The sequence below is a fragment of the Rattus norvegicus genome, chromosome 9, assembly GCF_036323735.1.
Source record: "Rattus norvegicus strain BN/NHsdMcwi chromosome 9, GRCr8, whole genome shotgun sequence".
Classification (NCBI taxonomy): Eukaryota; Metazoa; Chordata; class Mammalia; order Rodentia; family Muridae; genus Rattus; species Rattus norvegicus.
This window is the reverse complement of record NC_086027.1, coordinates 97,338,662-97,410,750: the sequence shown is the minus strand read 5'-3', so window position 1 is coordinate 97,410,750 and position 72,089 is coordinate 97,338,662. Positions and strand designations below refer to the sequence as shown.

General features: G+C 46.4%; 1 long non-coding RNA gene across 1 annotated transcript; it reads right to left on the bottom strand.

Annotated features, from left to right (window-relative positions):
• Positions 1–42,588: 42,588 nt before the first annotated feature.
• Positions 42,589–60,557, bottom strand: LOC102554475 (uncharacterized). The gene is made up of 3 exons (XR_357196.5): positions 60,313–60,557; positions 46,535–46,739; positions 42,589–42,792 (listed from the first exon to the last, which is right to left on the bottom strand). It is a non-coding gene; the product is annotated as an uncharacterized LOC102554475 (long non-coding RNA).
• Between the last annotated feature and the right edge of the window lie 11,532 nt (positions 60,558–72,089).

Here is a 72,089-nt window from a genome sequence, read left to right as displayed (position 1 = left end):
AACCATGACATCAGTCCTGACTCCCAAAGGTTCATGGCCATCCCATAATACAAAATGTATTTGGGCCAACTACAAAGTCCCCATAATCTGAAGAATTCTAAAACTCTACAAAAGGCTCACAGTCTGCTCTGAAAGGTAATGCAATCTTCTTGCTGTTGTAACCTTTCAACACACAATGGCACAAATGAAGCCATCCTCATTCTAAAAGGGGGAAACAGACAACAACAAGGAAAGATTGTTTCAAAGCAATACTCAGAAGAAAACGTGTAGTTCTGTGTCCATTGTTCAGGGAACTTGATATCAGCATCTGGGTCCCAACAGGTTTGGCTTGCTCTGCCTCTAGAATCTAGCCATTTTTAGCATTCATGGCCCATCTCTTGGGCCTGCTCCAGTCTGCCTGAAGTTTCCCTCAGTAGACATTCCACATTCCTGGAAGTTCCAACATGTTGTGGTCAAAATTACTGCTTAGGTTTCATCCTTACATGTTTATAGCCCTCTTGGGGGCTCCTTTCAGGGAATTTGATCCTGTTACACATAGCCTGGCCTCACACACTTCTCTTTGCAATCTTGGTACAAGCTATTCCAATTGTCTTTCCTGGGGATGCTTTTTTATATTTTTCTTTTAACATCACCAATACCTTTAACAATTACAACATTTTGTCTCTGTTGACTTTGTCCATAACTCCCACATTCCATGTTTTCTGTTCCATTATTGGTTGCTCTCAAGTCTCACTATGAACATGACTAAAAGCAGCCAGCGACAACCATGCTCTTTACTACCTGAATGCTGTGCTGTCTTAGAAACTCATTTGCAAATGGGTTAGCCCATTACTTTTGAATTTGGCCTCACTTAAATATTTCAGGACCCAGGCAAAACATAACAAGAGCCATTGCCAGGTTATAACACAAATGGGCTCTAGTTTGATTGCTGATAGAGCCCTCGTTTATGTTTAGAATACTGTCTGTGGTTTTTATCAACATTCTGGCCTTGGAAACTCCAAGATTTCTGATTTTGGGGTGTTCTTTCTCTTGTGTTGTCAAACTCTTTCACCTTCCTTCTACAAACAGGTTCCAAAGGCCCACAAACCACTTGGCCAGATTAATTCGTAGTAAACCCTCCACTTGTCTAATACCATATTTTCCTCTTAGTTATTGTTTCATTGCTGTGATCCAACACCTGACAAAAACAATGTGAATCAGGAAAGGTTCATTTCAGCTCGTGGTTTCAGAGTCCCTCATGGTGTGGGGGGGACATGACAGAGTTGGTGATATATCACAAGACACCGAGAAAGCTGGATAGAACCAGGGCAAGCACAGCCCTCAGAGATCTGCTCTGTGTGAGCTATTTCTGCCAGCCGCACCCCTCCAGTCTCCAAATAGCACTATAAGCTATGAATTGGGCACCAGAATTGTGAGTCGATGGGGGAAGTTCAGATTTAGGCCATAACAATTCTGCAAGATGTGAGCCTGTGCTTTTCCTAAACCTTTACAAAAATATATCATTTTCTGACTCTCCTGGTCTTCTCTCTATATATCTTTTTCCCCCAATACCCTCCAGGGGTCAAAGTGGGGCAAAACCTGTGTTATGACAGCATAATCTTTCCTGGTTCTGGTATGAGTTGAGATGAGGTGAGGGGAAGCTGATGAGGAAGAGGGTCTGAGTACAGTTACATAGCTAGGAGCAGGGAGATGGCTGGTGGGTGTTTGCTGTCTAAGCATGAGGACTTGAGTGTGGATCCCCAACAGCCATATGAACTACCAGGTGTGCTACAGTTTCCTGTGACTCCCAGCAGAAAGGAGACAAAAATAAGAGGATCCCAGGGATTTCTGGCCAGCCCGTCTGCTGTACCAGCAAGCCAGGTTTAATCACACATGCCTTCTCTCTGTCTCATGTGGAGCTTTGACCTAGTATCATACCTATGAACCAAATTACACCAACCTATCCACCAATGGCATCACATTAGTAGTAATTAGCTAATTGGTTATTAGTTATTAGATGATGGACTTTTGTATTTCCACATCCTCTATAAGGTTTAGGATCTGTATTATGGCTGTTGGATAATCTGTGTGGAATCTTCAAGCATGAAGGTTTGGGAGAAGGCAGAGGAAGAGAGGTGGGGATGGGTAAGAAAAGACATGGCCATACTTGGTGTTTAGGTCTCCAGCTTCCCAAGCATTCAGAGAGTGGTTCAGGTACCGAGGCTGTGCAGATCTAGAGCATTTTATTATTATCTAGAAGAGATAGTATCTCTGCTGGGATCTCGAGATGTGCTTCTGCCCTGTTTTCATGATTAGAAAGTACTGGAAAGCATTTGTTCCAGGCAGAGCCCATCCTGCAAATATTCTGAATTTTTGTCTGATTTAGTAAAAGATTGATTTATTTTTATCCCCTTCTTTCCCACTTGCTGGTATTTTTACTCTCTTTACTATTGATCCTAACTGACAGGCTTCTTTCTTTGAGGTTTTCGTTTCCAGCATCAGCTATTGGAGGCTGACCGCCATGAGATCCCATCGGTTGCCAGGACGTCGGTGGGTGCCACAGGATGTGTTTCCTGTTGCATCCACAGCTCTTGAGTACTTCCTGGTCAGAGGTGCACATTGAGATGGGCAGCTTTCAGTGGCTACTCGTGGAGTAGGATGGTCTGGTGGGCGCTGAAACCATGTTACATCATTGGTCATCAGTTGCGGGAAGCATGCACTGCAGTGTTCAAACCAAAAGAGACTGCTGAGCAAGCCCCCAACACAGCCTTGTGTCCTGTTACACACACTGTTCCTATTCACACCGCACAGAGAGACTGACTTAAGCCAATGAGATGGTCAAGACGCTTAGTTTACATCTTCAGCATCAACCTACATCTGTCTGCCTTCTGGGGATTCCTTCTAGAAGCTGTAGAGCCCACATCATCCTTTGCTTCCCTTCCTCTAACCACTCCCCTCCACATGCAAACTTTAGAAGAGGTCTGGAAACTGAGTATGTTTCATCCATCCCTACCAACTGCCATGTTAGTCCTTACTCTTTTGTTTACATCCCCGATCAGCTTTCCTGTCCCCACCCCTGTCCCCCATCTCCCCTTCTTCATTGATCCTTAACACGTAGAGAAATGATAAGCAATATGGGGGTGCCTTTGACCATAATGGAGCCTTTTTCAGGGGCCTCAGTGCCCTCAATCTCAATGGCTACCAGAACTGCCCTGAGCCGGTAGACTTGGGTTTCTTATCTGAAGAATTTGAAGAAGAAAATTCATGTCCATAGAAAGTGAGTTTTAAAGAGAAGTTATAGATTCAAAGGTTGGCTTAAGAGGGAGGGAGGAAAGGAAAGAGCGTGTGCTAGCATGTCCATGGAACTCCAGAATAGTAGGAGGGGTCCCAGGACATAGGGTAACATTGAGCTACGTGTCTGGGGGTCTTTTAAAAGGAGTTAGGGCAGAAACTGGGAAGGGGGATGAGCTGGTCAGTCTAGTTGTCCCTACAATAGGGGTCCAGGTGTCGTTTCTAGAGTTTTAGTTGCATAAGCACCACAGCCTCTCAGGGAGATGCCCAGTTAGGGGGAAAACAAGGAAAGAGGTGCCAAAGCTCTCTTTTGAGATTCCTGGCTTCCTGCAAGGACATTCTTGGAAATGCTGGTTTCATTTCCCCACCCCCAACCCCACAAACTGCCAGATCACTTTTTGTCTCCTATTTTCAGCAAAGAGATTTTCAATCTGAGAGGACTCGGTTATTCCTTAGCTCAAAACCACTGCTACAAGGATGCCCCTCCTACATCAGAGGTTCTCAGCCTGTGAGTAGAGACCCCCTTTTGTGGAGTCCAACAACCCTTTCACGGGGGTTGTCTAAGACCATCTGCATATCAGATATTTACATTGCAATTTATAACAGTAGCAACGTTAGTTATGAAGTAGTAGCAAAAGTAATTTTATGGTGGTGGTGGTGGGACATCACAACATGAGGAACTGTGTTAAGGGGTCATGGCATTAAGAAGGGTAGGAACCGCTGCTCTAGATGAAAACAGAGGTCCAATTCTCACTATATACCCAGGGGCCAGCATGGATCGCCAACGTTCTATGACAGTGGTTCTCAACCTTCCTAATGCACCCCACAGCGACCCTCAACCATAAAATTATTTTTGTTGCTACTTTTGATAACTGCAATCTTGCCACTGATGTAGATGATAATGTAAATAGTTTTGGAGACAGAGGGTTGCCAAAAGGGTCGCAACCCACAGGTTGAGAAACACTGCTCTGTGGCCTTCTGGTTCTTGTCAACTGTTAACTCTTCTCTTTTCACATTACCACCGGTGCCTTGCTGTTCCCTGACAAGACTGTGTGCTGTCTTTCTGAGTCTCTGCACCTGCTGCTCCCTCTGCCTGCAAGGCTCAAGCCCAGATCTCCCTATGCTCAGCTACCCAACACTCAAACAGCACCTAGCACCTTCTTAATGTGGCTTAATGTGGCCTGTGCTACAGCTTGGCTCTTGAAGATTCCCTAAAGACTCATGTGTTGAGCTGGTTCTGCCCTGATGCTACTGGGAGGCTATGGACCCTTTAAGGGGAGAGGTTGGTGGGAGAGGCTCTTGGGTTATTAGTGATGCAGGCCATCAGTGAGGACTATGGAAAACTTTCTCTTGATTTCCTGGTCATGAGGTAAGTGGTGTGTCCCATCATGGTTTCACCATTGCCATCCTGTGTCCTCAACAGAACTCTGCCAAGAGTGTAATGGTTGCCTGGTATTGGATTAGAATCTCCAGAGTAAGGAGTTTAAGAGCCCTGTTCCCTTTAATACTAATCCCCTCAGGTATCTTGGGATAGCAGTGGAAAGCTGCTTAACATAGCCCACTCTCTTCATGGTATTTACTTCAACCTGCCTCCCTAGTCCCGGAGGCTACCCCCTTTCTTCCTTGCCTGATCTTTCCCCTCTCTGTAGCTTTCAAGCTTTAACACACAGCAGTCTCTCTGTGGCCTGTCTCCTCCAGCTGGGATGGTAAGACCCTCAGAAGAAAGGACTTTTGTTGAATTTGCTTGCCGACACGTCCCGGTATCCAACGGTCTGGTACCCAGGTAAATATTTGTTCCCTGGATGACATAAACTGTCATCTCCCATCTTTTTTCTTTTTATACTCCTGAAATTGTTCTCCCATCCACCCCTTCAGCCTCCTATATGTTTTCTGCCACCTACAATCCAATCCGAGGGGGTTCATCCCTCCCCATTTCCAGGCACATTCCCTCTGATCTGGGGTAGCTATTTGTGTAAAAGGAGCCTAGAGGGCTGGAGAGGTGACTCTGAGATAACCATAGGTACCTACCCTTTTCTGCAAGACCATCTCTCACTCACAGATTACGTCACAGGCCAACACTCAGTGCAAGCCACAGAAATACTTGTCAAATGAGTGGATGGCAAGAACTCTGCTATAGGGCACCGATGTCAATGACTTTGGCATTCCTGGGGATTCTGTCTGAAGGCCTTTTTGTGGTTTAGGGCTGTAGTTATGACTTGAGGTCTGTGGTGTGTCACACTTAGATGTAGGTACCAGGTGTATGACTAGTTCTGTCACTGAAACACCCTCAATCTGTCCTTTGGAATGGCAACCCAATCATGATTTTGGGGAGATGAGCCATGCCAGGTGCCCAGCACAGTATCTGGAGTATAGCAGATGTGCAATAAATGGTGAGCATCTTTGGCTCACGCTCAAATGAAGTGCATGGCAGACAATTGATTTCTCATCAGAATCCAGTCGTGAGCAGAGCATGTGATAGAACCGAGGTGCTCCAAGTCACCGTAGTAGCCAAGCAATCTCTACTCACCCAATCTTTCCCCAAATGTCCATTGACAGCTTGAGTCCCTGTGGAGTGGGAATTGAGGAGATTGCCTCAGGTACAGGCTGGGTACCTCCTTTCCAGGGAGGGCAGAGTCAGTTTCTCTGTTCTCTCTCTCAGAACCCTCGAGGTATGATCCACATGACCAGAGGTTGCTTGTATACCTCCTGCCAGTTGAGGTCCACTCCAGGTAACCCACTGCAGACCACCAGACACTGAGCCAAAGTCTGGATATTTCTTCCTGCCTTTCTTTATCCACACTGAGTGAAGCCCTATTTCCCAGGTGTGTCCTTGTTGCAAGTGAGAAAAATTGTTCTTCTAAGACAGGGCTTTATTTTTATCAATAACATTACAAGCAATCACAGTGGGCCACCATGGTCACCATAGTGGAGCCATGCTCCTTTATCTGTTTTTAAGATATTATGTATGGCAGCACCGTTCCTCCTGAGAGGAAAGGCATGCGCTCTACAACAAGTCTCTAATTCCACTTAGATTGGCAAAATGATGTTAGCAGAACTGATCACTCTGAACTCCAGTGAGAGCCTCATCTCTCGTTCCCAAGCCAGGCTTCTGCCACTGTCAGGAGCCAGGGATGATGTACTGACATCCTGCTGTGGTATTAGACAAAGTGTCTTCAATGGCCCAGTGCATTCTATATGATGGCTGTCATCATATCAAGCTGCCCAGGCAGGTCACAGGCCACCGAACCCAGCAACCCATTATCCTCGAAGACACAGCTTGGGAACAGAGGTATGACTCAGTTGGTAATCCCCTCCCTGGGACCTGGAGACAGGAGGAACCGTGGAGCGTGATGGCTGGCTAGCCAGGCTCGCTGAATCAGTGAGATTCAGGCTAGTGGGAGACCCTGCCCTTAAAAATAATTGTGACTGAGGAACACCTCTAATCTGAACATGAACACACAGACACATGTGCACTCACGTACCCCAAACGAAGAACACAACTTGACCAAGTTTCTGTATATTTAAAAAAAAGTCCTAAAAGAAGAAATGTGAGATTCCGTAGAAGAAAGACTGAACTGTGAGGCTAAAGTTGAGCATTAGTGAGCTGGCTGGGAAAATGGAGGTCTATCCTAAATGAGGGACAGCTAGACTCTGGTCACAGTTAGGTCCCTGTTCACTTGGGAAGGTAGAGATACAGTGGAGACACAGAGTTCCCACACTCCTTGTGGCCCTATGGCTCCAGCAAATGAGATTAATACCACAGAGAGGGTTGTAAGTTAAACAATACCCTTGCGAGGAGACCAGGTTTACTAAAGCTGGGTTGGTGAATTTAGGATGCCCCTCAACCATCCGTGTGTGTGTGTGTGTGTGTGTGTGTGTGTGTGTGTGTGTGTGTGTGTGTGTGTGTGTGTTTTCACTCTCCTGGGCTTTAGGTAGTCACGGTCAAATATGTTCCAAAAATGTTAAGTGGAAAATAATCAACACATGACTTTCAAAATGCATGCTGCTCTGAGTAGGGCTGATAAGTCTCTTGATGTCCTCCTACTGTGTCCCACCCAGGGTGTGAATCGCCACTGTGACCACTGTATCCACACTATGTGTTCTACCTGCCCCATAGTCATGTAGTAAACATTTCATTATCACAGTGTGTGTGTGAGACCACGTGACCTTTAATGGCCCAAGGCATAAAAATAACGATGCTGATAACCAAATAGTCAAGATGCTTCAAGTTCTCTATTAAATAAGAAAAAACAAGTTTGTAGAAGTGGCTGAGATAGACTAGAAAATTATAACTTGAACCCCATTATAGGTGTGGGTGTACATTACAGGAGACAGTATAGTATAGACAGGGTTTGATACAATCCCTGCTTCTGCTGGAGTCTTGGGTCACTTCCTAGAGCAGTGCTTCTCAACCTTCTTAATGCTAATGCTGCAGCCCTTTAATACAGTTCCTCATGTTGTGGGGACCACAGCCCCCCTGTAAATTAGTTCACTGCTCCTTCATCACTGTCATTTCACTACTGACCCTTCCACAAGGGTAGTTCCCACCCCTAAAGGGCATGCATAGGTTGAGAGCCACTTTCCTACAGGGTAGGAGTGGAGATGGCATACCAGCTGTCAACAGAGCAAAGGTTCCAGTGGCAAACTTCTGAAAGAAGAGGATGTTGTGGGAGCTGGGACAGAGCAGGAGGTGGAGCTAAAGTTATTGGTGTTGGAGCTGAACTGAGAAAAGTGATCTCAAGGTCAGGAGTAGCCACAGGCATAGTTGTGCCCCAAGGAAATGGGTGGAATGGCCATTTAAATGCAGAAAAAGTGAGAAAGGCTGTCTCCCTCCATAAGCACGGGAACTATTGGAGGGCCCTGCAGTCTGTAGATGTGCTCTTAGACTGAACCCTCAGAGGCGAGTCTGATAAGGGGCAATTTATCAAGATGGGAAAAGGGTGTGGGTGGGTGGCTGTGCCCTGGGATTAATGCATCCGGAGATGCTGTCACCTCTCTGCTGTAGACTGATTGGGTCCCCAAATTGTCTTGCTGATGGCTTACTTCTATAGTGGGGCTGTGGAATTGAGGAATGGTGGGGGGATTAGTGCCCTGTAAAACCGTCAGGAAGCTAGCTAGTGTCTTCCTCCATTGTGGGCACAAAGGCACTCACTGCCTGTAAAGAAGCTGTCCCCAGCAGACTCCAAACCTGCCAGCACCTTGCTCTTAGAGCTTCAGCCTCCGGAACACGAGAAACGGGTTCCTATTGTTTACTAGGTATGCAGCCAATGTTGCAGCTCCCCCTTCACAACTTACAATGGGATAGTGTTCCTAAAACATGAGGAATATCTTGAAGGGAAAATGTATCTCTTGCACGTGCGTTGGGCAGGGCCTGCTAGAATAGAGTCACCAGGAGGCATGTGAATATATTATCAAAGGAGATTTTCCAGTTCAACTTACATGACAGGGGCTAGGGAATTCAACAATGGCATCTCCTGGAAAGGCTGAGAAGCAGGTTTGCGATCTAGGAAGTAGGACACCTGAACGGTCCTGGTATAGTGCTTGTCTTAGGGTTCCTAATGCTGTGAAGAGACACCGTGACTACAGCAATCAACTCTTACAAAGGAAAACATTTCATTGAGACTGGCTTACAGTTTCAGAGGTTCAGTCCATTGTCATCATGGCAGGGAGCATGACAGCATGCAGGCAGGCATGGATGGAGCAGTGGCTGAGAATTCTACATCTGGATGGGCAAGCATCAGAAAGAGAATGTCACACCTCCTAATAGTGCCACTCCCTATGGACTTAACGGGGTCATTTTCATTCATGCCACCACAGTGAAGAAAGCCCAAAAGGTCCCTGGAGCAGAGCTTGTATTGGGCCAGTGTTGAAAGGCTGACCAACAACAAAATATCCATGTCCGTTATTTGAATGTGGACTGCTTTTGTGTTACTATAAAGGCAACAAAATGATAGATTATTATTTCCTAACCAGCACCCAAACAGGTTCAATGAACTGAGATCAGTGGGTAGGAGAGAGGCTGGCCAATGGAGAGTCCATTCAAGGGAGCCCAGACCCATCTCTCCCTGGCTTCCTGCTTCCCCAGGGCTCCCATAGGATAGGCCACTCAAATTCAGAGTGTCAGAGAGTAGCTGACTCTAGATTGTCAGTCAGGCTGTAAACTACCTGCCCCCCATTTGAGCCATCATCAGCCTTCCTTGACCACCTTCTTGGACATTTTGCCTGGCAACAGTCCTGATGTTTGTGGATCAGTTTCAGGGGAGTGGGCATTTTCCCTGACCCCCACCATTGCCTGGAGGGAGCTGGTGTGAAGTGAGAGAGCAAGTGAAGAGGTGTCAGGGTGTGGGGCAGGCCAGTCTCACACAAACCCTACTTTGGTATGATGGCTGCTGGCTTGCCTGCTCTGTACTCTGTGGTACTGGCATTTGGTGCTGTTCAAGTTTGCTTTTCTATTGCTGTGATAAACACCATGACCAAAAGCAACCGAAGCAGGAAAGGATTCATTTCATCTTACAGCCTACAGTCCACCACTGAAGGAAGCCAGGAACTCCAGGCAAGAAGCAGAGGTCGTGGACTGCTTACTGGCTTGCTTCCAGATTCCTGTTTGGCTAGTCTTTTTATGCAGCTCAGGACACCTGCCTAGGAATAGCGACCCCTAGAGTGGGCTATGCCCTAACACATCAATTATTAACCAAGTAAACTTCCCACAGACTTGCCCAGGCCATTTTGATGTAGACAATTCTTCTTTCCAGGTGTGTCAAGTTGACAACAAACCAAACACTGTCCTCAACTGGCGTCCTTTGTAGAATATTTGAGTGCTGGGTCTCGTAGACACACTTGACAAGGAAGTCAAGGTTCCCGGGAAGAAGAAAGTTTGGATTGGTGCTGTTGGGGCATACTGGAAACTCTGCAGGGAGAGACTGATGTTCGGATTGCCTTGCTGTCGGCCCAGCTAAGAAATGCCCTCTCTAGCAAACCGAGGTGCTTCGCTCAGCGGCAGGCGAGCTGTTTTGACATTTCACAATCTAATGTGTTGGTAGAAGTTGATGGGAAAATTTGAACTTTAATCTGCTCTTAAATTGAATTTGCTGATGTTGCTCAGAAGTCTATTGATTGGATAATTTCTACTTCCAGAAAAGAAATTCACCATTGGGTTAGGGCCAAGCTGCAAAAAGACAGTCAGAGAAAGAACCCCGAAAACAGGAAAAACCTAGAAAATTAGGGTTAGGGGGAAATTATCTTCCAAGAATTCTTTGGTTATACTGGTCTGGATTTTGTTCTATTCATGTGCACACAGACATAGACACACACCATAGCTAATCACAGAGACAGAGGTAGGTACACACTACACCCATTACACAATCATAGGCCCATACCACATTCATCACACAGACACAGTCAAATGCCACAGCTATCTTGCACACACAGGCACAGCATACAGCACACAGCACACCCATCACACACACAGGTATCCCTTGTGCAGACATATACTAGATCCATCACACTGCTCAAACATATATGCCACTCATTATATATTAAACACACACTGTCACACATGATCACATATATCACATTACATTCTCTATATGATCATACATATTACACATTGGAACTCACTCTATCTATCTATCTATCTATCTATCTATCTATCTATCTATCTATCATCTATCTCCCAACACACAAATACATGCATTCAAATTAACCTGTGTGGACACATATCTTTTTAACCCTTCATACCTCTCAAACACACCTCTCATCCCATAATCTACATCAACATACAAACCATCACACAGGACGACTATCTCCTACTTCCCACTCTCAACAGCTCTATCAAACAGCCCGATGGGAACCAGATGGTCACGTGGTCTTCAGTAACTACTATACAAGCTGTTCCCAGTCAACATGAGTGCTGTCCCCACACAGTCCCAGGTAGCCTGGACCTCTGTGTTGACAGTGCTGAACCCAAATGAATGGCATCTCTGCTGACACAGGGATAGTTTTAACTCGTTCTTCTTCCTTGGTGTTCCACAGCTCTCTCTCTTCCTTCCCCTCCCCCTCTCTCATCCCCTCCTCATGTGTGTTTTTGGTGAAAGTGAGGGAGTGGAAGTGAGCTTGTACATCTGTGAGTTTGTATATAAGTGTGCATGGTATGAGTTTGCTGAGTTCGAGCGTGCATGGAGTATAAGGGTGTGCGCTATGGCATGGTCTGGTGACGGGGGCCGCGCTCACATGTGGGGGCAGGGCTGGCTCAGCACCTCCATAAAAGCTGGAGTAAAATTCCAGCTTCTTCGAAAGCAAGGAGGAAATACCAGTCGTATTTCCAAACCAGCTCAGGGGCCCAGCTGCAGTGGGCTTCACACATCCAGATTCTGAGTCTCTCACAGCACGGCTGTATTCAGCCCTTCTTGTGGGCTGTCTATGGGCTTCTATGTTGGAGCATGAAGCTCCTGCCACAACATGTCACCCTGGGTGTATGGCCATCTTGGCACCTGTTGAAACTTTCCTGTCACCTCTGAGAGAGTAATCTGCAGAAGGTCTTATCTAAAACACAGGCGGTGCCCAAGCTTTCCAAGACGAGCTATGACTTTTCCAGATGTGGGACCCAGCCCAGAGATTTCCAAGCATCCCCCCCCACCACTGCCCCGGGGGGGGTGTGGGAGAGGGAGACAAGCAACACATGGTCTTGAAGTCTCTCTGTGGTTCAGTCCAGCTTAGCAGGGAGGCGAGCTGAGCTTGGAGACAGGAACTCCATGTGGAGGGAAATGCTTTTTGGACTTGTGCCCTAGTCTGCAGGTCTCCCTGTGAGATGGCGTCTTCCCTTCCTAACCTCCTATCCGCATTCATTCTGTAGGTAGGTCTCCATCCATGCGTTACCAAATTCTCTGACCCCATAGTCTGTCAGATGTCTGTTCTGTTTGGTCCCATAGTACTCAGGTCTTTTCCATGATAGGGCCTGACTTGCTGTTCACCTCAGATGGGATGTTGAAGACACTTAGCAGTGATTCTCAACCTGTTTGCCATGACCCCTCAGCAAACCTCTCCCTCTAAAATTAGTGATGTTATGATTCATAACAGTAGCAGAATTAAAGTGATAGAAGAGCAATGAAGATACTTTTATGGTTCGGGCTCACCACATCATAGGTCTCAGCGATAGGAAGGTCAAGAACAGCTGGGTTAGTGTGATGGAAGCCAGCACAGAGCACTGGAAGGAAGTGACGGAAAAAAATAGCTTTTCTTCCAGTATCAGCTCAGTGTGACACCATTGTAACACTCACTACCAACAGACTGCCATGATAGCATTACGAGTCATGCTCTATCTACCAGACTCAGTAGCTTACAGTCACTGTCTATTGGTCTATGCTCAAAGTGGGACAAAGCCTGACCTCTGTCTGATTGTGGACATGCTCATGGTGAGCCTCTGTCTGACTGTGCACTCACGGGAGGGCTGTAGTCTGACTTCAGACTCACGGTAGGTCTCAGCTTGACTTTACACTCACATGTAGAACACAGTCTGAACTTTTACCATTAATGGTAGATCTCACAGCAATGGTGGAATGCACTCTGACCTTACTCAGAGGAGGTCTGTGTTACCTGACCTTACACTTATTGTAGGTTGCGGTCTGACCCTACCCTCATGGGGAGCGTAGCATGTCTAGGCTTCAGATAATAGCAAAGACATGTCTGAGTGAGGGGGAGATCAAAAGGACCGCAGGCCAAGGCAGATGATGAAAATGCATTGAAAAGGGGTTGGGGATTTAGCTCAGTGGTAGAGCGCTTGCCTAGTAAGCACAAGGCCCTGGGTTCGGTCCCCAGCTCCGAAAAAAAGAAGAAGAAAAAAATGACTGATGGGGGCTGATTAGTATTGTTAGTGTATGCATGGGTGTGGGGCCAGCTACTGGACTATGGTAAACCTACCAGGGACCTTACTAAATTTGCCCCCCTAAATTACTCTCTTTCTCCCAGAAGCCACCCATTGTCAACAGCTCCTCAATTATGGGTGGGGGCTCCTGTGATCACTCCACTCCACACTGGAATGGTGACTGACTTCAGCCTATACAGGTCTTGTGCAGACCACCATAGCTGTGTGAATTCATGGGTTCAGTGTTTCTGTCATGTCCAGAGGAAGTCGTTCTGTTATGGCCTTCCCTGGTAGCCAAAGCTCTTACAATCTTTCTGTCCCCTCTTCTGTATGTTTCCTGAGCCCTAAGGATTAGGTATGTGGTGCTGCCTGTGCCCTGGACCGCTCTCTTGCCCTTGGAGGTTGGATGTGAGGTGGCATCAATTCAATGACACAGACTCTGGGAGCAGGTGAGAAACACACAATAAACTAGTCTTAATGCTGTTGCAAGCTCCTTTGATACCCTCCACCCTCACCCCATTGGCCTTAAGAAAGAATCTCTTCTAAACAGCAGTTCCCGATTGGCTGGCATTGTCCCAGTCAGCAATCCTTGGTCTCTTAGGCAGTCCTCAATTAGGTCCTCCTGCAGGAGACGCCTTTGCAGCTGAGCAGCCCCTTTGTTTATACAGTGGCATCTGTGTCGTTCCTCCTACAGTGTAGAGGAATTCTCTGATGCCATAGACATTTATTCTCCGAGTTCTGACAGTCTGCATCATTCTAATGTTTTGATAATTCCATGCTAAAGGTTGATAACAGTAGCAGTACTTAACGTTTATTGAGTTCTACCTAAGGTGCGGTAGTGTGGTTAACAGTGTACTGTCGACATGACTGGCTTGGGAGAAGTTTGATGTGATCCAGACACTTCTTCCGTCCAAGCCCAGCCTGGAAGACTATTTGATAATGTCCTCACCCTTCTCTTACAAGCCCAAGGTTGGGAAGGGATTCACATCATCCATTTAGGCTTGGTGCACTTTACCTGAGGCTACGATGGGGTAGCCAGAGCACATAGGCAGTGAGGCAGAGCCTGGGGGAGCTGCCATATATCTTACTGTTTTGTGCTTTCTCTAATAGCATGTCTGAAAGCTAGATCACATATAAAGAAGTCCATTGCCACCGTGATTCTGTTGGCTTCAAAGTCTGAATGACATGGCATCAGCACTTGGTGAGGGTTACGTGGTGGTGCCACGTGGCAGATGGCATCATATAGTCAGAAGGGGCTCCCATGCTGAGAGAGGAAGTAAGAGAGCAAACTGAGGCCGCTGAACTTCTTTGACAAGCCCACTGTCGATGACCACCCCAGCCCTGTGAGACCTAAGGTGCCATCTGGAGATAGACAGTCTCTAGGAGCAGGGAGCTCCTAGGGATGTCATCAGCTACCTTAAAGGCTCCACTCCTTAGTGACTTCCTCATTGCTGTGACCAAATACTCAACCAAAAGCAACTAAAGGGAGGGTTTTTTTCTTTCTTTCTTTCTTTTTCTTTTTTTCTTTTTTTGTTTTGTTTTTGTTTTTGTTTTGTTTTTGTTTTTGTTTTTTGTTTTGTTTTGTTTTTGGCTCACAGTTTGAGGGACTACAGTCAGCCATGAAAGTGGAGGTGGACCTTCAGGATGAAGAAAACAGTTGGACATGTTGCACTGGCGTGCCATAACTAGAGAGTGAACAGCGGGTGGGTGGTATTCCTGGCTATGCACCCCCAAGGGACACATTTCTTCCAACAAAATCTGAGTCCTAAAGGCTCTACAACCTTCCCAAACAGCACCACCAGGCGGACACTGAACGCCATTGAAACCACAGGACCAAAGCCCAGCTAGGGCAGCCAGGGCGAACTTTCCTGATCTCACTACCTGGCGTTACAAAGACACAGATTGCACACACAATTTCCCAGACAACTAATGACCAATTATCAAAACTGTAGGATGCGACAGATGGCAGGTGCAAATACTTAACCAATCCCAGTTCCCCACTTTATACCCCAGGTATCAGAGCCCGGAGGAAGAGGAAGTAACCTGCCCAAGACATATGGCTCCTTAATGACAGATCAGGATGAACTGTGGATCTGGACTTGCAGGCCACAGAGCTCTGCTTCTGTTAGCTCAGTGGGAACCATGGAGGTGGTGTCAGGTCCCGCTGTCCTGGGAAGGGCTCCTGGGTAATGGACCCTGACGGAACGTCCCTTGAATGCTCCAGGAGCAGCCAAAACGTTTGCAGAGTGGTGTCTGATGAAGCGAGCAGACGGGAGCTCGCCCTTTACAGCTGGGTGTTTGTCATTCTGCAGGCACGGCCTCCTTGAGCTGTATTTAACATGCAGCCATCTGGTATCCGAACAGACCTGAGAGCTGTCTGGTGGCATTGATGTAAATATTAACCAGGGGTTGATCTGTTCTGTTCAAGAGTGAAAGGATGTAAAACCAGGGGGTAGACGGTGAGCGAGAAGATTTTTCCAAAAATGGAGTTTACAGTAAATACGCTTACATGCGTGTTTCTTCTTTTCAATCAATGACTGTAATATAACGAGCATAGAGGTAACTGGATTGGATTTAATTATGGCTTTCAACGTTAAGGAGGGTGTGATGGTTAATCATCACTGTCAATCCGACTGGGTTTAGAATCACCCAGTTCTAAATTAGGAGATTTAGAGACACACCTGGAGGTGGATTCGGGTGTTTCCAGAGAGGAGGGGAGACCTAGCCTCAACATGGGTACTTTTGGAGAGTCTTGACCTAGCTCTCACTGGTTCAAAACATAAAGTCCTTCACATGAGGCTTCTCCTGTGTGCTGCTGGTTTCCATGTTTCATGGTGGAAAGACATGTTGACGTTCAGGGACATCAGTCGTCACTGTGGACTTGAGACCACATACTTCAGTGCCTTCAGTGCCTTCTGCCTGCATACAGAATAGCACAGACAGGAGTGGGGGTAGGGGTGGGGGGGTGGAGGTCTGTCTCTGGTGCCATCGATTCAGCTTTTAGCGTCTAGCATTCCCTTTTGGCTCCTGCAGTGATTGACCTTGATACTGATATTCTCCGCTGGTTCACACCCTTCAGCCATGACTTCTTAATCATATTCATTTCAAATTTCATATCTGAGGAAAAGCAATAATTGGGTCATCAGAGGCTGATTTTGTGGATTTCCCAAGCTCTTGGAAAACGATGACTGTGTCTCTCTTTCCGGCGTCTTCGCCCTGCTGATGTCTACCGTCATATGGAGATTGATCTGAGGGGAATTATGCTCGAGTGGGTAATGGTTTTTCCCCATCCTGTTTGTGTGCAGTTGAGTCACTCCAGTCAGAAGCTGAGTTAAATTTGGGTTTTCTTGTTGCTAGGCTGTTTTCCATCTATCACTGTCCCCTCCGGATTTCTCCTTTGCCACTGTGCACTTCCGGGAGGCTGGAGTGCGTTCCTCAAGGTTTTTGCTCCACACGCCGTGGGGACATCCCTGTGGGTTTCTGCCACAGGCTAGACTGACTCCTCATGCCCGGTCTCCCTCAGTGTGTGCTCTTACTTCTTGTTACTCGGTAATATAGCCTGGTGATTGGGGTTACAGGGCGATTAAATTCTTTGTTGTCTTGGCATTTCGAAGGTATGAAGGTATGAGGATCAAATCCAAGGAACATTAAGACAGAAGAAAACAGACAGATAGATGAGTTATAGAGAGCAGGGACTAGCGATTCACAGCAACACGTTTCTGGCTAGACTGATTGGATACTGGCTATTTGGGACAGAAGACATATGTGATGGTTTGAATATGGTTGGTCCAGGGAGTGGCACTATTAGGAGGTGTGGTTCTGTTGGAGGAAGTACATCATCAAGGGCATGATCTTTAAGACCCTCATCCTAGCTGTCTGAAGCCAGTCTTCTTCTAGCAGCCTTCAGATGAAGATGTAGAACTCCCAGCTCCTTCTGCACCATGCCTGCCTGGATGCTGCCATGTTCCCGCCTTGATGATAATGGACTGCATCTCTGAACCTGTAAACCAGCCCTAATTAAATGTTGTCCTTATAAGAGTTGCCTTAGTCATGGTGTCTGTTCACAGCAGTAAAACCCTAACTAATATAAGAGTCAGAATACAATGGAACCTATCTGAGCCAAAGAGAGATGTCTTAGCAGTTAAGAGCTCTTGTTCTTCTAGAGAGCCTAGATTTGTTTTCCTGTGTCCACATCAGGTGGCTCATGATTGTCTGAAACTCCAGATCTAGGCTATCTAACATCTCTGGACTCCTCAGGCAATAGCATTCATGTGCCTATACTCAAACACACACACACACACACACACACACACACACAGACACACACACACACAAACACACACACACACAGACACACACACACACCACAGCACACCATCTCGGCTGCAATGTACCTGGCATACCTTTAGCTAATGTTGTAGAATCAGGAGCATCTGAAATCCGGGTGACGTCACAATACTCCAGCACGGGCTTGGCTTGTAGCCTGCTGGGAACCCATGCAGGAAACTGACCAGAGCTCCTTGTGGGCAGTCATATCAGCTAGGACTTAATTTGAAAACATAAACCTGGTCGTACAGAATTACATTCCCAATCTTTAGTCTGGGACTTAGAAAACGTGATTTCTTATTCCTGCGGGTGAAGTCTTTAGTAGCACTGGCCCATTTTTCTCTCTTCCTTACCCAAGCCAGAGGCAGATAGCCTTAGCCCCAACCTTTTTCCCAGCCTAGTGGATTGTTTCTTGTGCTGTATGGGATACTGAGCTTGGGTCCCTTCCAGGAAGCTCAACCATTTTCTCTCTTGGTGGAGTATGCTCAAGAGGGACAGTGTTTTTCCTGAGCCTGTGATCTCTCTCCGTGCCTGTGCTATGGAGGAAGTCATCTCCTTCCTGTATCTTTTGCAGCCCTCACCTCTCTTTTGGAGCATTTGCTGGAGTTCTGTAGGAAGGGCATTTGAATGTGTGCACTTGGCCTTCTCCCCAGAGGTTCTATACTCGGACTTGGCAGTCCCTGGGAACTTCGTCCAAATGCTTCTCTCCTGCTTGTGAGATACTGAGCATCTCCCTGCATGTGTGCTGTCAGGGAGAAGGTGCAACCCCCACCATCTTTCTTTAATTGTTTTTGGTAAATATTTCTAGAAAAAATATCTTGATTTCTCCCTAGATTTGATTTTCAATTCAGAGACATCAAGCTGAGGCTAATGGAGTCGGTCTAGCAGTTTACTTCTGCAGACTCTCTGGGTCCTTGTACTGAAGAGAGGGGCTCCCAGCCATGGTTATCTCCAAATGAAATAATTGTATAGCACCTTGAACTTGCGTTAAAGGACCTTAGGATGATCCTACATTTCTTTTACTTAAAAAGTGTGTGCGCATGTGGTGCGTGAACATGTTTTTGTGGTGTGTGTAATATGCATGAGTGTGCATGGCTTGTGAGTGTGTGTATTGTGGTTCTGGTGTGTGCTTGTGTGAGATGCTTTCATGTATGTGTGTTGTGTGTATGCGTGGGGGTATGTGCATGTGAGGGTGTTTGGCGTTTGTGTGTGTGGTGTATGTGTAGTAGGTGGCAGTATGTGTTTGATGTGTGTGTGTGTTTGTGTGTGTGTGTGTGTGTGTGTGTGTGTGTGTGTAGACATACAGTGCCATGGCATTTGTGGCATCAGAGGACAACTTCAAGTGGCAATCCTCACCTTCACCTTATTTGAGATGGAGTGTTGTGCTTACTGTCGTATACTCCAGGCTCGCTGGCCTGTGAACTTCTGGGGAATCCGTTGTCTCTGCCTCCACCTTCCAATAGGAAAGAGCACTGGAATTACAGTGGATTTGCAGTGCTGTGAGTCCTGGGGATTCCAACTCAGGTCCTCAAGCTTGCATGACAAGTCCCTGTCCTTATATTGGCCTTGGAAGGCTATGGGACCAGACACAAATAACAAATACAGCATGGATGACTACAAGGGTTCCAGGGTTTTCTTCCACAAAGACAGGCTGTGGATCAAGCACACAGGGCACCTGACTTGGTTTGCTGTAGGAAGTGGTAGTCCCAGGTAAGCACCTATGGAGCTCCTAGATTAAGAGTGGCCCTACCATGGGAGTGCAGGTCTACAGCCTTGGAAAAGGAAGTAAGATAGTGAGGGATGAAATTAGCAATCTCTCAAACACCCAACATTTAAAAATTAGCCATAGTAAGAACATGCACTATTCCAGCCCTGACTTTCATTTCCCCATGGCTTTGGTGAGGGGAGAAGGGAAGAGAGGAGAGGTATCCTGAGCCATAAATGTCTATCCCAGGACTTAGGGGTGCACATGGACTCCCTCTAGCTAGAACCTCAGCTCCCCTTGGAGACTTGGGATCTTCTTTTTCCTTCCAAAACCCTTTAGTAATCTTGTGCCATGGCTGAAATGGTCTAGGCACTGCTCAAACAAAGGCTCTGTTCCTCTGGGACTATGCTCCAGCATGGAGGGAGACAGATACAGAGAGACAGAGATACAGTGAAAGGCAGAGAGAGATACAGAGACAGACAGTGACAGACAGAGACAGAGACAGACAAAGGCAGAGAGAGAGACAGAGAGACAGAGAATGTGCTGTGTAGAGTTAAGGTGGAGAAAGTAAAGAGTCTTTGAAATTATAGATTTACAGCATTACTGCTGCTGCTTTCTAGTCCCCAGCTGCTGGATTTCTGTTGACGTTCATCTGAGACACCCTTTCCTGCCTCTTTATAATCAAATATTGTCTCTGGCTCTTGGAAGTTGTCTATGATACGTATTGTCTGTGATACATACTGGATTATGCGCCTACACACTCTTGCTTGTTGTAATTATTAATATAATTGGACATTTCTTCTATATCACTCAACACTTCTCTAACCGAGCCTTCTTTAAAACAAAGGTTTCCACTCTTATTCTTTTTTTTTTTTTTTTGTTCTTTTTTTCGGAGCTGGGGACCGAACCCAGGGCCTTGCGCTTCCTAGGCAAGCGCTCTACCACTGAGCTAAATCCCCAACCCTCCACTCTTATTCTTAATTATCAAGAACTGAACCCCCTCCACAATATCTTCAAATGTTTTACATACAAAGCTTGTCAGTGCAGAGGCTCAGCCTGTGCGTGCGCCCTGGCGAGCTGAGACTCCCCTAAGCCTCCCCTGAGCTGTAACTCACAGCTGCGTCCTTGTCCTACTGTGAGGACCAGGCTGAGCAATTAACCAGATCAGACTTCACGTTGTTAGAGCTAAACCACTGCTGCCGCTGCGGGGACATTGCTGGATCTCTCTCAACATTATATCGTCCACAAAGGTAGATATTTTTCTTCGCTCAGGTTTTCCTGGCCCCGACCCAATAACTTTAATCTACGTCTTATTTACAAGAGAGCTAGCCAAACCTATGGGCAGTTTCTGGAGGGGTAGAGAGGTACCCTCAATGCCCTGCAGGCAGGCGTGATTCCTCACTTTCAGCTTAATTGGTCTGGCTCCCACGTGGGACTGTGATCGGGCATCTACGAAAACACTGAAGAAGGCGCTCATGTGCGACAAGCAGGGACACACCCAGAAGGCCAGTGAGAGAAACCATCTGCTTGTACCACTGGTATGGAGCAAGCAGACGTGGGGTCATTTAGGAGCCAGAAGACCGCTCAGTGACTAAGAGTGGTTGCCACTTTGCCAGAAGACTGGCGTTGGGCTCCCAGCAACCACACCCTGCAGCTCACAACCACCTGAAACTCCAGCTGTAGGAAATTTGCTGCCCCTACTGTCTTGGCTCTCTGCATGCTAGTAACATTCACATATATAATTTAAAATAAAAATACGTCTTTAAAAAGAACTATGTTCATTTGAATCACAGTACATTTCAACAACCACAGAAAACGGGGCTATGGAGAAGGTCTTGCTCGTGGGCCTCAGAGCCTGGCTGCAGTAACCCCACCAGGTTAGTAGATCAACAACCATAGATGACAAGTGGGCATGGTTATGCTGCAGCCTGTAAATAAAACCTTGGTTACCAATCAGGCAGTGACCCAGATTGGCCCCTGGTTATCCTGCCCCAGGGAGAGCAGCCCAGTTATGAGCTCCTAGAGTAGTGATGTTTAGCAGGTGAGGAGAGGGACCGTGTCACCTCTGTACCTGGAGGGGGTAAAGCTCCCTCATCACGACTCACCAGCTCCCTCGTCACCATCTTACCAGCTTCTTCCAGTCTCGCCCTGCTGTTTTTACCCCACATGGATCTTAGGTGAGTACTATAGACTTCCTTCCCCTGCTGTACCCCCCAGTCCAGTACTGTCAGGCCCCATGGGATCTAGAGTAGGAATAGACACAATCAGGTGTCCCTTCCAGGGGAAGACTGAGCCACGAGTGACCTTACCAGTGAGACCCTCTGATAAATGAGGAGGTCTGGTCAGCTCTCGGGACTTCTGACTAACCCCACTGCAGTCTCATAGACAAGCTGGCCCATCCACGTCTTCCTGCTGCCCTGAAGCTGGATAGATGTTTCCTCTGAAAAACTTCTCCATATTTGTTAGCTTTCTGTTTGTGTCACCTGTCAGGGCCCCCCTCCCCCCACCCCGTTTAGAATTCATGCATCATGGACAAGCCTACGTTTATGGTTAACACCAGAGTTACCTGACCATAAATTAACTGACAACCTTAACAGTTCTGGAAGCAAAGTCCCATGGCCACTTGATTCAGACGTCAGTGAAGCCCATTCCAGGCTGGGTTTTAGGAGGGAACCAAAAATGAGACTGTGATGTGCATAGGAGAATGGCTGGCTGGCTCTTCTGTTCCATGCTTGACTGTGTGGTGAAGTGACCTTCACTTTAGCAGCAGAGAAAACGCCACATTCAGAGCATTGCAGGCAGAAGCATCTCTCTCTCTCTCTCTCTCTCTCTCTCTCTCTCTCTCTCTCTCTCTCCCTCTCTCTCTCCTTTTGAAAATAGATTTATTTTATGTATCTGAGTATGCTGTCTTCAGACACACCAGAAGAGGACATCAGATCCCATTACAGATGGTTGTGAGCCACCATGTGGTTGCTGGGAATTGAACTCAGGACCTCTGGACGAACAGCCAGTGCTCTTAACCGCTGAGCCATCGCTCTAGCCCACCTTACCTTTTTCTTAAAGGACACAAACAGGATGGACTGGCAGGGCCACCAGGGCCTCTGTGGATTGTGATTTCTACCTAATTATTTTTGGTCTTGGTTCCCCAGAATTTGCATAGTCCAAGAGGACAACTTTTTAGAGTAAAATAAGGGTGTGTGTGTGTGTGTGTGTGTGTGTGTGTGTGTGTGTGTGTGGTGTGTGTGTGTGTGTGTGTGTGTGTGTGTGTGTGTGTGTGTGTGTGTGGTTTGGGAATGGCATAGGGGGAGAGAGACATAATTTGAGATGCTCATTGACCAGATCTTATCATGATGAGACAAGGCAGTATAGTAGGCCAAGCTGATCATTTTATAAAACCAGAACTGGGAAGATGACTCAGGGAAGCCAGCAATGAAATTAAGCTTGCCCAGCACTGCCATCGCCACTGTGGGTTCCGTGCATCAGAGCATGATTGCAGAATGGTTTCTCCTGACATTTTACAAATGTCTATGTCAACAGTCCCCACCAGCTCATGCCTCAGATGTAGCACTGTAGACAGTGTAGGGAGCAAGGCTGTTCACCTCTTACAGCTCCTGTAACAAAGTGCAGCAGGCTAGGTAACATAGGACAACAGAAATCAGTCTTCACCCAGTTCCGGAGGCTGGGAGTCCGAGATCATCCAGCTGGGTTCCCCTAGATACTTTTTTAGGGAGTCTCCCAGGCCTCTCCTAGCCTCTGGAATTTCCCAGCAGCCATTGGCATCTGTTGGCTTTTAGGCATGCCACTCCAAAATCTCTCTTCATCTTCATGTGAACTTCCTACCTGCGCCTCCTCCTTTAGGACAATGGCCGTTAGATTTTTGTCCCTACTCTGAACCGGGATGAGCTCATCTTAACTGATTATAGCTGCAAAGACCTTGTTTTAAAACCACTCCCTTCTGAGGGTCCAGTTGGATGTGTCAGTTGTGATGGTGCCATCCAGGCCACTCTGTGGACATCAGTGAATTCACAATGGAGGAGCAGAGGAGGGAGCCTGGAGAAGCAGAACTGGTCCTAGGAGGCTGCAACATTGAGTTCCGGGAGGGCTGGCTGGTATTTGAATGAGGAAGGGAAGGTCAGGGGAAAGCCCTGTCAAAGAGATTAGAGTTTGTAGATGTTTCAGGCTTGGGATAAACAATAGCTGGAGTGACTGGACCTTCTGGGCTGTGTTTGGGGTGATGGAGAAGCGGTGGGCATCATCATGGGCACTAGTGTTGATGGCAGAGAGGCCCACAGACCTCTGGCGATGTCCCACTCAGCATCAGCTTCAGTCACGTGTGAAGGACAGTGGTTCATCCATTTTTCACATCACACCAGTGCTAACAAGTCTCAGGGCGTCTAGTAGCATAGCTGCCTACCTTCCGCTCTGGAAAGATAATTGGGGATGCATTTTGTACTCTCAGAAGAATAAACCTCTGTCTACTGTTCTCATAAACTCAGGAGGCAGGGGGATTGCTTGCTCTGCGCCATACCATGTAAAAGGGTAGTCTCCAAAGATGGGAGTCTCCATCTGAAGGGACAGCTCCCATGGCGGTGAACCCCAGAACTTCTTAGCTTGTGTTATAATTGTAGACAGGTTCCATGTGTGTGTGTGTGGGAGGGGCTTGGGTGCGTGACCAGATGATAGCACACTCCTGTGTAACTGTATCATATTTTCTGGATACATAGCATTTATGTAGATCAGTCTTAAAAACCGGGGCCAGGAATAAACACAAATAGGGGGTACACAGAGAGACCAAGAAAACCACCAACGGTTTCTGAAATGCTGATGTCTGCCCTTCCAGTCCTTGCACAGAAGAGCAGCATACTGGGGAAATGCAGTGTGTGTGTGGAGAGGAAGCCGCTGTCCCTAACCCTGGGCCAGACATCTGACCAACTCTTGAAAGTGAAGGATAGCACAAATATGAGACCATATTTACTCATGTTGCAGGTATGTTCATCTTTAATAGCCTGTACATTCTGATTTTTAAAAGATCGTTTATCTTATGTATATGAGTGTTTTGCCTGCATGTACGTCTGTGAACCATACGCATGCCCGGTACCTACAGAGGTCAGAGGAAAGCATCAAATCCTCTGGGACTGGAGTTATAGACGGCTGGGAGCTGCTAGGCGGTTGCTGGGAGCCAAATCCAGGTTTGGAAAGGGCAGCCAATGCTCTCAGATGCAGAAAGGGATCTATTAAGATAGCTAGCAACCAGGGGCTGGGGATTTAGCTCAGTGGTAGAGCGCTTACCTAGGAAGTGCAAGGCCCTGGGTTCGGTCCCCAGCTCCGAAAAAAAGAACAAAAAAAAAAAAAAAAAAAAAGATAGCTAGCAACCTCACTGCAAACGTCTTCTAAATCCTCCCCGGTACCAGATGGTTTAGATGCAGTACTGTGGAATGTGAAACCTGAAACAAGCAAACAAATAAATAAACTAGCAAAAAGTACACGGGCCACACTGTTTGTTACCTGGTTTTCTCTCTAGCATAACGATTCAGAACGTTGTCTGAGGTGTCATGGTGTTTCCTGTGTGACGCAAGGACTAGGAAGAAGAACTCAGGAGCCACACTAACTGGGGTTTCAGTTCTCAGTATTCCGCAGTGCATCCTTTCTTGAGTTACTTGACATCTCTGTGCTGTATTCTCCCATTGGGAAAGAATAACATTAAGATATATCTCAGGGAGTTGTTTCAGAAGTTAAATGAGATAAAACTACATATTAGGGGCATCTCAATTAATAATGTTCAATAAACATCAACTGAGATGTTTCTTTAGTCATCCACATGTATGTACGTGTGTAGGCTAGAAGACTGAAGTTGTGTGACCTGCTTCATTTATCCACCTTATTGTTTGAGGCAGGATCTCTCACCAAACCTGGTACTTACCAGCTGCTTAGGTTAGCTAGTCCATGAGCTTCGGTGACCTGTTTGTCTCTTCTCCCCAGTACTGGGTTGTAAGTTGTATGTCATCATGCTCAACCTTTTACATCTATGAGGGGATCAAGCTCAGGCCATCATACTAGTGTAGCAAGCACTTGCCCACTGAGCCGTGTCCCTAGCCTCTATTTTTTCCTTTAATGCAAATTCTAGTGGCCATAAATTAATTCGCTTGGTGGGTTGCCTGTGAGTGTATCCATCTGTGATTTTTGTATTTCTACTTCTTTGCCCTTATGTGAAAAAACTAAAAACTTCCATCAAATTCTACACAAGGAATTTCGTGGGCATATTTTTTTTCCCTTCCTCACAATGTAGATAAAATCTGGAGGTATCGAGACTTAATCAATCAGAGCTTCACTGTGATGGCAGGGGTGTCTTCTCATTCTGCGATTCGCTGGAAAAGAGTTAGCTCAGGGAACCAGGCCTTTGCTGTTAGGGGTCAGCCTGAATTTCCAGGCTCTCCCTCACCTCCCTAGTACAAGCCCCTTCTTCTGGGCACTAAAGCTTGTTTTTCAGAACCTATAAGGTTCTGCCTTCCCATCTGTCTCTCTCTCTCTGAATCCTCGAACATACCTGCTGTAGTGGTTTGAATGAGAATGTCCCTCACAGTCTCAGGTGTTTGAATACTGGGCGGCCAGTTGGTGGCGCTGTTTGGGAAGGTTTAGGAGGTGTAGCCTTACAGGAGGGAGTATGTCACTGGTGTGTGTCGGGGGTCAGGCTTTGAGAGTTCAAAACCTCCCTCTGCCTGCAGTTCACACTCTCTGTTGGTGCTTGAAGTTGAAGATGTGAGCTCTCGATTTCTTGGTCCCCCCATCATGCTCACTGCTTGCTGCCATGGCTCCTCACTGTGATGGACTGTCAGCACCCTGGAGCCATGAGCCTAGCTAAGCGCTATGTTGCTCAGTGGTGTTGTATCACAGCAGCAGCTGAGTAACTAATACCCCTGCTTATCAAGACTCCTCCCCCAGGTTTCCTAGGGCTGCCCTGCCCCCAGCCATATGTAGAGTTCCTTGTAATTCCCTCCTCTGTCTTCCATCAGGTTCCCCCTTCTTGTATCCCCAGCTTCACAAAGGTCTAGGAGCTATCAGTCTTTCTCCCTTCCTGTTTTCCAATCCCAGGTGGCCTCTGCTCCATTCACCGACAGCAAGCCTACACTGATCCTTGTCTACGGCTGACTGGTTATCAAACCTACACAATGTGAATATTTTTAAGCTGGCTTCAGATTTCCAGGTTTGTATTCCTGCACGAGGGCATGCCTGCACTCCAAAGCAAAGATTAGCCTGCACTCTTTGCAGCCACTTCTTGTGGCTTCTTCCAGGCAGCCTGTGGATGGAAGCTTTTGTGGGATCTTGCCACATTACTGGAGCAGCCTGTGTGGCCTGGCTTCTGTGCCCTCCCCCTGTCAGAAACACGTAGCTCTTGCCTCTAGCCATCTACAAGGAGTTGACACTCTGACCATCTCCCTCCAGATCACTGCGTTTACTCTCCCCTCTGACTGGAACTCTGCTCCCATAATCACTGAACTCCCAGCTTCCTTTCATCCTCTGGCTCTGCTCCAATAGCTTCTCTTCAGGGAAGCCCTCCCTGACTGCCCACTCTGCAGCCTGGGGAAGCCCATTGCAAATGGTTAAATAGGAAACAACCTGAACTGTCTTGGTTTCTCTTGGGCCTCTCAGCAATGGCAAGAACGCTGTGTGCAGACATACACACAGTGCGTACAGGAAGGCTGATGGCTGGGCAGGGGAGAAGCATGAGGACAATGGCTCTTTTTTGTTACGCATAACAAATGTGCCTTGACCAAACAATCGTAGTTCACAGTGGTAGAGACCAGAACCCTGCTAATGGCTCGCCAGGCTGCATCAGCTCCTGCCTCTGCCAGTGCCTGGTGCTGCTGGCTTCCTTAGTTGGTGGCTGGTTCCAGCAGTGACATCTCCCCCTTCTCCACTAGCTTAAAGTCCTACAAAAAGGTTGTCCTGCACCACTGTGTGATGGTGTGTGTCTGTAATGGGAGACAAAGGCAGGAGGATTGTTACAGGTTTGACAACAACCTGGGCTACATAGTAGCGCTGAGTCTCAAAACACTAAAAACACTCTTCCTCCTCTCCCTGTTTCCCATCTCTATCTGGCTCTTACAGGAGGCAGAAAGGAAAGACATTCAGAGGACAGTGGTCTCTAAGGGCCACAGTATTGAGGCTCCTCTGTAGCCAAATGGGCTTTTTTTTCCAGATGCCAGTTCCTGTGGGCTTTGCCTTTTTCTAACCAGGGCCCAATTTACTGTGAGCAACATTTGGAGAACCAATGGATTTTCAGGCTGTGTTGGTGCCACAGATGGCCTGGGAGGGTGTCTCCGGGGAAGGACTGCCTGACTGCCTGTCAAGTGCTTTGCTTAAGCACAGTCGGGGGCTACAGTGGTGGCCATGGTCCATCTCCTTTGCTATAATCTGATCATCGGTGAGAAAGGTCAACCAGGTACTTAAGTCAGTATTTGCCTCACAGTGACAAAATATAGCATTGATAGTTTGGGGGAACATGAGGCCCCAATAAGAAAAGCATTAGAAAATGTATGCTGTTTTAGGGAGCTTTACCAAGAGAGTGACAGTAATTGCCTTTAGTGCAAGCAGGGCAAAGTATCTATTTCCTTCCTTCACAGAACCAACAGCCTTTGACGTTGTAACTTACTTGCTAATTGATTTAACCATAAACACATCCAGCAATGGGGAGAGTGGATGGCAAGTGTCAGTAAGAACTAGTCAATTTCTTCACCAACAAGCGACATGCATATGTGTGGGTGGAGAAACCAGAAGCTATCAGAGCTCCAAAGGCGAAACTCTTAGCACACAGAAAAAGGTGTTTCCCAGAGAGCAGAGAGGCGCAGCTCACAACAGCAGTCATGCATGGGGTCCCCTTGAGGATATGGAGGGCATCTGCATGAAATTGCATTTGCATAAATTCTCCCCTAGGGGAATCCTCATTAGGCTGTTAAACACACACAATTGGCTACTCTGTTACACATATTAACTGATTCTTAGTGCTGGAAAGAAAGCCTCCTGCTGGGTGGGAGAGATGACTCAGTGGGTAAAGGAGTCTGCCGCCAAGTCTGATAAAGTGAGTTCCAGGCACAGCACCCACATAGTGGAAGAAGAGAACTGACTCTTGTACCTATGTACTGTGTGTGTGTGTGTGTGTGTGTGTATGTGTGTGTGTGTGTGTGTATCACACACTATGAAAAAAAGAGAGTCTTATGCTGCATACATAAGTCTATGATTTACAGGTAATCGGATACAGACTGTGTTTCTTCATCAGTCAGTTGGACAAGTGGATGTCTGTATTTGGTGAGGTTGGTACCTCTTGTGTATATGGAATGTATCCACCAGTAATTATTCTTCCCTTCCTGTGGTGGTCTGAATAAAATGGCCCTCAGAGGCTCATCGGGAGTGGCATTATTAGAGGGTGTGGCCTTGCTGGAGTAGGTGTGGCTTTGCTGGAGGAAGTGTGTCATTGGGGGTGGGCTTTGAGGTTTCAGATGTTCAAGTCAGACCTGGTGGCTCATTGTCTCTTCCTGCTGCCTGCAGATCAAAATGTAGAACTCTTGGCTACCTCACCAGCACCACATCTGCCTGTGTGCCACCCTACTTCCCGCCATGATGGTAATGAACTAAACCTGTAAGCCAGCCCCAATTGAACGTTTTCTTTTATGAGTTGCCATGGTCATGGCATCCCTTCACAGCAGTAGAAACCCTAACTATGACACTGTCTCGCTTCTCAGTGCTGGGCATCAAACCCAGGGCCCCACACCTGCTAGGTAAGTGCCCTACCTCTGGGCCTCCCTATGCGTTAAGCTTATTTCTACAATGTCACTGGCTCCACATGATCAGCTGCCGTTAAATGACTCCTGTGACACTTGTGATTGGTCCTTGGCTCTGATGGGCTTAGAAGTGGAGACCTCCAGCTGGCTCTTGTCTACTCTCTCTGTTGCATTTTCATAGTCTGTAACAATGCGATTGGGATCTCAGAACCCATTTCTTTCTTCAAGCTTGTATGTCCTAACCTTGGACTCTTGATCTGTTCCCGTGTTGCTGATTTCTCTGGCTGTCCGCAGCTTCCGCGATTTGATGTGGAACCCTGAAGCTCTTATCTGCTTAGCTTCCACCCCAGTTGAAGAATGGCTAAAATGTAGTTTGGGATTCCCAAATCACTTACAGTGTCAGTTATTTTTTCTTTTGTTTTAATTCACAAGGGTTTCCAATTTTATTGAGGTAAAATTGGTGTGTGTACTTAAGGTCTGCAATCTGAGGATAAGATATGTGTACCCATCGAGAAATGATCGGTACAATCAATAGGTAACACACCCATCATTTTACAGAGTTGGGCGTGTGTGTGCACGTGCACATGCATGCATATATATGTGTGTGTGTATGCATGTGCACATGCATGCATATATATATATATGTTTGTAAATCTGTGTGTGAATGTATGTATATGTGAACCTGCATGCAAGTATGGGTGTGTGCATGTGTAGTGAGAATGGGCTCTAGACTTTTGGCACATTTAATGTGTGCAATGTATTCTTGTTAATCATTGCTGTGAGTTGCCATTCGTGACCATTTGTTTAAATCTTTGTATGTGCATGCACACATGTGTGTCTATGCATGTGTGTCTGTCTGTGTCTGTATCTGAATGCAGGCATGTGGAGATCAGAGGAAACCTTGCCTCACCTTCTACCTGTGAGACAGGGTCTCTTAGCACCATGTGAAATTGACAGTCTATGTGGCCCAGGAGCTTCCGGAGACTCTTCAGTTTCTACTATATCCCGTGTTGATATAGGAACAAGTCTAGCTTTACGTGTGCTGTGGGGGTCAGAACTGAGATCCTCGCATTGTGTAGCAAGCACTTGCCCACTGTGCCATCACCTCTGCCCATTGTGTGTCCTTTGACTACTGTGTCTCCATCCTGCCTCCCAGGCCCTGGGAGAAGCCACACATCCATACTATGCTGGCTTCCGAAGCTCTGACCTCACAGATCTGCAGGCTCCTGTACTTACCCTGAAGCTGTGGTTTTCAGTGGAGGATGGAGGCAGTTGGCCATGGCCGGGCAGTTCCATTGGCATGGCTACTGCAAGTCTCTAGTCTACAGATGTCACTCCCATACAGTCTGAGCTGGATGTCACATCCCGCCAGGATTCTCACCGATGTCATCACTATGGTTTCATTAGCAGCAGGGCACAGCGACCTCACTTCAGGCACTGGCTTATTTTCCATCTCTATTCTGAGATCAGGGACTAGACTCTGCTCACTGGCCCTTCCCCAATAAGGAGACCGCTGTCTCCATCTGTTATAATGGAAAGCGGCCTCTGTCTGTCAAGAACCCTTTGGCTGCTTCCTGTTTGTGCAATGACCCCAAGAGATAGAGACAAAGGCGGAATGATTTGACTTCGGAGGTTGACGGCCGGGTGCCAAATAAGCCTTCAGCTGTTTGCTTTTTAATTATATCTTTCTAAAAGTCCCTCAATGTGGTTGTTACCTTTTTTATATCCTCATTCTAATTTTCTCCCAACTCTGGAAATTATACCATTCGAAGACTTGATTTTCACTTATCATCTCCTTGAGAGACTGGCTATTTTTTTGATGGCTAGAGGGGTCTCCTTGGCTATGAGAAGAGTAGCTGTCTCATCTAGCTGTGCCTAGCACATAGCTCTGGACTCCTGTCCATCAGAGCTGGGTGGGACCTTGAGAGAGTGGCTCTGAGCAGAAGAGCTAGGAGAGCAAGAGAGCTGGACCATTCTTGGATTCTGAGCCATCTGATCTGACGTTAGTGAGCTCTGAGCAAGACAGCTACATGCCTCTGAGTGTGTCTCAGGAGGAAGCAGCAAGGGTACAGGGGTCACCAGAGGGCTCCGTGATGGGGAGGCAGGGCTAAGACTCAGCTGTTTCAGACAGAGGACGTAGGTGGGGTTATGAGAAGACACCCTGGAACGCATGGACTTTGTGCAGTTCATCCTCCATTAGAGTAAGTGCTCTGGGGACAGTGAACTAAAGCCATACGTTGAGTTATCTTGGTGTATGTCATGGAATGACACCAAGTTGTGCTTGCCAGGGTTCTTGGCTATGCAGAGTCACAGGGTCCCTTTCTGTACTACCATCCAGTAGAAGTTATGTCCAGGTCTCCCTGGATCTGGGTTAGGCATAACCCTGACAGGATAATTTTGGTTCCAGCCATCAGTGTGATGGAATGGCCATGCCTGATTGTCACAAGTGAGGCATGAGCTAGTCTGAGCAAGGTAGCTGGGAACTGTTGCCAGGACTCCTCTGCCCCATCCCCACCCCCAGGAACCCATTGACCACAGGACTCAGGCAGTCTCTTTGTACTTGAGGAGCTTCCCAAGAGTAGGTGTTGCTGGAACCTAGGTAAGGGGGCAGGGAGGCTGACTTTCTGTGAGTCAGTGTGACTCCCCATTTCCCTGCACGTGGGTGAAAGGTGGAGAGAAAGCACTGCCCTCCAGAAGGTCTGGTGATCATTCAGGCCCCTACTTTAAGCTGCAAGTGTGCACTACCAGGAAGCTGGCTGCCTGGGAGGGAGAGGGAGGGAAAAGACAGGGATGGGCCTGCCTGCTGGGTCTTCCTGGTCTCAAAGTTGCACCCACTTTCTAGAAGCTTCCTAAAACCTCAGGTTTCAAGGCCCTTGGTCTCAACTGTCCTGGGTGTTGCTTCTGTTTCATTATTTCATGGTTTTGACCTGGCCACAATGCTGTGGCTAAGAATGGAGTACTTCCATTCCCTCCAAAATAGCTCTACTACTGGGGTCTGGAGGGGGTGGCTCCGTGGGTAAAGTGTTTGGTACAGCCAGCCTAGCAAACTCAAGGGCCAGTGAGAGACTGCTTTACTGTGAACAGATACCGTGACCAAGGCAACTCCTATGAGGACAACATTTAACTGGGGCTGGCTTACAGATTCAGAGGTTCAGTCCATTATCACCAAGGCGGGCATGGAGCAGGAGGAACTGAGGGTTCTATATCTTGTTCCAAGGGCAAATAGGAGAAAACGCTTCCAGGCAGCTAAGGGAAGGATATTAAAGCCTACACCCACAGTGACACACCTACTCCAATAAGACCGCACCTCCTAATAGTGCCACTCCCTGGGTCGAGCATTTACAAACCATCACAGAGACCTTGATTCAAAAAGTAAGATGGAGAAGTGATTGAGGAAGATAATGAATAGATTCTATACGCACACATAAATCCACACCAACATGTGCATACAGCATACTCACACTCACACACATATGCACTTCCCCTACATGAAGCCACCCACACACACACACACACACACACACACACACACACACACACACACACACACAGCCACTCATACACAGACAAGTATACACATTCACCCACCTCCATACATAGAGCCATTCATACATACACACACACAGACACACAGACATACATACGTACAGACAGACACACAGACACAGACAGACAGACACACAGACAGACACACACACAGAGACAGACCCACAGACACACACAGACACACAGACAGACACACACTCATCCATACATACCCATGCACTTGCTCAGTTCCTTTTTAAAATGTTAATACTCTCTTATGTGTCTTCTCTTGTAACTTTTGGACTTTTAAGATTTAGAAACATCTTTCGGGTTTGTTTTATTTCTGTTTGATTTTCATCACTCTTTTTTTTTAACACTGGCTGATAGAATATTTAAATTTCATGGTAATTACCCTGCCCTTCACCCCTGGACTTCAAAGCTTGCTTTTCTCCTATTGGTTTTTTTTTTTTTTTTTTTTTATTTCTCAAGTGTCACTTTGCATGTTTTCAAAGTGGTAGACGCAGTGGACCATTCCTTTAAAGTGAGCTTTCGTGTGTGTCCCTGCTTCCCCTTTGAAAACTCTTCGTGGGTTCTCAGACCTCTGTTGAAGGTCTGTTGAAAGACGGCAGAAACTGAGGGCCGCTAAGCAGTCGGTTCTATTCATTCTCTCCTCCTGTTTCATCATGAAGATTGTAGCTTAAAATAGCTTAGTCAGGGTACAGAGGGAGTTGCTGTATTTCAAACTTCTCAGGGGTTTTGAGAGAAGCTGAGGCAGGAGGATCACTTAATCCATGGAGTTCAGGCCAGTCTGGTTCTCACAGTGAGACTCCGACTCCAAATGGAAATGAAACCCAGGCAGCTCCCATTTTTAGCTCCACACTGGTTCAGAGGGATGTGGGGCTGCTGACTGAGTTCTCTGACTCTGAAAAACCAAAGGCCAACCTCTTGTGGCTGTGACCTCTCCTTCCAGTTGTTCCTTCCAGGAACAAAGTCCACCCTGGTGGTTTTAAGAATGAGGCACCTGTTTCCTTTTACTCTGTCCCCAAAAGCCTCCTTTCACAATGACCCCCTAAATCCAAGGACATCAACAAATCCTCTCATGTTTGGACTTTCCCTTTCTGGGTAGCTTGCAGGCCCTCTGTATTGATATTCAGCCCATATGGTGTATGGTCCATCCATGAACAGTCTATGTTTTAGTGATTTTTAGATATCCACAAAGCTATAACTAACCATAGTCAGGTTTTAGAACATTTTTACCACCTCTCCTGGGACTCTAGGCTCCCTCCCGGTCTTAAGGGGATGCTTTAATCTTTCAATACAAGGATGATATTGGCCATGTGTTTTAACAGTTTTGTTTTGCTATTTTTGAGGAGATCACACTTGTGTGATACCTAGTGGAACAGCCATGGGGAAATGAGATATCTTTAAAATGGGTTATCGAGAAGGAAACAGTGGGCTATAAATGTCTTCAGAGCTATCGAAGCTGGACGGCGAGAATAAAAGCCTTCATTGTGCTGACCAGCCTACTTGGTGCTTACTTGAAAACTCTCACAGAGCCCTCCAGACACTGGTTCTCTACTCAGTCTTCAGTCTAAAATTAGGTTAAGGGGTTTAGAGTTGAAGGTATCTTTATTGGATAGAAGTGTGTGTTCAATGCTGAGGCCGACATTCAGCATGGGGTTCCGATGTCCAACGGACCCCACAAGCCGTGCTTTGATATCTCTGTCTCTGAGAAGTTCTGGCTCCTTTATGAACTGGAGGATACAGTGATCAAGTACTCAGGAACACACGTTAGTAAAAGAAATGGTAGTCCAATGCCTCTGGAAGAGAGCTCTGTGTAGGGTCAAGATTCTGTTTCACTCAGCCAATGACACTGGACCTTCAGCAGCTTGGAACTCTGGGTAACATGAAAGAACAGCCCGGACACACCACCAGGTATTTACACACCACTTCCTGGCCGTCTGTGGCTCCCTGAAGGTTTTGGTTTCCTAGCAGAAAGCCTTTAGGTGAAACAAAGCATGTGCTGGGGTCAGAGACAGAATGGACTTTGTGGCGAGGTTAAGTCCAAGACTATATTAAAAGGAGGGTTTAATCCACCTTTAATGTATTTGTCACCATCTTGTCCATAATTAATCTTGGATGTCATTTAAGCATTCGGCGGAAGTGCACCTCTTCTCCAGGGAGTAGAACATGGAGTGGACCCATTAGCTACTCACCTCAGCCATACCTTTGCCTCCCAGGCCATTGTACCAATCCTCAGAGCAACAACCTAGAAAGTGAAGAAAACTAAAACGCAGCCATCCATCCCAGACATCTCTTAGGCAATGTTGTTTAACGACAGGGGAGCAGAAAGGAGTCCTGTTTCCTGGTACCAGTTGGAGGAGTTAACTTCTGACGGAGCCCTGGCTTCTATCTGGGAAACCAGGTCCTCTTCAACAGCCCAAGAAAACAATCAGGTAAACTTTTCAGGTACTCTGGGTAGCCAGGGGATGATCCAGCTCCACTGGCAAGCGTTCAACAATGATCTGAGAATTGCCTTCCTCAGGGGAGGGCTTTGAATCCCACACTCTTAAACTGCTTTGCTTTTGCTGACTGAGTCTGGTAGCTTAGATGTTTTCTTCCTTCTGATTTCTAGCTGCCAATGGCCGAAGACCTGGTTCATAAAAGCTCTGGTGGTGTTTCGTATCAGTGTTGTAACTGGCTTGTGTGAGCAGAGACAAGCTGGCTCCAGCCCATCCCAGCTGTGGGGACCACTCCTTTCCTGGACTCCAGCGGTTCAGAGCAATATCTATAAAGCCTTGCCACCCGCTTCAATGGCACAACAGCGCCACCCTAGGGGAAACAGGGTAGCAACACTGTCCACACCCTTGAAGGAGAGAGTACCTCCCCGTGCCCTGTGCAAACCATATTCACAGATCATGGTCAGCTCCAGACAGCAAGGCAGCAAGGACAGCGACAGTTAGAAAGACGGCTGGCATTGATCAGCAAGAGAAAGGCTGCTAAGCCTCCAAGCACACAGACAGTCCCGGGACAGGCTACCAGAGAGGTCTTGAAACGTTGAGCTTTATTGCTGACACTGAAGATTCCCTGCCCTCCTGATCAGTCCAGTCTGGCAGGTGAGATTAAACATCTCTTTGTTGGAGTTGATGCCCACTCTGTGAAACAATCGCACACGCCACACTTTGTGGGTCACTTCTCACTTCCCTTATTAGAAGCCAAGTGGGTTTTTGATTACTGGACCGAGTCCAGTATCCAGTAGGACAGTGAATGGGGTTTAAGAGGAATAGGAATGTTAATTAGAAGTGAGAGTAGCCTTTCAAACCGGATGAGACAGGAAAGCCACCCTACGTGCTCAACCCAGGGTAAACCTGTTGCCTGGTTGTTGTAAATTAGTTAACTCTAGTTTTTATCTGAAAGCTCACAGACACCCCCACTAAGCACTAAGCAGATGTGCTGTCTACCCCTTGTTAACTTGATACAAAGTAAGGTTTTCCAGGAAGAGGAAACCCCAGTGGAGGGACTGCCTTCACTACACCAGCCTGTGGGCGTGTCTGTGGGGTCATTTTCTTGACTGATGATTGATGTGGGAGGGTCCAGCCCACTGTGGGCGGCACCTCCCCTGTGCTGATGGTTCTGGGTTCTATAAGGAAACATTCTGAGCTGGCCAATAAACAGCATTCTTCCATGGCCTCTGCTTTAGTTCCTGTCTCTAGATTCCTGCTCTGACTTCCCTCAGTGATGGACAGTGATGTGGAAATCTAAGCCAACCAAACCTTTCTCTCCAAAAATTGCTTCTGGTTAGAGAGGAAGCAAATCAATGCAGGAGATAACAAAAATATCCAAAATTGGGATAATTTGAGAAACTGTAGAGAGCCCTTATAGCAATTTTGGTTATTGTAACAGGCCCTCAGACCTCAGTAGACCTCCAGACCTTAGCACAACTGACACCATGATAAAAGCCCCTTCAGACATTGGAACCCAACATGGAGGCCTGTCAAAGCAGAAACAAAGACCTAGTTCACTGCTAACGCAGCAACAGAGGCTACGTCAATGGTCTCAGAATGCGGCTGGGAAAGTCCTTACATATACTAACCGTGCTTTCTGGCTTCTGTTGTTCTGCTTCTTGCTAACTGATATTGTTCATTGTGTCAGCCTGGGATGTGGTTTTTATGCTTAACAAGCAAAAAACATGGTGCTCATGGCCCCACAATTTGGGCGAGTTCCCTGTGGGCCAGCCAACTCTATACATTGATATAGAGTATAGCTATGGATTGGGGCCCAAGACCTTTCAGGATTATTTTGTTTGTGGCTAATGTAGATTTTTTTTAGCTAATGTAGATTAATTAATTAGATGTCTCGATTGGCCTGGATATTTCTTCATAGATGTGTACAGTGAGCAGTGTTTTTTTTTTTTTTTTTTAGTGTAAGTTAAGGTGGTACTCATGCTGTACGGATAGATCAGAGTATCTTATATTTTGTTTGAATGTTAAAAAAAGCTTTATATCAATAGTAGGATGTCTAAAAAATGATTTCTTTCTTTTAAGTTTATGGGTGAATGTTTTGCCTACCTGTGTGTCTATGTGCTATGCATGTAGTACTTCTGGAGGTCAGAAGAGGGCGACGAATCCTCTGGGACTGGAGCTTGTGAGCTGCTGTGTAGGTGCTGGGAGTCAAACCTGGGCCACCTCTCTAACCCTCGTAAAAATATTTTCTTGCTGTGTCTATTTGTGTTTAGGTGTGTTCGTGTGTGTATGTGTGTGTGTGTGTGTGTGCATGTGTGTGTATGTGTGCGTATGTGTGTGTATGTGTGTGTATGTGTGTGTATTTGTGTGTATGTGTATGTGTGTGTGTATGTGTGTATGTGTGTGTGTGTATGTGTGTGTGTGTGTGTGTGTGTGTGTGCGTGCGCACTTGGGTGCACATGTTTGTGTGGAGCCAAAGGATAAACTCAGGTATAGTTGCTCAGGAGCCATTAACCTTCTTCCCTTCCTCCCTTCCTTCTCCCTCCCTCCTTCCCTCTTTCCTTTCCTCCCTTCCTTCTCCCTCTTCCCTTCCTTTCTCTCCACCCCTCCTTTGAGGCAGAGTCTCTCACAGCCCTCACCAAGTGGTTAATCTGGTTTTCCCTCAAGCACCAAGAATCTGCCTGTCTGCACCTGCCCAGTGCTGGGGTTACAGTGTGAACTATTTGCGTGGTAGTTTCTGGTGGAGAATGGTGCTGGTTAATAAAGCCAGTTCTGCCTGTTGTTTTCTACTGCTGGAGACATGGGCACTTTACTAGCAGGTTCCTTCTCTAGGAATAGCCAAGCCGTTCTGTTCATTTTTAGCTTGTGAGTTCACATCTCAGAGCCTACAGACTGGGACAAAGAGCGTACAGTAGAAAAAAGGTTCTCACATATTAAATTCCTGGAGACGGCAGCTGCAATGCTGATATCAAATAATGCGCAGATAAAGGATATTGTGTGTGCATTAAGCCCGGGGGATGCAGCTCAAACTGGTCTTTTTGCTGTTGAAACTCCTTTGAAGACACCACCCTTCTTGCATGTATATCCCGCCACATCGATTCGGGCAGCATTGTTAACAAATGACACTTGTCATGGAGATGAAAACACACAGCAGTCTCTTGAAATCCCTCGGACTCGTCCTGAAGCATCTCTATGTCAGGAAGATATGGAGAGAGATAGGAAGAGTGCAAGTTAAGGGTGGAGAGTGAGTGGAAGGGGGTGGAGAGAGAGAGAGAGAGAGAGAGAGAGAGAGAGAGAGAGAGAGAGAGAGAGAGAGAGCGAGCGCCAGACAAGGATATGGCTTTGGAAAAGCATAAAAGTGAGATTAAGAATTATCCTGGGGAACTGGGAACTGGAGAGATGGCTCAGTGGTTAAGAGCACTGACTGCTCTTCCAGAGGTCCTGAGTTCAAATCCCAGCAACCACATGGTGGCTCACAACCATTTGTAATGGGATCCGATGCTCTCTTCTGGTGTGTCTGAAGACAGTGACAGTGTACTCATATACATTAAATAAATGATTTTTAAAAAAAAGTTATTCTCTTAAAATAATAATTAAAAATAAATATGAAAATAGAATGTTTAAAAGAAAGAATTATTCTAAAAGAATGAGCCGTCAGACCTGGCAGCTCATTCCAGTAATCTTAGCACATGTGAGGTGGAGGCAGGAAGATCAAAAATTCAAGGCTAGTCTCTGCTAAATTAGAAGTAAGTAAGTAAGTAAGTAAGTAAGCGAGCCACTGCTCTAGAAGGTCTTTCCAGTGAGATCAGAGACCTACAGAAGCTCTCATTTGAAAATCAGCCCGGGAGTCAGGGAGCCACTAAATGCCCCGAGCCAGGAATGGCTTTGTTTTGTGGATCTGAAGCCCTTGTTGAGGCCTTGAAAGCTTTTCCACTTTCGGAGCATGCCTTCAGCTGGCCATGGGTAGGAACTCGGAGGGGCAGAAAGGTTGGTGGGGAGGGGGGCAGCTCTGGACACATGAACTGCGTGACCCATGCAGTGGGAAGTGCCAAAGTGCTTGATGGACAGGAACTGGTGAGTGTCTCATTGGGGTTGTCCCCCTCAGCACTGGGAATTGCTCACCTCCACATTAGTGACATTGGACAAAGTTCCCTTTGCACAGAACAGCAGCGAGCCTGGAACTGGGGTAGGCTCAGCTGGCAGAGCCTAGTCCTTGGCGGATGTGACAGCCAAGGTTACTTCCTGGAAGATGGATTTATGCCTCAGTTTCCCAATCGGACCTGTCCCGTGGACTGCACAGAGGACTTCAGGGCAACTGATCCTCTCAGTTATTCACAGGGCTGGGCGATGGCTCAGTCAGTAAAGTGTTAGCTTTCCAAGCTCGAGGGTCAGAGCTTGATCTTCAGAACCCACATTAAAAGCTGGGCACAGTGGCACAGGTTTGGAGCCTCAGTGCCGGGGAGGTAGAGACTGACCAGACAGCTGAGCCTGCATGGAGAGTTCCAGGTCAGAAAGAGACCCTGTCCTAATCAAGGCGCGTGGCTTCTGAAGAATGACACGCCAAGTTGACCTCTAGTCTCCATATGTACTCACACACATGTGCACCTGCACACACATGTATGGCCTCACATAAACATACATACATACATACATACATACATACATACATACGTATGTGCGTGCGTGTGACAGGTGAATGGCTGGTGTGAATGTGGCCTGGGATGGTAGGGTGTGAGGAGGAAGAGAAGGAAGTTCTTGCCACCATGTGATTGCCACCGTGTGCCCGCTTCCCTCAGTGTTTGTTCTATTGTCCTCTCTTCCCTTTCTTGATCCTCATGACACTGCTGGCTGCAGTGGGCTGGCTCTTCAGTGCGTACCTGACTCAAGACAGCAACTGTGCTGTGTGGCCTCTGGCTTTGGGCTTGGGAACAAGACATGGGTTCTATCCAGGTGCCCATGGTTTCATATACAGTCCCACAGCCCACCATGCAAACCGAGGAAGCAAAACCAGAGGTGCCGCATGTCTGCCTGAGATTACAGAGGGGGCCATGAGGGGGCCATGTCTCCCTGAGATTACAGAAATGGGGTGTATCTCCCTAAGATTACAGAAATGGGCTGTGTCTCCCTCAGATTACAGAAATGGGGTGTGTCTCTGTGAGATTACTTGGGAGTTGTGATGGCTCCTGACTGCTGAGTCCTTGAGATAGCCCAAGATTTGTTAAATTCAGATCATTTTTTTCTCTGATTCCTTCCTAAATACCTGTATCGTGAGAGGTGACAGGGAGAGACAGACAGTGGGTGAGACTCTATGACTTGAAATCCAAAGACTCAGAGCAGAAACATTTACTGGTTGGGTCAAGTGTGCCCCACATGCGACTAGGTTAAGTGGGGTGGGATTGAGGGGTCTCTGTGTCACTGAGGGTAGGGTAAGAAGGCTGAGGGTGCAAAGGGCAAAGGACCGTTGTCCCTCTTGTGTGGAGATTTGGAGAGTGGACCCCAGGAGTCTTGCTATGGAGGCCGGGTATGTGTCTGGTATCCCTGTTTCAAGGCAGGCAGAAAGTGTCACAACATGGGAATAGAGTCTTAGAGAAAAAATAGTGTACACCTGGTGTCAGGCACACCCCACAGCTGCCACCCTAGTGTGCTTTTTCTTTTACCCTCAAGTCTTATTGAATGAAAACTGGGGACATACTCACCAGCCAGGCTGCAGCTCAGCGTGGCTGGTGCTGCGGTCTAACTTCTCGGTCTCCATCCCCAGAGAGGCACCCTCAACTTAACACTACAAAAACCAAGAGCCGAGAGAAAGCTTGAGACCACCTTGGGACCTTTGCCAAGGACTCTGAAGCAAGCTCCCCTTGTTCCACAGCCACTGAGAAATGCTCTGAACCCCACTGTTCTTGTAGCAAGATCTGCGACTTTCACTATGAAGTCCCGGTGTACAGGACATTGAGCTGGTCAAGCCCACTCTCCAGCACACAAGGTAGGGATAAAGAAGTGGGGGCCAGGGGAGACCACGATATAGGTGTAGGTCCTGTGGGCAGGTGACAGCAAAACCTTTATTGGGGACAAAAGGCGTTGTCCACATTATTTCTCCCCCATGAGCAGTCTTCTTTTAAAAAAAATCCCCCAGCAGCTCCCCAAGAAGATGGAATTTGCCTGAGAGAGGGGTGACAGCTGCAGTCACGTGTGTCCCTTTAACTGGGAATTAATGAATAAAAATGAGCTCTCCAGTTGCAGAACGGAAAAGGGTATTTTAAAATGTGTGATTATGACTTGGGTATTAAAAACAACTCTTACCATCATTCTCAAGTTCTGTATAAATATTAACTCATTAATCTTTATAAGGCATAGTTTTAAAAGATTCATTTTATTTTAAATTGTGTGTACATGTGCGTTTAGGTTGCAGGGGTATGCACGCCAGTAAGGGTGCCTGCAAGCACAGAAAGGGCATCGAATCCCCTGGAGCTAGAGTGACAGGTGCTTGGGAGTCACCACGTGGGTGCTGGGAACTGAACGTGAACTTGGGTCCTCTACAAGAGCAGCAAATGCTCTTAACCACTGAGCCATCTCTCTAGCCTCAAACAGATGATAGATAGATAGTAGATAGATAGATAGGTAGATAGATAGGTAGATAGATAGATAGTAGATAGATAGATCAATAGATAGATAGTAGATAGATAGATAGATATAGATAGATAGATCAATAGATAGATAGTAGATAGATAGATAGTAGATAGGTAGGTAGACAGACAGACAGATATAAATATAGATATTTAAAACTTCAAAATACCCTCGTTGTTGGCTGGTTTTATGTCAACCTGACACAGACTGAGGTCATCTGAGAGGAAGGAACCTCCATTGAGGGGCTGGTGGTTATGGGTTCTATAGGAAAGCATGTTGAGCAAGCCATGAGGAGCAAGCCGTTGAGCGTCATCCTCCCCTGGCCTCTGCATCAGCTCCTCCTCCATTTCCCTGCTGTGTGAGTCCCTGTCCTCACGGCTTTGGATGATAAACTGCTATCATGCAAGTGTAAGCAGAATAAACTCTTTCCTCCCCAAGGTCATGGCGTTTCATCACAGCGATAGAAACTCCAACTAAGACACCCTCCCGTGTTTAAAGCATCTTAAGAATCAAAAATTCCAAGCAAAGCCAAGTCCCTAGAAACGAGTCAGAAATCTCAGAGGAATTGCTCAGTCTCAGGACAGAGGTTGTGATAGTGAGTGCTTTCTCCTTGGGACACCATGATAAGCTCTCTAGAGAGGTGGGGGTTGGGAAAGTCCAGTCCTAGGGTCCTAATGATTATTAGTATTATGAAAAAAATTAAGGCTATTATGTAAAGATCAAAAGGTGAACAGCAGACTGGGTAAAACCAGTTTCGACAGACACTAAGCGTTTGTGTGACTCTGGAGCTGCGGGTAATATTCTCTTTTCCCCAGTGTGGTTGCACAACTCTTCCGAGAAGACTGTGCTTTCATTTTCCCTCTCTGGAGGTTGCCTGTTCCCTGTGCTGATTATTCACAGCCTAAAAGTTTCTTAGTTTGATATAACCTCGTCAGTCTACTTGGGGTTTTGTGTTTTGTCTCTTAGACTTTGGGGGTGGGGCTGGAACAATACATTTGAGCAATTAAAATAATAATTCATAAATAAAGGAGGATGGACACGGCATTTAAAGTGTTTGGTCTGTTGATTTATTTCCATACAGACTTATTGTACTGTATCTCTAATGCCTTGCCCCTCCGTTGGTCAGTTGGTCACCTTCAATCCCCCAGACTGTTGAACTTCCGTTTTCAAAACAGCACTTTTGGGGCTGATGAGATGGTTCAGTGTGCAAGGAGCTCGCCTTCAAGTCTGATCATCTGAGTTGGATCCCTTGGCCCCACAGGGTGGAAGGAAAGAACAGACAGAAGTGAGGAACTCGGCGGTCATATAGGTCACCCAGAGATCACGGAACTAGAGTTTTCAGAGCCTCGTAGCTGAGACAGATGGTAATTGGGGAGTGGACAGAAGAGCAGGACTTTGGAGGTGACAGATGAAACAACAGAGCCCCCATCCTCTCCCCACCCCTCCCCCACACCCAGGCTTCTGCTTATGAGACACAAAGGACTGTGTGGAAACCCACAATCTCTTCCTGCGGCCAGTCTGTGTCCCTAGCCATAGCGACTGAGGAAATTATTCCTCCAGGGTGCGTGGTTAATTGAATTCCCGACCAGGCTGACTTCCAGGAACTAGGGCATGCAGAGCCAGGATTAGCAGCAGGGACACACACATAGGTTATGGAATCAGGCTGAATTAGTCAGGTGTGGTAGAAGGTCATTGCTTTCTAAGGCATCATTCAGGAGCAGCATCAGAGGCAGTGAGATTGACTGTGTGGTGCCCACATGACCATGCTGTCTGAACAGTGATAAGGAACATCTGACATGATCAAAACCAACCAACCAACCAACCAAACAAACAAACAAACAAACAACATTGCAAGTCACAGGAGACCCTGAGTGTACAAGAGTCCCAGCTGTGACTTGGGGTTTAGAACCATATGTTGTCAAAGAGGCAAGGTGTCTGTGCTGGTGAATCCTAGGGATGATGTGTGTCCCAGGGTGGACCTGCTCCTACATCATGCCTCACTGTCTTACAGAGGATTGTTGGCTGTTTTTTTTTCCATGTCAACCTGTCACCAGGCTGTCCTTATAATGGGTTAAACAATTCTTCTAGTCTGGAACTGTGGCTAACATATCCTTGCTGCCTTCAAGATGCCAGTAGGCACTGTATTTCACACCCCTGATGGTGATGGGCAAAGAATAGAATCATCATACGGGGAACATTTTTGTCAGATCAGCCACTAGGTGTCTCTATCCCAGGTCTGGTTCTGAATGGGTGAGAGAGCCTTCTTGGTCTGGTAACTGCTCTCTCTGACAGCCTCAGGTTTATAGGCTGGACAGAATTCCAGCCCCATCGCTGCCGTGAGAGATGGTTGTTTCTCCTTATCTGCTTTGATGCTTACATAGTCCGAGGTTTGACCAGTGGGTTGGTCTGGCCTTCAGATGCCCTGTGTCCTTTGACGTGTTCCCAGAGTTCCTCCTTGGCTCAGAACAGAAGCCTCTTCAGGCTTATATGAAATTTCCCAGCTTTAGTTCTGGAGACCGAACACTGCCTGGAGTCCTGTTCCTCAGAGCGAGTGGTGCTTAGAAAGGACTCCACGGCAGCCTTAGTCTCAGTCTTTCCCAGGAGACAAAGCAAAAGCAAGCATCTCTGTTATCTGCCATCTATCTGCCTGCATCTCTGTTATCTGCCATCTATCTGCCTGCATCGCTGGTATCTGCCATCTATCTATCTGCCTGCATCTGTGTTATCTGCCATCTATCTATCTGCCTGCCTGCATCGCTGGTATCTGTCATCTCTCTATCTGCCTGTCATCTTTCAAACCATCTGCTACCCATCATCCATCCCCTATCTACCACCCATCAATCTAAGCTCTCTGTCACATCTATCTACCTGTCACCTCTCTACCATCTGTTTTGGATCTAGCTATCATCTATCGATCTGTCATCTATTTCTAGCTCAGCCTATTATCTATGTGTCCCATCTATCCCTATCATCCATCTTCAGTCTATTTTGTCTGTCTGTTTGTCTACCATCTATCACTGTCGGTTAGCTTCTATCTACCACATCAATCATTTGTCAGTCTGTTGTTGATCTATTGTCTATCTTCTTTAACTCATCAGTATCATTTATCTATCTTCTACCATCCATGGTCCATCTTTATCCATTCATCCATCTATAATCTATCTATCCATCTATTATAATCTATTTTATCTACTATCTATCTATCTACCCATCTATCCTAGAAACCTTCAGGTGTTGGTGTTTTGTTTTTTTCTTTTCTTTTCTTTTCTTTTCTTTTCTTTCTTTCTTTCTTTTTTTTATATCCCAGTCTCAGCCAACTTGTTGTCTTGGTAAAATGCAGGAGAAGGCCTGTTTCTTCCTGGTTTTCACAATAGATGCCCCTATCATGTCTTTGATAGATTGATGTATAAGACATAAAAACTCAGGGTAGCTTCATTTATTTACATTAGAAACATATTTATCCATTTATTTAGAATTTGAGTTTCTTAAGACAGCAAAAATTTGCAATTTGGGAACTGGGGAGATGGCTCAGTGGTTAAGAGCACTTACTGTTCTTGCTGAGGTCCAGGAACTCAAATGTGGCTCACAACCACTGATAACTCCATCTCCAGGATTTTGGAGGGCACCTGTACACACATCATACACACACAGACACAAACACACACACACACACACACCACAGATACACACACACACCACACACACACACACACCACACAGATACACACACACACACACACACCACACAGATACACACACACACACACACACCACACAGATACACACTACACGGATACACACACACACACACCACATAGATACACACACACACATATACACACACTACATGGATACACACACACACATACCACACAGATACACACACACACACACCACACAGATACACACACACCACACAGATACACACACACCACACAGATACACACACACCACACAGATACACACACACCACACAGATACACACACACACACACACACACACACACACACACTTTTAAACAATTGCAGTTTGAAGCAGATAGGCTTTGCTTGTGTCTTGTATAATTTTGCAGTGAGCATGCGCTCCCTTCCTATTGCCTCATGGGAATCCTCACTTCTCTCCTGCCTGTCAACTTCAAGGTTTTTCTTCACCTGCTTTGCAGTCAACAGCTCGGTTCTGCAGTCTCACTGGTTTGCTCCTCCCAAAGCAGTAGATGTGCCTTCCCCAGTCCTGCTTCCAGGTACACGTTCAAGATTACAGGGCCCTTCTTTCAGTGTTCCAACTTTCCAACTTAACTGCCATTCTCATTGTGTGAATATTACTGTACACACACACACACACACACACACACACACACACACACACCTGGCTTTTGTTTTTTCACACCTACACAGACTGTGAAACAACCTTTTATTTAGGGAGAATTGCCCCTTAGGTCCCAGTGTCAAACTGTGCTTTTGTTATTTTTCTCTTGAATTGTTGTAGTCCCTCGCATGTGTACTAATCCCACAGATGAACAGAAGGATTGTGGACACATGTGCAATATAAGCCCTTCAAACCCGTGAGCACATAGACTTCTCTTTCTGTTGTCTCAAATATCTATTTATAAGATTGTGATATCTTGTGGGTGAATTTAGAAACAATTAAGGATCTTCCTTTGTGGTGCATCAAGTGCTTGATCATTCTGTCTGTTTCTCTCTCTCTCTCTCTCTCTCTCTCTCTCTCTCTCTCTCTCTCTCTCTCTCCCCTTTCTTTGCTAAGAAAACTTTTAAAGCCTGGGAAGTAAAATTGACTTCTCTAGTAACTCTATCAAGGTATAATTTATAAGAAAAGTTCACTTTCTAGCAGGGGGATTTTTGGTAAAGAACAGACACACTTTCATTTCCTCTCTTAAGAATGAATCCATATGGATCTGCCAATCACCTGGCCAGAAAAATGGCCCCCAGGAGTCTGTTCCCCAAACTTCAAAAAAAAATGTATAAGTCTTACCTGAGCATGGTCTCTCTGGCTTCTGACCGCTCTTACCCTGCGTGACTTATCTGAATTGATTGGAGGAGATAACAGGGACTGGGCAGCTGAGAGGAGGCTAGAGGAAGACTGGGGAGCAAGCCTGTTGCAAATTTTCTTCTTTCCCTTATTTCTATGGCTGGTTTTGTAGTTTGAATTTCCCATATGGACATTAGCATAAACAGTTCTGAAAAAAGATTAATGTTATCGGTATATGTGTGTGCACATGTATACACACACGTATGCTAGTGCATGCTTAGATACTAGTAGTAGACACTTGGTCCCTTGGAGCTGGAGTTATAGATGTTTGTGAGATCCCTGGCTTGTTGTGTGGGTGCCTCTGAACTCCAGTCTTAAGGACTGCACAGACAACTCTCTTAACCACTGAGCCACCTCTCTGGCTCCTGGTGTTAACCTTTGTAGCTTCATGAAATTACTTGTCGATATTTTATTGGAAGTTATCAGATTTACAAACTGGCTTGGATCGAACCATCCTATTTGATACTCATTGCCTGCTGCCTCAGACACCCCTGGACTGCTGTGTTGGACGGATCCTTTGGAAGGAGACATAAAGAGACAGATGCAGGGATGAGAGCGATGGACTAGCATCCAGGCCCATAGAAGTGACTGACATTGAGAGATGACTCTGTGGGGAAGGACATTGGTGACGTAATAAGCCTTGTCAGAAGATAAGGCCACCAACGAGTAAGAGAGTAACAGGTGGATGAATCAGAACCTGGGGCTTTGTGCATGGAGACAGATAGTGTGACGTCAGTGAAAAACCTCAGGAGACTAAGCAGACTTGACCCTGGAGTGAGAGGGAAGAGGAAGGACAACAGGGGAATTTGTGAATTTTATTATCATGCTTCTGGAAGTTTCAGGTTCATTTAAACCCCAACGCAGGCTGTTTTGTTTGACAGTGTATCTGTTAAAGACGAAGATCATTTCCCAGATGAATAATGGCTACAAATTGTCCCAAGAACGCCCCGTGCAGCTTTGATGATGGCACATCTGGATGGAGGTCTAAAGACACAAGGAAAACATTGACCTGATGTGGAGAAAAGGTGACGGGATGATTGACAGGGAGCTGGTGGCCACACCCAGAATAAAACGAATTCCATGCATCAGTATTCCAAAGAGGAGGGGGAGGGTGTGCCAGCCTGTATCAGCTGTCTTCTTCATTACAGCCTTGTCCATTCAGGACCGTGCAGGTGTCTTCTACCCTGACCGAAGAAGTCCTTCCGGGTACCCGAAGTCCATTGTATAAGCAGCATCCTTTATTTGCTAGGAGATAAGAAAAGTTAGTGGATCAAAAGCACAGTTGTGCACACACGTGCCTGGCTTGTCCTGCTTTGCCTGCTATTTTCCCGAAGGCAGTGGGTTATTTTGATGGCAAGTGGTTATGGCCTCAGAGCGGAGCCTTGAAGTCAAAGACTGTCAGTGCTCTCAGCAGCTGTAGCTGGCACTGTGGAAACTGGATGCTCTCAGCTGCGGTGGTGACAATCAAGGAGGCTCGGATGTCACCTGAATGACACTGCAGTTAGCCACCAGGGTCCACTAATGACCACCTTCTTTCACACAAGTGTCAGTCTTTTTACAATCTGCTCCAGGAAGAACTGAAGTGAATGGAGGGTAGATCAGTCCAACATGTCCATTTACACAGTCCTGAGATGCCCAGTAGATTTCACTTTAAGCTCAGCATCCTTCCTTGTGCACCAACCTCCCGGAGAGAGAAAAGGGCTTGGCTTTGGTGTGTGATGGGCGGAGCAATGCTGCCCCCAAATTCCCACCGGACCTTCAGAGCTTGTAACTACAAGATCTGACACAGCAAAAGGGACTTGGCAGATCTGATTGAACGAGGGCTTTAAACGGAGGGATTATCCTGGATTATCCAGGGAGCCCAGACTAATCACATGAATCTTTTAAAATGGAAAAGGCTATAAACGAGGCCAGGACAATGAGCACATTTCAACACCCCAGGGCTGAGATACAGAAGCTGTAAGCCAGGACTGTGAGAGAGAGAGAGAGAGAGAGAGAGAGAGAGAGAGAGAGAGAGAGAGAGAGAGAGACCTCTGGGTCCTTAAGACAGCCCCCATGACAGCCAGTAAAAGAAAAATTAAAGATTATAGTCTCACATGACATGCAACTGAGTCCTGCCCTCAGCCTGAATCTGCCAGGAAATTCCCCTGGAATCTCAGAGTAAGGCAGACCAGAGTAAGGCATTTTAGTTCAGTGTTGGATCTTCTAAGTGAGACAGTGTGTGGTCTTATAGACCTGTAGATGAAGCCCACGGTGCCTCATAAGGGATAAATTCAGTCTCCTACTGTACAGATAAGAAAAAAGCGGCGAGCAATGGGTCAAAGCTTATGGGTCGGCACAATTCCAACACTTCAGTGAAATGGTGCCTGCGGGTGCCCTAAGTCTCCATGGGGAGCTTCAGGTGAGCACCGCACAGAACAAAGCCAGGGGTTTTTGAAAATGGATGAAAACTGGGCATGATGGTGCATGTCTGTGATCCCTGAGATTGGGAGGTAGAGGCAGAAGGATCAGTTCAGGGTAATCTTTGGCCAGATCATGAGTTCAAGGTCAGCCTGAGCTACTTGAGTCTCTGCCTTAATGACTTAGTTTCATTTCTGGTTTTGTGATAGAAAATACCCCAATAAAAGGGTTTATTTGGGTTACAATTCTAGGGCAGAGTCCATCACTGCAGAGCAGACAGCAGGAACTTGAAGCAGCTAGTCATGTTACACCCACAGACAGGAGCAATGGTTAAAGCAGACTGCTGCTTCGCTTACCTTTGCCTGTTTATTCAGTTAGGGGTCATGAGATGGTGCAGAGAGTGGACCCTCACTCCCACCCCAGTGAGCCCTAATAAGAAAAACCCTCACAGGCAGGCCCATAGGCACCCTAGGCAACACAATTTCTTTTCATGACTTCTTTCCTAGATGACTTTAGATTGTGTCAAGCAACCATGACCCTAAACAATAACAAAGATATAAGTGGAAAACTTGTCTTAAACATAACATATAATGGGTTGGGGACAGGTCTGTCAGTTTGTCAAGTATCTGATATATAGCATGAAGGCCTGAGTTCGGATCACTAGTACCCACATACAAACAGGGTGTGGTGGTGCTTATCTGTAACCTTAGTACTGAGGGGCCAGCAAAAGTATGGGTGGATCTCCAGAACTAGCTGCCAATCTGCTCATCCAACCTTAGATTCAATGCTAGGCCCTGTCTCAAAAAGTAAGGTGGACAGTGTTTGGAGAGATGGTGTGGTGGTTAATATCACTTGCTGGAGGCTGGAGAGATGGCTCAGGGGTTAAAAGCACTGATTGCTCTTCCAGAGGTCCTGAGTTCAAATCTCAGCAACCACCTGGTGGTTCACAACTATATGTGATGAGTTCTGGTGCCCTTTTCTGGTATGCAGGCAGAACACTACATAATAAAAACATTAAAAAAAATCACTTGCTGTTCTTTCAGAGGACCCAGTTCTGATGCCCAAGGTGGCTTACGACTGCCTGTATTCACTATGGGGACTTTGACAGCATCATCTGGACCCTTTGACATTGGACATCGAGTCAGACATAGAGTCACAGGATTTGGGGTTTGCCCCACTGGGTTCTGGTCTTGCTTTTGGTCCAGTATGTCCTCACTCTGACCAGATTCCTCCCTTTTGGAATGGTAATGGTATCCTGTACCGCCTAGTGTTGGAAGCACTTAATTAACCTTTCAATTAATTATACAAGGGGTTGCAATGAAGAGCGTGCCACAGAAGAGACTGAACTTTGGATGTCTAAGCAGTGTCGAGACTGTGATGAGGACTTTTGAGTTTGAACTATTCCGTTCACTTTACATTATGCTATGGCTCCAGGCCTGTGGAGACCAGGGAGTAGGATGTGATGGTTTGATTGAGAATGGTTTTTACAGCTTCACATATGTGAATGCCTGGTCTTCAGTTGGTGGCACTGCTTGAAAGGATTAGGAGGTGTGGTCTTATTGGAGGTGCATCTCTGGGGTTGGGCTTTAAGGTTTGAAAAAGCCCGCACCATTCCCAGTTAGCTTTCTATTTCTGCCTCATACTATTGGCTCCACTGTAGTCTCTTAGCTACTGCTCCAGCGCCACACCTGCCTGCTGCCGTGCTCCCTGCCAGGATGGTCATGGCCTCTCATCCTCTGGAATTGTGTGTTCCATTAAATGCTTCCACCTATAAGCTTCCTTGATCACGGCGTTTTATCACGGCAGTAGACAAGTAATTAAGACAGCACCTTTGCCCAGAGAGGGGGTCATTCTTCTTAGTGCAATGTACATATTTCTCCGAAAAGTGTGGCTTTCCAAAGACATTTTATAGATTAAAACACTGGTTTTCACAAGTGTTCCTCATTAAAAGTGGCCTGCAGCTGAATCCCTAAAACTAACTTGCTTTCAACCACGGAACTATCATCTCAAAAACTGATTTCACTAAGCAGGTTTTGAAAGTCAGAAAAGGTTGAATTTGAACTCAACCTTTGGCTCTGAAAGAAGATGCATCTCTCTCTCTCTCTCTCTCTCTCTCTCTCTTTCTCATATATATATATATATATATATATATATATATATATATATATATATATATATATATATGAGATCAAGAGCAAGAGCTAACAGGCAAAGAGAGAGCAGTTTCCTCCTTCCACGTCCTTTATATAGGCTGTCAGCAGAAGGTGTGGCCAAGATTAGAGGTGTGTCTTCTCACCTCAAAAGATCTGAGTACAACAAACTAATAGAAGAAAAACTAGGGAAGCATCTGGAACACATGGGCACTGGAAAAAATTTCCTGAACAAAACACCAATGGCTTATGCTCTAAGATCAAGAATCGACAAATGGGATCTCATAAAACTGCAAAGCTTCTGTAAGGCAAAGGACACTGTGGTTAGGACAAATCGGCAACCAACAGATTGGGAAAAGATCTTTACCAATCCTACAACAGATAGAGGCCTTATATCCAAAATATACAAAGAACTCAAGAAGTTAGACCGCAGGGAGACAAATAACCCTATTAAAAAATGGGGTTCAGAGCTAAACAAACAATTCACAGCTGAGGAATGCCGAATGGCTGAGAAACACCTAAAGAAATGTTCAACATCTTTAGTCATAAGGGAAATGCAAATCAAAACAACCCTGAGATTTCACCTCACACCAGTGAGAATGGCTAAGATCAAAAACTCAGGTGACAGCAGATGCTGGCGAGGATACGGAGAAAGAGGAACACTCCTTCATTGTTGGTGGGATTGCAGACTGGTACAACCATTCTGGAAATCAGTCTGGAGGTTCCTCAGAAAATTGGACATTGAACTGCCTGAGGATCCAGCTATACCTCTCTTGGGCATATACCCAATAGATGCCCCAACATATAAAAAAGACACGTGCTCCACTATGTTCATCGCAGCCTTATTTATAATAGCCAGAAGCTGGAAAGAACCCAGATGCCTTTCAACAGAGGAATGGATACAGAAAATGTGGTACATCTACACAATGGAATATTACTCAGCTATCAAAAACAATGGCTTTATGAAATTCGTAGGCAAATGGTTGGAACTGGAAAATATCATCCTGAGTGAGCTAACCCAATCACAGAAAGACATACATGGTATGCACTCACTGATAAGTGGCTATTAGCCCAAATGCTTGAATTACCCTAGATGCCTAGAACAAATGAAACTCAAGACGGATGATCAAAATGTGAATGCTTCACTCCTTCTCTAAAAGGGGAACAAGAATACCCTTGGCAGGGAAGAGAGAAGCAAAGATTAAAACAGAGACTGAAGGAACTCCCATTCAGAGCCTGCCCCACATGTGGCCCATACATATACAGTCACCCAATTAGACAACATGGATGAAGCAAAGAAGTGCAGACCGACAGGAGCCGGATGTAGATCGCTCCTGAGAGACACAGCCAGAATACAGCAAACACAGAGGCGAATGCCAGCAGCAAACCACTGAACTGAGAATAGGACCCCCGTTGAAGGAATCAGAGAAAGAACTGAAAGAGCTTGAAGGGGCTCGAGACCCCATATGAACAACAATGCCAAGCAACCAGAGCTTCCAGGGACTAAGCCACTACCTAAATACTATACATGGACTGACCCTGACTCTGACCTCATAGGTAGCAATGAATATCCTAGTAAGAGCACCAGTGGAAGGGGAAGCCCTGGGTCCTGCTAAGACTGAACCCCCAGTGGACTAGACTGTTGGGGGGAGGGCGGCAATGGGGGGAGGGTTGGGAGGGGAACACCCATAAGGAAGGGGAGGGGGGAAGGGGATGTTTGCCCGAAAATCAAAGAATTATTATTAAGTATTAAATAAATTAAAAAACAAACAAAGAAAAAAAAAAGATCTGAGTACAAGGTAACTCTTCCTATTTCAGATGATCTAATTAAGAAAAAAAGTCCTCAGAGGTGTGCCTAACCGTGTGTGTTTTAGTTAATTCCAGATGTAGTCTGGTTGACAACCAAGAACAGCCATCAATATCTCGGCTGGTTAGGGTTTGTCTGTTGTTTTTGCTTTTGTTTTAACTTGGCACAAACTGCTGTTATCTAGAAGAGGAACCTTAGTTGAGAAAATGCCTCCATCAGATTGACATGCGGGCAAGTCTGGTAAGACATTTCTCTTGACTAATATTTATGTGGCAGTGCCCAGCCTAGTTGTGGGTGGTGCCACCCCTGGACTGGTAATTCTAGGTTGTATAAGACATCAGACTCAGCAAGCCATGAGGACCAAGCCAGTAAGCAGTGTTCCTCCATGGCCTCTGCATCAGTTCCTGCCTCCAGGTTCCTGTCTTAAGTTCCTGCTCTGACTTTGTTTCAGGGTGGAATCTAATCTGTAAACTGAAATAAACCCTTTTCTTCCCAAGTTGCTTTTGGTTGTGGCATTTATCACAATAGAAAGCAAACCAGGACAACGGTCAAGGTCATGTCGATGACTAGTTAGAGCTGAGTATTGACATGTGACATTTCTTAGTATGGTCTTTTCACAAATGGCCATGTTCTCATCAGTAAAGAGTTAAGCAAATGTCTTAGTTGGGGTTACTACTGCTGTGATGAAACACCATGACCAAAGCAACCTGAGAAGGAATGAGTTTATTTTGCTCACACTTCCACATCATTGTTCATTGTTAAAGGAAGTCAGAGCAGGAACCTGGAGGCAGGAGCTGATGCAGAGGCCATGGAGGGGTGCTTCTTACTGGCTTGCTCTCCATGGCTTGTTCAGCCTGCTTTCTTATAGAACCCACGGCCACCAGTCCATGGTTAGTACAACCCACAGTGAGTGGTCTGGCCATCCCTCATCAATCACTAATTAAGGAAATGCCCTTCCAGATATGCCTACAAGTCAATCTCAGGGAAGCATTTTCTCAACTGAGGCTCCCTCCTCTCAGATGACTCTAGTTTGTTTCAAGTTGACATAAAAATAGCCAGGACAGTGAATGACCCAAAATCTTTTCCATATACAAAGAAAGGCCTAAACATAACCTGTGGCCATTTCCCATGCTTCGCCTGAATGTCCTTGCACACCCCACGCAGGCTGCCTGTCTCACTGTCATTGTGGAATGGGCCAGAAGGACTTGGCTATTTGTGTACAAGAAGGTTGTGCAAGAAAGTGGAAGAAACTCCCCACAAAACTGGGGTGAGCACTTCATAATGACTTTCTTAGTATGTTCTTGGTTCAGGGTCAGAAACCACCAATTTGGGAAAAGTCTTGTCTCTAGTTCACAGCAACTTCCTAGTGTGACACTTTGGGACCCCATAACACATAGAGACAGACAGGGGTTTCCATCTAATGAGGCTGTTTTGCAGAGCGTCTCCAAGGTAGGTTGAACACAGACTAGCCTGGGTGTGGCTGGTTCAGGAAATCCTAGGAGGTCAGCTTCTAGGCTTTCCCATGAATGGATCTCCTGCCTTCCTCTCTCCCGCCTTCCCTCCATTCTATGCCCCCTCCCTTTTCTATTCTGATTAGTTATGCAGGTTTGCCTGGAGAGAGAGCTCATTTCTGATCTTCCCCCTTCTCTCCCTCCCCCTCCTTCCCCCTTCCCTCTCCTCCTCCTTCTTTCCCTCTTCCCCCCTTCCTCTTCCTCCTACTCCTTCATTGTGTTGCTCTTCTAGAATTTTAGAACCAATTTGTTGATGGCCACTAGATAATCTGCACTTTCCCCCCTGCCTTTCATATTCATTGTGAGTTCTTGTCTGAGTTGCTTTTTAATCCTGATTATAGTATGATTCTATGACCCAGCCCTTCAAAATGGGGAAGAGGCCTCCCATCCCCCTTCTCTGATAAACACATCAATATGAATTAGATGAAGTCCAGCCTACTTTTCCCCCCTGTAGCCCATGCATTTCATATTGTATCTAAGTGATTTTATCTGAACTTGGGTCCCAGTCTGCTATGTTAGCCTTGCAGGCTTCTATAAGTCTAGGCTTTGTACATGGGTCTGCCATCCATTTTGAATTAAGTTTTACACATGACATGAGATGTGGATCAATATTCAATGTTTTGAACATACACAGAGCCAACCAGAGGATTCCAGCTTTATCAGTGGCAAGACGATTTCCTCCATTGAATTGCCTTCGCACGTTGTTTTTGAAATCAGATGCTCACGTGGACTCGAGATCTGATTCTGAACACTACTTCCTTCAATGAGTCTATTTTCGGAGCCTTATGCTAACACTAGAATGTGTCAACTCCTGTGGGCTTGGACCTCTAGAGATCAGGAGCTTACTTCTGTAGCTTTATTCTTTTCCGATGTCATTTCCAATATTGCAGATCCTTTTCTTTGGACTTAAATTAGACTTGAGAGTCAGCCTGAATTTTTTTAAAACCATGAACTCTTCTGGGATATGACATGGAACTCTGACAATTTGGTGGAAGAATTGGGGGAAGTTGCTGCCTGGCAGTACCAAGCCTTCAAACTCATAAACAAATCCCAAGCCCCATGCATTTATTTAGGTTCCTTTGTTTCCTTTGAACCACGCACAGTTTCTGTATACAGCTCTCGAATGCCTTTCAACTAATTTATCCCCTATTTATTTCATACATTTAATGTGACAGCAAGTGGCATATTAAATGTTCAGAATTCTTCATGCAAGCATGCTCTTGTGTCACTGTAAAGACAATTCTAATCCTCCTTTTCCAAACAGGGTGATTCTAATATCTCTTCCTTTATTCTTTCTACCCACACCTCTCTCCAACAAATCCTTACATGCCCTTTATAGTAGAATTCTAATCTTGCGCCTCTACCTCCCAAGTCCTGGGATTACAGGTATGAGTCACTACCCTTAGCAGCCAATCGAAGGCTTCATGCACACTAGGTTGGTACTACCAATTGAGTCACATCCCCGGGGTTGGGGATTTAGCTCAGGGGTAGAGCGCTTGCCTAGCAAGCGCAAGGCCCTGGGTTCAGTCCCCAGCTCCAGAAAAAAAAGAAAAAGAAAAAAAGGAAAAAGGAAAAAAAAGAGTCATATCCCCAGCAATTGATTGATTGATTGATTGATTGATTGATTGATTGATTGAACTGGCTAGGACCTCCAGAAGTGGAAAAGTTATAAGAATTCTTATCTTCCCAGACCTTATCTTTGGTCTTAGGGAGAACATATTCAGTCTTTTAGCATTCATCATGGCATGGGCTGTGTGGGTTTTCATTGACTAGGTGACTGAGTAAGTTTTCTTCTAATACTGGCTTGTTTCCTTCTATATATGAATTCCATTTGCTGGACTGTTAAGACTTTACATTTGTGTTCAGGGAAGTTATTCTAGATAGTTTGTGCCTAGTCTGTTTAATGAATTTTGGGTTCTTGCATAGAGTGAGTTCAAAAGTAGTCTCTCTTTTCCAATTTCTTGGGAAGGTTTGTTTAGAACTAGAACGTCTCCCTGAAGTACTTGTTATAGTTCACCAGTTAAGCCATTAGACCTACAACTTTCCTTTGAGGGGAGACTTTACAGCATACATTCAATGTCTTGGACCAATATTGGTCTTTTTATTTTATTTCTTCTTGTGCGAATCTGGTAGTCTGTCTTTCCAAGACACTGCTCATTTAAATTGTCAAGACTATTGGCACAGTTACTCTTTTGACAGCTGTAGGTTCTGTAGGAGTGTCTCCTTGTCTGCTGACACTGGTAGATTAAGATTTCTCAGTCCTTTTATTTATTTTCCCTCCCTCTGTAGTGAGGTGGGAGGTCCATCAAGCTTTCCATCCCATTGCTCAGATGAGAAATAAGCAGTTACAAGACACTCTACCCCATTAACTATTTAATGAACAATCTGGGAGGATGGGGATGTATCCATTTTGATTTGTATTCCCTCCAGCTTAGAGGGAAGAAGGCTTTCCAAAAGAAATGCCTAGATCCCAGAATTTGTGAAGACAAGATTCAGGCCCACATAGATAGAAAGATGTAGTTCTTGTTCTGGTGTCCATTTACTCATTCATCCAGTCCTTCATACAACTATTCATTCATTCATTCATTCATTCATTCATATATGCACTCAATACATTTTTAAGGATGCATTTATCTCTGTATGCCTGTGTCTTTGTGTTTGAGGATTACACACATGGGTATGTAGGTACTTGCATTTGCGTTCATGTGTGGAATCTGGAACAAATACACATCAGCTGTCTTCCTCTCTCATTCATCTATTCCTTTGAGACAGAGTAAACCCATGGCTCATATTTTCTTGGTTGTCTGGGAGCCACCAAGACCAAGTGATCCTCCTGGGCTGGCCTCCCTCAGATATGGTTACAGGAATGCAGGGACACATGGCATGTTATATGGGTACTGGGATCTGCACTCCATCCTTATGATTATTCATCAAGTGCTCTTGGCCACTGAGCCATCTCTCCAGCCCCTACTTAATGCATTTTGACTGATGCCGTAGGACATGTGCTTGTGGTGGATCCCATCAAGGTGAGCAGTGGTGTTGAGCCCAGAGGTTTGAGATAATCTACCTGTGAACTCAGTACCACAGCCTCTGCACTACACAGAGAATTACTCAGGACCAGGGCCAGACTGCCAGGGGCATCTTTTCCCCTCTTCTCATTATCTTTATGAATTAATTCAGTCTGAGAAAGAGATTTTCCTCCAATTTTGTGTGTGTCATGTGTTTCATATTTAGTGTGTTTTCTGTATTCCTTTATTTATTTATTCTTTTTTTTTTTTTTTGGAGCTGGGGACCGAACCCAGGGCCTTGCGCTTCCTAGGCAAGTGCTCTACCACTGAGCTAAATCCCTAACCCTCTGTATTCCTTTAAAAGGTAACAACGTTTGTCCATGGAAGCAGAATGAATGACCCGCAGACTGTGACAGAGAAAGAGCCAGTGTAATTTGGACTGTGAGGCTTTCTTCAAGCTACTAGAACCTAGGACTAAAAAAAGCCTCTCTTGTTCTTTAGCACAGAACACTCCAGTGCTAACCATTGCCACTCACTGGACCTCATGGTGGCCCCTGGGGAAACATCAGACAGAGCAGGTGGCCACTCAGCAGGTGCGTACAGGTGCAGGACCAGAGTTGGAGTCCCCTGGGAGAACCACCGCCTGCACCTGCTGAAGCTGCACATGCAGATGTTTGAAAAGAACCATGTGGAGCTGAGGATGTTGGTGGGTTCCAGACAGCATTTTAAAAGTAGAAAATAGAACGATTTTTAAATAGATCAGATGGAGAAATTAGAATCTGAGAAGCAGGCTCCTGTAGGCCACTGCTTACAAGTAGAGGAGATACTGCATTATTGGGAAAATGATATTTTTTTTAAAAAATTCTCAAAGTTTTGTGTCCATTGAAAGCCAGCTTTAAAAAAGTTGGAGAACTGGAAAAAGTAGAGTAAAAACTTTAAAGAAATATATGTCGGACTTTCAGGGGCTAGAGAAATGGCACGGTGATTAAGAGCACTAGTTGCTCTTGCAGAGGACCAAGGTTCAAGTCTCAATACCCACAGATCTGTAACTCCAGTTTCAGGGGAATCCAGTGCCATCTTCTGGCCTCTGTGGGTACTGCACACGTGGTGCACATACACACACGGAATCAAAGGCACACACAAGGTTCTTCTAAAAGATCTTCAAAGCAGAATTTTGGTTGATGATGTGTTAGAGGAATTTTTAAAAAGCCAGAAACTATCTTGTTCCTTAGTTTATAAAGTCTGAAGAGGGCTGGGTGTAAATAACATTGTGGGTGTCAATCTGCTAAGTGACAATATGTTAATTACAATGGATTTATATTTGTCCAAGAGAAATGAAAAAAAAAAAAAAACCACAACCAAACAAACTGAAACACAGAAGTTACCTTTAAATAGTAGGTGAGAAATGGAAAGTTGGAAAACAACTGGGCGATGGCCCTGTAACCCTTCAGTGACTTCAGCAGAGGCAGCAGCATGGGTATCAAGCCTTTCTTGGTACAGGAAATTAGAATAATGCCACTGCTTTCCTCTTTAGGCTCAGAATGTAAACACAAGATCCCTGCCAAAACAAGGGACAGCCGATTCCCACAGCTCTGCAGGCTGCTGGGTGGTTGCTAGGGTAGAGCTCTTGGGGGAGGGTTTGTGTTCTAATGCCTTAGTGGTCATAGCCAGAGAAACCCCTGGGTGTGCTCCAGATTAAGTCTGCAGGTCCACAGCTGGTGAGGAAGGGAGTAGAGAGGGAAGAGCATGTTTCATGTAGGCTGGAGAAGGGCCCATGTTCTCCACAACACTCTCTGAACTCTGTGGTTTGGGAGGTTAAGACATTCAGGGGTGCATGGTTAGACTGGTGTGGCCAGTATCTAAAGCCACAATAGAGAATGGACCTTGTCCATTGTGGGCTAGCTTATGTCCCCCCACTATTCAGTTTTTAGATGCCTTCAGTACCCTAGCGTCTGACTAAACGAGGAGACCCGGTCTTAACAAAGGTGCCTAGGCTAAAATGTGGCTATCAGGTTTGAACCCTCATGTAATTTGACTGGTATTCCTATTATTAAAAAAAGTGGGAATTTGGAGGCTGGGAAGAAAACTCGGAGGCGAACAGTGCCCACTCTGCAAGTATGAGGCCCGGAGTTCAAATTCCCAACATGAAGGTAAGAAAAAGAGAGAAACCAGGCAGGGCTGCATGAGCCTATAACCCTAGCACCATGAGGAGGAGACGGGGATCCCTAGGGCTCACTGGGCAGCCAGTCTGGCTGAAGGTGTGAACGTCCAGTTTCCTGAGAGACTGTCTTGAAGCAATGTGGAGAAAGCAATAAGACAGACATCAGATTTTCTGCTCTTGCCTTTCTTTGCACGAGTCACCACACACTGCACAACATGCACAAATAGCTCTCCTAGTCCAACACACACAGGAAATAGGAATCTGGATACTCAGAAAGATATCCAATATACACACATGGAAGACAGACCACAAGAATTCAGCAGGAAGGGCGCTACCTAAAATCCAGGGAGATTCAGGAGGAATCACATTTGACAATACCTTGACCTTGGACTTCCTGTATGAAAATAAATTTTTATCATTTAAGCTGCTAGGGTCTGACATTTTGTTACCGCATCAATGTTTGCCAGTGATTCGTTGCTGTGATATAACACCTGATTTAAATCACTTAAAGGAGGAAGAAGTTATTTTGACTTAACAGTTTCCATCCATGGTTGGCTCCCTCCATTACTTTGGTCCAAGGCAAGGCAGAGCCTCACAGCAGGGAGGTGTGACAGAACAGAGATAATTACCATAGGGCAGCCAGGAAGCCAAGAGAACTCACAAGCTTTTCAGGACAAGGCCTACCTTTCCAGGGTATGCTCTGTGATCAATAACCTCCAATGAGGGCCTAGTTCTATTTTCCACCATGTCTTAATAATGTTAAGAATCCATTGTGGGATTCAGCCATTCATTAGCAAAGAACTCAAAGACCATCGCTGGCAACCAAGCCTTAAACACAGAAACTGTCTCCAAACGCTCTGCTTCCGGTGTCAGAAAAACAAACGCTCTGCTTCCGGTGTCGGAAAAACAAACGCTCTGCTTCCTGTGTCGGAGAAACAACCCGTACAGCAGGTTTGGGGCTTCGTGGTGCCATGAAGCTCTCAGGTGATCGGCAGAGCCTGGGGTTGGAGGATGGCTGAGCTTGTGAGGGCGTTGTCTCACTCCACCCCACACTAGGCTGCACTAACCAGGAAAGAAGGCAGTAAGCAATCTAAGTCAGGTTATGCTGTGCTCTTGCGGTTCGGGACGTAGTCATGTGTGCTGGGGAATATTTTTAACATACTAGGTTGGCTGAAACAAGTCATTTTGGGTGAGACCAATCCACCTTGATTAACACACTCATGTCGTCATCTTGATGAGGTTTGGACACAGAAATAGTGAGGAGGAAGAGACCCCATGGTTTGATTGCGAGAGAAAAAGAGGGAGGGACCAAAGAAACTTCCAGAAGGGCAGTACTCGGATACTGTGACTGGGAGCTGGGTAGACCTAGAGACTCATTAGGCATTCGCCCCTGTGAGTTCTTGGTAGCCACATGTCTACCTCTGAGCTCCTTAGAATGATTGACAAGTGGGCCAGCCTGGAAGGATGCCAGCAGGCGCCTTTGTGCTTTGCTGGAAACACCCAGGACCACAGAGCTAGGAGAGACTGCGGGATAGCCCTGCGCAATGCAGGTAGGGAGGACCAAGCCTGCGAAGAAGAGCCAGTAGGCCAACAGACCGAACTGCCAGTGTTCAGGTGAGTCTCTGTAGGATGACGTCGTTATGTAGTAAGGCGGGTCCAGGATAAGGCAAAGCCTATCATTGGATGAGAAGGAAGGGTAGGCGGGGAAAGTCTAGGGAGGAGAGAGGAGGAACAAGAAAAGGAAGAGAAGGAGGAGGAACAAGGAAAGGAAGACCGTATAGGTCCGTTTTATCTTGTCTAGGTGGGCGGTTTCTAGCTTTATTAATTGGCAGTGAATTTCTTCTGTGGATGTATTGTAGATTGAGAATTTAACATATAAATCTAATTGCTAAACTACAGGTTTCTAGAGCTTTGATTTTACCGGGCTACAGGGGATGTGAGCAAAGTTCCCAGTGGGCAGAGAGACAGCCTGTCTCAGTTCTGGAAGCCGTGCTAGGCTATAGAGTGCCTGGGGCTAGGGTGGCATGGTGCCACACTAGAACAGCCCGCGGAACGTGATGTGTGTGCCAAGCGAGGTAACAACCCGCCAAGGGGACAGTGTGTGAAAGCGGCTGGCAGAGAAATAGCCGGAATATGTGGCTCCTGCGAATCCATGCGGAGTAAGAACGCGCAGGAACGGGTTCTGCCTATCTTTTATATTTTTACCGCAACAAGTCTTGAGGTCAGATTTGGTTGAAAACATGCCATGCAGAGGTCAGGATGGGAAATTAGGTATTTTAGTAACTTTAGGGCTCACTTAAAATAACTCTGTGTTCCACTTTAAAATGAGGCTATATGGAACTCTCGGAGCCTCCGACTCTTCCCAGGAAGCGTGAGCCTTTGACAATAACGGGTGGAAGTGGGGACTCAGCCATCACACCTGCTTGACATGTGTGTCCCTGAAGGAGAGGATGGAGCTGGCCACCTGTCCTCCCAAAGTCCTCTTTGTGGTCTTTGTCCTAACTACTGCAGCAGGCAAACCAAGTCTTTCGGAAGCAGCATTCACTTGTCACGCGCTGTGAATTGATTATCCGCAGTGGGACACTCATCCATGCGGGACTCTAGTGTCCCACAGGGGTGTCCATGAGGTGTACAAGGATGCTTCAGGCCAGAACACATAGAACACCAGGTTATGAAGCTGGGAGGGAGCTGCTTCATTTAGACAGAGACCCAAGCAGGCATGCAGTGAGATCCTCTGGGCCTCACCATGTGAGGAGAATGGTAGACAAGGGGAAAATGGGTACATTTTGAAGGGTGGGATCTAGGCAGAAAGAGTTGCTCCAGGTCATGAGAAATTCCTTCTGTTTTGGTGAAGAAAGAACAGGTGTTTGAGATGTCAGGGTGGTTGGCACCTTGTGGGGATGGAGGTAGGAAGCAGAGGGTGTTGGGGGTGACCAGACTGAGACAACAGCAAGGAAAGGCCTAGATGGACTCAAGAGGCCATGTGAGCCCTCAGCTTGGCCCAAGTCCTGTGCTGTCAGGTCTTTTGACGGGTTCCTGTGGATGAACAGGATCTCACTATTGAGTATAGTGAAAGGCTGAAGAGTCCTCTTCCAAACTCCATGCCTCAGTGGCTTTTCTCCTCATCGCTATGATAAAATACGTGACAGAGGCATCTGACGGAAGGAAGCGTTTGTCTCGGCTCACAGTTTGAGGGTACATCCAGCACTCCATCACGGTGGGGAAGGCGGGGAAGGGAGAAGAGCTCTACCTGTGAGAGGAACGTGAAGCAGCTGGTCACATTGCATCCACAGCCAGGAAGCCAAGGGCGATGAATGGTGCTATTTTGTCCTTTTCATTCAGTCTGGAACCCCAGGGCAGGGGATGGCACTACCCACACGCAGGGCAGGCCTTCCTTTCTCAGTAAATCTCCCTGGAAACTCAGAGCTGGAGACGCATATGAGGTGTTTCTAAAATCCACTCAAGTTGATACTGAAGAGTGGCCCTCATATCCAGAAAGTTCTAGAGGAAATTTGCTCCAGTGATTTGTCTACTTTAGACAAATCCAAATCCTTTCAGGATAGCAATGTTCTATAATGAAAACCTAATTGTGAACCCCAGCTATGGGTCAAGTACGTAACTGATGATGTGGGGGGGTCACAGTGAATGCGAGAAGAGAGCCACTTAATGTTAGTTATAGGTGTTATTTAGCCCAGCAGGCCTGACGTTTTGTTTCAACACATCATCAGCGTAAGTAAACAAGTCATTGCCAAGACTCTTTACGCCCCTTTCTTCAAGATCATTATCCTGACCACACAGTTTAGCTTGGGTATGCCCTGTCCCAGGTCCAGCAGCCCACATTGTGGATAGCAGCTGTGGTGTGCCAGTGCCGAGCAGACTCCATCCGGTTCCAAGCACACCTGTCTCTCCTTGGTCTTCCCACCCAGGACCCGGTCACAGCTGGGATCCTTGCCAAATCCCTTTCCTATGTGCTGGACAAGACGAGAAAAAAACATGCTCAGCAGAGGACCTGAGCCTGCATCCTTGGCTTCTCTGGAACAGCGATTGGGTCAAAATGCTGACACAGGGTAAAATGGGCAATTCTTGGGTTAAGAAATACCCATTTTTAGGCCGCTGGTAGGTTGTTTGTGTTAGCAGGGAACGGGTAGCGCCACACTCATGCACCTATAAAGGCAGTCTTTGGACTTCATGGGTTATTAAAAAAAAAGGCGTTCAGGTAAAAGGAGGAGAAATGGGGGTGTCCTGGGGGGGCTTGAGCGGATATGATGAAACAATGTACACATGTGTGAAACTGTCAGAGAATAAATTTAAAAATTCATAGAGAAAAACCTTTCTCTTTGAAAATCACTTATCTGTGTTGATATTTCACACTGTTTCTGGCTGTTTATAAAATTGATCTCAAAGCCACACTACAGAAATACTTAAAATGAGATCGGAAGTCCCTATATCATAAGCAAGGGAAAAACAAATGACAAAACTTCATATTGATTTTTAAAAAAGTAGGAAAATAATTATTCTGAGAAGATTTTGGTTGAAGCATGGAGTTCCTAAAGATAAATTTGTAAGATGTGAGCCATCCGCACAGATAAGTAATTTTAAAGGAAATTTGGAATGGGTCTGTTTGCTAAAAAGGCTTTGGATACGTATAAATTGTCCTCTAATATTTTTTACAAAAACTTTGGTTTCCATCTTACTGGAAATGAACTCCTCCTTATATATATTTTTTCTTCACTAACGCCTTAAAGTTCTTGCTCCAGGGGCCAGGCGTGATGGTGCTCGGCTTTAATCCTGATACACAGAGGCAGAGGCAGGCAGGGTTCTGTGATTTTGAGGCCAGTTTGGTCCACATAGGGAGTTTCAGGCCAGCTAGGGCTACATAGTAAAACTCCAATGCGGAAGAAGATGTTCTTGCTTCAGTAGGAAAAAAAAAAGTACCTCTCTATGAGAAGAGTGCAAGAGGGCTAGGCTCTCAGAATCTCGGAATCTCTCTAGGAGGCTGCTACATCCTTGTGCCAGAGCAGCCTCCCTCCCAAGCAGCCTCCCTCCATAGCCTCCTCCCTCCCCAGTAGCTTCCCTCCCCAGCCTCCTCCCTCCCCAGCAGCCCCCTCCCTCCCCAGCAGCCTCCTCCCTCCCCAGCAGCCTCCCCCCCAGCAGCCTCCTTCCTCAGCCTCCTCCCTCCCCAGCCTCCTCCCTCCCTAGCCTCCTCCCTCCCCAGCAGCTTCCCTCCCCAGCAGCCTCCCTCCCCAGCAGCCTCCTTCCTCAGCCTCCTCCCTCCCCAGCCTCCTCCCTCCCCAGCAGCCTCCCTCCCCAGCCTCCTCCCTCCCCAGTAGCCTCCCTCCCCAGCAGCCTCCTTCCTCAGCAGCCTCCCTCCCCAGCAGCCCCCCTCCCCATGCTCCACAGCGGCACCTCTGCTGAGGTAGTCGTATTTAATTGCTTTGGAGTTAGCCGGGCTCCATTCTGGTCCTACTTCTTTCATCGCTGATTGGTGTGAGACTGGGCAAGTGACTTGACATCAATGGCTTCACTACCTTGGTCTACAGCAGTGGTCCTCAGCCTTCCTAATGCTGCGACTTCGAATACGGTTCCTCATGTTGTGATGATTCCCAGCTATAAAATGATTTGCATTGCTACTTCATGACTTCATAGCTTTGCATGGCTACTCTTACGAATCACAGTGTAAATATCTGTGTTTTCCTGCGGACTTAGGTGGCCCTGTGAAGAGGGGTCACAAACCAGTGGCCTACAAAGTCCTAGCCACTCTTTATGTGGTCCCTTCTTGAATGAATGCCTGTACTGTACCGGGCCACACGGACTATAAGCCTAGCAGGAGGCAGCTCCTACCCCGCACTGGCGAGAATCAGGTCAGAGAATGCAGAAGAGGCAAAGTCCATCAGTGCTGACCCTCAGGCCCAGAAGGGAGATCAGAGGATGAGGTCAGAGGTCTGTGCTTTGTGAGTGACAGAGCAGCCAGGAGCTAGCTCTCCACTCTGACATAGCGAGAGTCTCCTAACAGTCTCAGGAGCAAGGCAAAGCAGGAACTCTGCTCTGTAGGCAGATCTGGCAGCTCAGGTACAGAAGGAGCCCTGAGGGCGTCCTGCAGAAAAGTGAGTCAGGAGCTGAATGAAGCTGCCGTAGTAGTGTAGTAGCTTGTCTTGGAGTCTGGTTGCTCCCCTCCACCACCCAGCTGCCCCTGGAGCCATTAACTGTTCTCCTTTTAAGCATCATCTAGAAGATGACACTGCCTGTTTCAAATCGGAAGGATGACCACCCGTGCAAGGAAAGAGATCAGTTTCCTAAGGCTTCTGGAAATGAGAAAAACAGATGGGAAAGCTGGATTCAAAAAGGTGTCAGGTAGCTGTGCCCTCAGATGAGGCCTGATATCCCTACTACCCAGGAAGCTGAGGCAGGAGGATCGCAAGTTCAAGATCTTTCTGGGCCATGAAGTAAGTTCCAGGCCACCATGGGGAACTTGGTAAGACCCAGTATCCACACAAAGAAGTAAAAATCAGAAGTCTGGGAATGTTGCTCAGTGGTAGAATGCCTGCCTTGCACACAAGAGGTTCTGGGCTCAGTCTGCAGTAACACACACACACACACACACACACACACACACACACACACACACACACGAAGCTCCTCAGTTCCAAGGGCTGGTATATGCTGATGGCTCACTGATGAAGTCCTGCCTAGCATGCAAAAGCCCTTCTGTTCCATCTCCAGAAAAGCAGTCAGTAGCAGCTTCATGCTATAAGTGGGTCAAGGAAGCACGGAAGACTGTGAGGAAAAGAAAAAGAGCTTTAAAATGCAGGGAAAGAATACTAAAGGTTCGCTGAGTGGGTCCAACCTGTCCGCACAATGTGCTCGCATCCGTGTTTTGCGTTTTCTCAGGTGGCAGAACTCCAACTCCAACAGTGAACACACACACACTCTTAAAAGTATCCACCAGAAACTTCATGCCCAGGATTTTGCTCTGCCCACAGTTTCTGTCCCTTGGACTGCTGACTAGGGAAGTGGAGCAGTTGGTCTCAGGCTGGGTCACACTGGGCCACCTGCCCAGCTCTGTGTGGTTGAGTCCAACTGTAGCCTCCACATGCGGAGGGTGGGGGAGTGATTCTTCCTTTAGGGAAGAGGGTGCTGCGTGAGATGGTAAGGAGGGAGTGGGTTGCAATTCTTGCTTCACAGGTCTTGAGGGCCCTGCTTCTCATCCCTGGGATCCCCCAGAGCAGTTGAAAACCATGCAGCTCCGTCCCACTCCCTCCCCTTCTAAAGATGCTGTGTGCAGACCAAATAGGGGACAAAAAAATACAGTCCCTGTGCTCGTTACTTATGGATTCTTTACTTTGGAATTTGTCTACTGGTCGATTGATGCCTCTCACCCTTCTGAAGTCATTAGCAGACTTCCACAGAGAAGTGAAAAGTATCTTTGGATTTTTTTCAGTTGAGGCCAAAGGCCAGGACGTGACTTTCTGTCAGGTTGCAGAATACGTGTTAGTCCGTCTTGTGCTCAGGCTACTTGTTGTTGTTACACTGTTGCATTCTGGTTGGTGATTTTGCTGTTGAAGAGTATCTTCTAGAAAGTGATGGTGAGCTATTTGGCTCTCCTGGTACAGGAAGGTTTGTGGAGGAAATACGTCTGTTAAACACACCTTCTGCCTGCATTTCACTGTACTGCCCTTGGCTAGGAGTTCCGTGCTAGCGAAGGAAGAATGTGCAGCAGAGCTGGGAGGTGGCTCACTCAGCACAGAACCCACATAAAATAAAAAGCAACATGGCGGTGAGTGCTCGTGACCCCAGATTCCGAGCCATGGAGAGATTCCATCTCCAAAAGAAAAAGAGAAAGAGAAGAAAATAAAGCAAGATAATACTCACGGAATGACTGCCAGAACTGACCTCTGGCCTCCACACAGATGTGCACAGTGCACATGTGTACCTCCACACACACACACAGGCACTTGCATGCACACATATACACCCTACACCCCCACCCACATGTACACAGACATGCGCATGCACATGCACATGCACAAATGGACTGTACATTAGCCAGGAATCACACAACAGAAACTTACAATAAGGGCATGCACTGAGTGGCTGGTGGCTGTCCTGCGTCCCTCTGAGCTCAGAATGCTCTAACCCTATGGTCTTCGGCTCAGCATTCACTCACTCAGGCTTCTCTGTGGTCTGTAGAGTGGGACCCCTGCAAATCAAGAGGACTTGTTTCCCAGAGCCTTTGACTCACCAGGTCTGGGACTTTGGAGTTCATTATATTCTCCTCCTGCCTTGGAAGAGGAAACTCATCTGGGGAGCTAGAGTAAAAGAAACTGAGAGGGAATTAGAACAGAAAGAGAAATCAATGTCTAGGAGACAAAGCCAGAGAGCCAGGGGTTTCTAGAAACGGTGGACCTGTCACTCCAGAGGCACTGGCCGTCAAGCCAGGGTTCACATGACGGGTGGGGATGAGACTCTTACCAGCCTCACATGCTGCACCTGAGCCACAGCCCCGAAGCTTCAGCTGAAATCCAAGAGAAGCAGCAGGTGAGTCAGAAAGACGCCCTGGAGGGCAGAAAGCCGTGGGCTAGTACTGCGGGCTGGTCCAGGAAGTAGGGAGACCAGAGAACACTGATGAATAGAAATCACAAAATTTAACAAAGTAAGCTTGTTCTGCTTACCACCTCAAAAGGTTTATCAGAAGAGACCAAGAGGCTGACAGATGCTCAGTCTGAGAAGACTGGCTGTTCCTTCAGGGGTCCCAGGGTCAATCCCTAGCTTCTGCGCGGCAGCTCACAATCCTACAGAACTCCAGCTCTAGGGGATCTTATGCTCTCTTGTGGCCTCCTTGGCTACCGGCATATACATGGTGCACAACATGCAGGGACGATGGTTATGGTGCGTGCCTTTAATCTCAGCCCTTAGGAGTCACAGACAGGCAGATCTCTGTGAATTTGAGACTAATCGGTCTATATAGAAAGTTTCAAGGAAGCTAGGGCTACATAGTAAGGCCTTTTCACAAACAAACAAACAAACAAACAAACAAACAAACAACAAATGCAGGTGAGAACAAGACCTCTCCAGCGGTGTTTCAGGATTAACACTTATGCTCAGTGCTTGTCTTCAAAGCTGGGCTGATTTGTGGCTTGTGGTTCGAGGGTGTGTAGGAACATTAATAGAAACTGAGCTATTTGGGTCGGTCCTCAACACGGAAGACTTGCATTTATCATTTTGAGCTGTAAATTACGCACGGCACCAGGGAGTAGATTTACCCACCTGGCCTCCACACGATTGAAATATTGATTCTGCCTTCATGGATACCAGCACGTTGAACCCACCAATACACCAAGCATCATAATAAGTCAGAATCATGGGTGAAGACATCCTCTTAGGGAAGCTATTTTGACACACAAACAAGTGAGCACTACTAACAGATTGATATTGAAATATAATTTACATCCCAAGGCACTTTGTGTTAGAGCGTATTTCATTGGATTCTCTCACTCTTGGAAAATATGCTCCCCCAGTTTGCACCTCAATATCTTAGACACGACCCCTGTACCCTAAAGAAACTGTTGGCCATTGTTTTCAGACTTTAGATTTCGCTCTTAAAATAAAATACCTGTTTAATGTCCTCAAGGAGTCCAGGAAGATTTTAGTACGTGGGAATAGAAATGTCAGGACTTTGAAGAGCATCATGAGGCCTTGGCTGCGTCAGTCAGCACTGGGGCCATGTTTGTGGTCCGCCACTAACATCCTTATTGGCTTTGTGTTGTGAGGTCCCACTTTTACCTCTGATAAGGATGCTGGTGGATTGCAATCCTGGAACTTTCTAGATTCAATTATCGAAGTTCCTTTTCCGAAACCAACGGGCTTTCTTACATATTAGTCTTAGAATGACAAACCTTTGAGGAAAATCCAGGGTAATGTTTTGCAAGTTTAAGACATAAATAATTGCCTTTAGCACCCTCCTGGGTATCTGGGTATGTTCTCTCTCTCTCTGTCTCTCTCTCTCTCTCTCTCTCTCTGTCTCTCTGTCTCTCTGTCTCTCTGTCTCTCTGTCTCTCTCTCTTTCTCTCTGAAAGAATGTTAGTCCCCAGTGTGTCTAGTCTAGGATGACTTTGTGATGTCTTCTCTCATTTTTATTTCCTACATCTCCAAACATTTATAAAATATTTAACTGTCTCTCTAAACAAAGAATAAGTATTGAGGCTATCAGCTGCCTCTGCTATGACTTTTGGTCTAGCCTGCCCTAGCCCAGGCTCTAGGGAGACCCTCAGCTTGGGCCCATTCGCCATCATTGTTGGACCTCAGAGACTCCCTGTGGTTGGCCTCTGCAGTGTGCCACACATTTTGAGCCTTGCCTGTTCTCCTCCCAGCTGCTTGCCCTGCCCACCTGGTCATTGACCTTGACCACCCCTGCCAGGGCTGCTGTTCTCTCAGAACACAATGGAGCTCTTGTAGCCCCAGCCACAGTCCTTGTGCATTACTATTTCTTAGGCCTTTGCCCCAGTGAGGAAGTCCATCATGAGACACCAGCTCAGACGTCTTGGGCAAAGTCAGACAGTGTTCTGAGTCAGCCCACAGTTCTGACTCCTCTATCCACTTAATTGGTTAAGACAAACACCCAAGCACTTGTCCAGGGCACTTTTCTTTTTTTTATTTTAAATAATACTTCACATTTAATCTTTATAAAGCTCATACACTGACACAATGAAGTTTGAGCATTATCCATCCATTAATGTCTCCTTCCAACTTTGGTCTTTCTTTCACACATGTGCAAATGTGGACAGCAATTCAATAAGACCAGGCAGACTTGTTCCATGTTCCTGCTATGTTGCTGGCCACAACATAGTCTCTGTTCCCTAGCTTCCTTCATTTTATGCCAGCCTCTCTGAGGAAGGGCCTCTGGCCGTCTCCCCTGACCTCTGTGTCCCCTCTAAGGTCAGCCCAGTGTTCACTGCCGGTCAGCAGGAGGCTTCGAAGCATCTGTTTGGAGGAAACTCCATTCCTGGATCTGCTCTGGGTGCTGCACAAACCCTTCTGGCTGGAAGCCAGTGTCTCATGACACATCCCAGCATTCGTCACCAGGCTCCTCCGGTCGGCCCCATCGCTGCTGCTTTTCGGTTTGCTGAATTCTGTTCTCGATGCTTTGAGTCTAAGCTGTGTGGTATATTTAAATCTGGAGCAGCGTCTCTCCAGCACACCGAGCTGCCCTTGTTCTGAGGGTGCCCCACAATTAACAATTTCCTGTTTTATTAATTATTTCACTTAATTAGAGCAGCAGGCCCAGCCTGCTTTGGGTTGATGTTCCCGGCTTTTCTCATCAATCTCTCTGTGTTTTGCATTGAATCTGTCTCTTGTGTGAAACATGTAGCTGTGATTTGTTACTGTATCCAGTTGACAGCTTTATCATTTAAAAAAAATTAATGGGCTTTATTCTTTGGGGAAGTTTTGGGTTTATAAAAAAAATGGAAAATGAATAGAATTCCTTGATACTGTTCCCTCCCTCCCTCCCTCCCTCCCTCCCTCCCTCTTTCTCTATATGCCTCCCTCCCTCTCACCTTTGCTATACCTTGCATTAGGGTGGAGTAAATCTTAGAATGAATGAGCCTTTAATTCCACATTTTCATTAACTAAAACCCATTGGCTATGACTACAGTCCCTTTTAGTGTTGTATATTTAGGGTTTTGACCAATGTGTATGGGAGCCTTTTCCTCGACTCCACTGCTTTAAAATTTCAAGATGTCTCACTTCTTTATCCCACCCGCCTTCTCTGCTACACAGCATGACTTTAATTGTAGTGCTCAGTGTGTTCAGTGTAATATCATGTATTTAACGTACTAATGCGTTTAATTCTGCCTCTCACTGTTGGGTTTCCAGTTGGTCCTTCCTCTTGCCACATTATCTTTTTCTAGCATTTCCCTTCTCTTGTGTTTTTTAAAGCTTAAATAGTGCCCCTTCTTTACTTTTATTCCATCTGTGCACATGTGTGCACATGCATTTACACGCCATAGCTTGCACGTGGAGGCCAGAGGGCAACTTGTGGGAGTCAGCTCTTTCCTTCCTCCATGTAGGTTCCAGGAATCAAACACAGGTTATCAAGCTTGGCAGGAGGTACGTTTTCCCACTAAGCCATTTTCTTCTCTTATTTAAAAATTTATCACTTATTCATGTTTCCAGTGTCCAAACTCTTTTGCAACGACAGGCTGGGATCCAGGTTAGTTTTTGCAGCCACTCTGGCTTGTTGGTTCTGGATGGAACTTCTAGCTCCAAGGAACCTGATGTGGGTTTTAGGCCCCTCAGAGACTTACTTAAATGTCCGTACACCTCATGGCCCTTAAAGGATCCACAGATGCTCAGAGAACACTGTACTACTACTCCTCAGGGGAGGTCGGGACCAGCCAGCTGTTACAAGACTAAGACGTGGCCCCAAGGGGACTATGGTCAGTCTGCTTGCTCTCACAACGCAG